The sequence below is a fragment of the Theobroma cacao genome, chromosome 9, assembly GCF_053813885.1.
Source record: "Theobroma cacao isolate CCN51 chromosome 9, ASM5381388v1, whole genome shotgun sequence".
NCBI classification, from domain to species: Eukaryota; Viridiplantae; Streptophyta; class Magnoliopsida; order Malvales; family Malvaceae; genus Theobroma; species Theobroma cacao.
Window position 1 is genome coordinate 17,620,708 of NC_142647.1, and position 72,089 is coordinate 17,692,796.

At 33.0% G+C, this 72,089-nt stretch overlaps 3 long non-coding RNA genes across 5 annotated transcripts; 1 reads left to right on the top strand and 2 right to left on the bottom strand.

The window, feature by feature from the left end:
- The first annotated feature begins 36,579 nt into the window (after positions 1-36,579).
- LOC18589426 (uncharacterized) lies at positions 36,580-38,163 on the top strand. Its single transcript, XR_001929960.2, has 5 exons — positions 36,580-36,826; positions 36,917-37,201; positions 37,347-37,435; positions 37,516-37,596; positions 37,807-38,163. It is a non-coding gene; the product is annotated as an uncharacterized LOC18589426 (long non-coding RNA).
- A 643-nt stretch (positions 38,164-38,806) lies between these two features.
- LOC148760799 (uncharacterized) lies at positions 38,807-40,197 on the bottom strand. Of its 3 annotated transcripts, XR_016028483.1 has the most exons (4): positions 39,985-40,197; positions 39,783-39,896; positions 39,496-39,583; positions 38,807-39,251 (listed from the first exon to the last, which is right to left on the bottom strand). It is a non-coding gene; the product is annotated as an uncharacterized LOC148760799 (long non-coding RNA). The 3 variants fall into 3 exon arrangements; XR_016028484.1 differs by lacking the exon at positions 39,496-39,583; XR_016028482.1 differs by having other exon boundaries at positions 39,496-39,896.
- Positions 40,198-54,576: 14,379 nt separating this feature from the next.
- LOC148760800 (uncharacterized) lies at positions 54,577-56,359 on the bottom strand. The gene is made up of 3 exons (XR_016028196.1): positions 56,249-56,359; positions 55,517-55,600; positions 54,577-54,681 (listed from the first exon to the last, which is right to left on the bottom strand). It is a non-coding gene; the product is annotated as an uncharacterized LOC148760800 (long non-coding RNA).
- Between the last annotated feature and the right edge of the window lie 15,730 nt (positions 56,360-72,089).

The window sequence follows — 72,089 nt, forward strand, 5'->3', positions numbered from 1 at the left end:
AAATGTCCTTTTGAAGTGTTTTGAAGGAGTTTTTTTGACTTTACACCTAATTTATGTGTATTTGACATTTTTTTTAACTTCACATATCAAATTTAACATTTGATAACAAATAAAAGGTAAACATATTTTCATTAAGAAAAGAAATATCTAAATAGATTGTAATCTTCACAAGAATATATTTTCAAAAAAAAATCTTGATAAGAATATATTCATCGTTTTTAAAAAGATTACTTACCTATTTAGGTGGGTGGCTTCACCTATATAGACATATTTTACAAGCATTTCAAGCACTCATACACAATAGAAAAGTAGTCTAGCATATACTATTTGATAGGTTTTTAAAAACAACACTATTCAAAAAGGTATGGAGAAGTTCTCATTCAAGCTAATTTTCTTGGCGACATTCTTAGTGTTTGCACTTGGTATCTTTCTTTAGTTGATTTGTAGTAATTATAAATAATTTCTTCTTTAACATTATACAAAGTTAAAGTGAAGGTAAGCTTTTGGTTGGTGTCAAAAATTTTGCAGATTTACAAGCTAGAGTGGAGGCAAGGAATATAAATACTTCGTGTAATACAGTAAAGGATTGTGCTGACCCAATCAAGTGCGAGTGTCATATGAATTTGTGTTTTTGCCATCTTGCTATGCCAAACTTTGTCACCAATACTACAAACAAGAATATTGAAGTATAAAGAGATGAAGCCAAAAAACAAAATAATAAGTTATATGCTAAGAATGTAGTAGCTGAAACAAATCTTGAATAAATCGTATCATAAGAAGACATGGCTTGTTATTATTTCAAGAGAAATGGCTTAGAAAATGATGAATAATGGTGAGAAAATTAAGTAGGAAAAATCACGATGTTAGTGCACTGTAATGGCCGAATTTTTCCATGAAGAAATGGGAAGGTTTTGATGCTGAAATTAGTGTTATTTGAATAATGTTTGGTGAATTGAGGTATTAGAAATGAAATGGAGCAATTTGGAGCCAAATCGGACACAATTGTCATTCAATCGGGTAATAGGCCAAATTAGGTCAACACGGCATTTAAGTTGTGGTCGGATAAGTTGAATATCATATCATGCATATACACCGAGCCTGAATTGATTTTATAATGGTCAAGCATTAATGTGGTGAATTATGTATTGTACATTGTGGATAGGTGGTGAGCAAATTACACTGGTAAAAGTACAGAGAGTGTGCTTGAACACTGGGATTAGGAGTACATCGACTCCTAAAACTGTGAGTGAACTTATTATCGTCTTAATTATCTAGAGTAGTTTTAAACAATTGTGTGATTTTATAGAAAATGGGTTTAAATGGTAAATTGCTATGTTTTAGGAGAAATTGTGATTTTATAAAATGATTTTATAAATTTTCTGAAAAATTGAATACTAGTTTTGAAAATAGAGTAATTGGAGACTGCCTGCTTGTGTTTTAAATTATATGGCTTATAACAATTTGTGAGCTTGAATGGCAAAGTCGGTATTTGTATCAAAATTATATATACTATGTATTCAGCCTTGAGAGGTTAGATTGCGATAAATTATCATGTCATGTAGAAAAAGATTTTATAAATTAGGTGGTAGATAAAATTCATAATCCTTGCAGTGGAGGTTCTGTGGACAAGCCTAAAAGAAGGGGCACAGAATCAGATATACCTTACCTCAATCGGAGAGCTGTGTGGAGGGTATCTCTGGAGGTAAAGATTTGAGTGCACTTCACGTGGATCACCGCGTGAGAGTGAGACTCAGCCAACGCCAAGGTATGGCTAGAATTTTAGATGTAAAGACATTTAATAGCCTTGGTGGTCTCGGTCAGATGCCTAGGCCAAGGCATCCCCGGGAATGATTTTGGCAAGAGCCAAGTTTTGTGAGATATATAAGCCATGTTGATTAATTGAGTAAACTGAATATTCATGTTATGAAACATATATTGGAAAAGAATATTTTAATTTGTCTCCATTTACTCGCCTTTAGATAGTTTAGATGGTGTCTGTTTACTCACTGGGATTTTATAATCTCACCACCCTTAATTCCCCACATTTCAGGCTTGAGATAGCTGGTAGATAGCCGATTGCATCAAGGACTTCAGTTAGCCTCGCATCGACAAAATTGTAAGTTCACAGACTCGAACCTTATTGGTTAGTTGGGCGCTCACGTGTCACTATAAAAGTAATTTTATACTTCAGTTATCTGCTTTAAAGTACGTATGAATATATTTAGCTTTTACACTACAGAAATTAATTACGGATTTCTCTATAAATATTAATTTTTTTATTTAAAAAATAAAATATTTTATTGAATATTATTATTTTATTCAAACTATTATAATTTCATTTCAAATACTTATTTTAGACATCTAAATTTACTGTTAATTATGAAACATGTGTTTTTCATCCACATACCATGTTTTTGGCGAGTTTCGATATTTTCGAAGAAAAATGACGAAAATGCCTCTGTGAGCCAGAAAATAATATTATATTGTTTTGATTTGGAAATGACTTATGATTTCTTGAAATATGAGATTTAATAACTGTTGCTTACCGGGGAGATGCGGAAGCTGATACTAAGCCTTGCGGGATTCTGATCAGTATTCCAGGTAATGAGTGCCTATCGGGACGTCGCGGCGGTTGTCATGGGCCCGATGGGAGTTCCGGGTCGTGACAAAAGTAATCATATTTTCTTTATGGAAAAAAATTCTCTAAATATAATATAATCTTCATGAGAATATATTTATCAATTTTAAGAATATTACTTACCTATTTAGGTGGGAGGCTTTTTCTATACTTTCAAAGCATTTCAATCAGTCGTATATAGTAGAAAAGTAGTCTAGCATTTACTATTTGATAGGTTTTTAAAAACAACATTATTCAAAATGATATGGAGAAGTACTCATTCAAGCTAATTTTCTTGGCGACACTTTTCATGTTTGCACTTGGTATCTTTCTTTAGTTTATTTGTTGTAATATAAATGATTTCTTCATTAACATTATACTAAGTTAAAGTGAAGTTTAACTTGTGGTTGGTGTTAAAAATTTTGTAGGTTTACTAGTTGGAGTGGAGCCAAGGAATATAAATACTCCGTGCAATATAATAAAGGATTGTGCCAATCCAATCAAGTGCGGGTGTCGTATGAATTTGTGTTTTTGCCATCCTACTATGCCAAACTTCGTCACCAATATTGTAGACACGAATATTAAAGTATAAAAAGATGCATTTAAAGGACAAAACAATAAGTTATATGCTAAGAATGTAGCAAATGAAACAAATCTTAAAGAAATCTTATCATAGGAAGATATTGTCCTTCTTAGATGTTGATATGAATATAATAAATTAGTTTCATAATGAATGATCCAAAATGTGTCATCCTTTTTTTTTTCAATGCTTGTGATTTGTATATTTCTGTTGGATTCGATTTTTATTTTTTTGTTTGGATTCTCTTCCCTTGATTAACAATGACTACCAAATCATGATTATATTTTAGACAAAGGCAACATTGCTTGTATTAATAGCAACAGGTCATACTGGTTATTAACTTAATATAAACAAATCAATAATAACTGTAAAATTTGAACAATCTATTGCAGAATGAATTTCTTGAACATGTTGGTGTTGAAGTAATTCATCCGTCAATAACTCCAAATTAGTAACTACAACGGCAAGACACATTGAATCAAAGATAGTAGATAGAAAATAAACACGTGTGCAAAATCTCAATAGAAAACTCAGGAAAATCTCAGCAAAAAACTTAGCAAAGGATCGTTGGAAATTTATCAAGCAACAATCAATCCTTGATCTTGTTTTCCTTCTTTTGTTGTTCTCATTGAAACCTTACGTAGGAATTCATAGAATGAAGTTTTTAATTTAGAGGAATTCAGAAAAGATGGGCTGAATGTTTTTTTGAATGGGAAACAATTTCAGATCACAGCTAAAGACTTAGAAAAACTTTTGAAAATAGAATTTTTATGTAGGTGAATTCAAGATGCCAGAAAAGTATCATCCTAGCCATATTTGGGAAATAGTGACTGGGAAAAAGGATAAATTCCCATTTAGGAGCTATGCTAGTGATATCAAGAATGCATAGCTAAAAATCTTTCACTACTTCATTGCTACCACACTGCAAGGCAGAAGCAGCAACTTCAGCTATGTAAATGCTCAAGATCTGTGGTTGATGGAGTTAGCCTTCAATGATATCCCATTAAATGTAGCCAAATATATGATTGAAAGAATCAAGAGAACATTTTTGGGAGACAAAGCAATTTGCCATATGGCAACATCATCTTAGCTCTTATCAAGAAAAAAAGGATTTTGGTGTAACAGATTTCAAGTAGATTTAATAAGAAACAAAGAACAGGGAATCTTCTAGTGTATTGAAGATGGGATATAAGCTAGAGGGAAAATAGTGCTTTAAGTCCATTACAAGCACCCCAATCCCACCTGAAATTGAAACTCCTTCTACACCTTAAGCTAGAGTCAATCAAGCCCCATACCAAGGTGAAATGATATTCAACCTTCTTATGAGGATTGATGGAAAACTAATTGAACAAGCTGAAAAGATAGAAAAAATTAAGGAAAAGCTATAGCAATTTGAAGATCTCTTACTCCAAGAAAAAAGAACCAAACCCCCTACCTTTGAAGCTCAAGCCACTATTATAAGTGTGTCTTGTGAGAGCACTACCACTGAGCAGTTTGATCTACATACATTTGAACGTGAAGAAGAGGTTATGAAAGAGAAAATTGATAATGAAAAAGATAAGGATACTGAAATAATTCTTGAAGTAGAATCAACTTTAGAAACTAAAAAAGAAAAAGAGGATAAAGAAATAGAAAAGGAAAATGATCAAGAAAGAGAAATGGATAAGGAAACTCGAGGTGAGGAAGAAAACTTGAATGAAGAACACTTAACTGCTGTAAGAACTGATGAAAGTCTGCCTGAAGAATCTGAAGGCATATTGCTTTCAAACTTTACTAAAAAAATTCTCAAGGAAGCTAAAGCTGATCAAGCTAAACAAAAAGAAAATACAGAATAAGAAGCTCAGTCAATCCAACAAGACAAAGAACAAATTGGAGGGCACGTAAATCAAGATAAAGAAAAAGCAGCAGACGTTGGGCCTATAGCAAAGAAAACAACTAGAAGGACAAAAAAAACAATGGCCATAAAAACCAAGGTCTTCAAAAGAAGAAAATTTGCTAGGATAGCCGAGTACATTGACAAGCCAACTCTCTAACTTGCATCACCTCAAGTTATCTTTTATGAATCCTCTTTCTTTCTAAACCTGAATCCCTCTATTCCTTCCATGTTGAACCTCTTAATGTTCACTTAGGAACTGATTAATCCCCACTAAATGAGTCTTCCTCCGATTCTGATTAGAAGATCCCTCTTTTGCATGATGACAAAAAAGAGGAGAAAATAGAAAGATAGACTAGGCTGAACTATGGTTGTGTTTTATGTTGAACAATGTTTATGTGCTTTATGTTGTGTTGAGTTTTATGTTTTTATGTTGAACTTGTGTTAACTGAGTGAACAATGCTTATATATATATCTTTTCATGATTGAATACATTTATTTTTCATACTTTTATATTGAATATTTTTATTTTTCTTAGTGAACATATTTAAAGAGAGCACATATTTAAAGGGAGAAATCCCCAAATCTACACATAGAGCTGTTTTCTTATATAAACATTGCACTTTTAATCTAAAAGCGCTTTGACATCATCAAAAAAAGGGAAACAAAGTTGACTCCATATGTTTTAGATGATAACAAAACATTTTTTATTCGTTAATGTCCAATCTTATTATTTGAGTATGCAAAATATAGTTTGATTTCCTTAACAAAATTGATAATTAAAGGCAAGGTAAGATGCTTGCTTAGTCTAAAGAAAAGTTAATTAGTTAAAGTGAGAAAGAAGAAAAGGATTAGTGAAGACAGAACTTTACTAACTGATTAACGGGAAGCCTTAACTAGTAAAGGGATAACTGAGCACTAGGTTAAAGCAAAACCAAGGATTCTTAATCAGTTAGCACCAGGCTTAATTGATTAAGGAAGTGCTAAAGGTTGAAAACAGAGTCATGTTAATCAGTTAGGAAGTTTGGTTAATCAGTTAAAGCACAAGGCCCTAGTACCTTTAAGCGCAAAAATCAAATTTGAAAGAAAGTTGATCGTTGAAAGGAGCCAAAATGGAGAAGTTCAAAATTCAAAGATTTTCTAATTGATTAAATCCGATTTTAATCGGTTAAGGTTGAAGGAAGTGAAGCCTCAACCAATTAGGGGAAAAGCTAACCAATTAAAGGAAAACTATTATGTGAAGGAAAATGAAAACAGAAAATTTGTAATCAGTTAGAGTTTCCTCTAATCGATTAACACAGTGTACACAGCTACAAGATAGTGCAAGGCACAAAAGCTGTAATTGGTTAGAGCTTGCTTGCAACGAGTTAGTCGAATTCTATCCGCCTATTTGAATTTAAACACTAAAGTCAAAATAATGGCCAGAATGGCATCAGAGTTGTTTCTAACTCTAAAAGCTATCCTAAATAGCAAAATCTAACTACCCAAGCATACATTGGAGCTCTAATAGTCAAAGTAGGAAGATTGAAGCACAAAAGAGCCATTTTGAGTAAAAAGCCAAAGAACCTTCACCAAAAACACTTGTTTTTCACTCCTATTCCAGAAAAAGTATTTGAGCTTGCTTGTAATCTTTCTAGATTTGTAAAGATTTCTAGTTGTATTTCTTTTTCTTCTTTTCTTAGGAACTTGAAGTGTGGGAAGCATTCTAAAAGGTATTACAAGGGATTAGAGCTTGGGTTAGAAGCTCACCTCGTAAAAGCTTGGTGGAAACTGTTAATTCCATTAGTATAGTGAAGTTAGGTTGAAATCTTTGATTGTGAGATAAAGGTAGTAGATGTAGGTCAAGGAGACCAAACCACTATAAATCCTAGTACATTGTTTATTTCTATCTACCTATCTTTACTTAGTGTCTTTTAACTAATGCAAGTTTTAAATTTTTCATCCTTTAATTGATTAGCTGCTCTTCAATTCAAAAAGGGGCTGACCTTAAAATTTTTAGTGCTATTCATCCCTCCTATAGCACACCAACAGGACCAACAATACGGTAATATGTTATACACATATATGTAAAATACATTACTTTTATTATTAAAAAAACCACACTAAAAGGACATTTAATTAATGCATATTTCAAAAATAAATCCTCAACCAGGTAATACAATGAAAGCCCATGAAATTATAGGTGACTAACCAAGGTCCAAAAACACGAGCTTAACAGGCTTTTTTCTCTTCCACATGTGCTAAGATGCAAAAATGGACTCATTAAGATATGGGCCACAACTGCCTACTCCCACAAGGCTTGGATCCTTAAGTATTTAAGCCTTCTTTTCTCTCATTCTTCCTTTCTTTCACCCACCACTCCTTTTTTTCAAATTTTTCTCTCAATGCAAAACCCTAACTGAAACACCGTAAGGCCACCGTACTATTGCTACCATTAGCCCAACCTTCTACTTCCTTGCATCATCTAAAAACCACCCAAAACTTAGGTTTAACCTAGACTCCAAAAACCATTCCCAAAAACTTCCAAAAAGCATTTAATCTTTTATTTGTAGTATTGTAGTTTTTTATGAGGTTGGTTGGTAGATCTAGAGTTTGGTTTCCTTTTTTTTTCCAAAGGTTTTTGCTATTGCAACTCTCTTGGTTTCCTCTAAAAATCCTCTTAGGTTTTTTTTCTTGTTTTTTCCTTCGTAACTAGAAAACACTTCCCCCTTTATTATTGCATCTTTTAGAGCTTTTATAGGAATTTTCTTATAATCTTCCATTTAATTGCAAATCCTTTCAAGTTAATTTTATTTGATTTGATTTTATTTTGTTACGGATTGATTTCATGGATTGTGGGGATATGTTTTAAAGATTTGGCAAAAGAAAAATGGGTTGACTACCATGACTACCGACCTTTCCTTCTTTCCTTTTTTTTATTTTCTTTACATATTTTTATTTTTATTTATTTTATTTATTTTTGTTTTTTACGTAACCATTGGTTTTCCTATAAAATGTCCATTTTGTCTGTAAGCCTCCAAAACCGAATAAACAATAAAAAAGCCAATAAGTAATATATATTATATAATAGACAAGAAAAAAAATAAAAGAAACTTGGACAAGAATTAGTGTTTACACTCGAGAAATTCTTTAAGTGAGGAATATTTCTAAATTTCACCGAAGTGGTGGGATAATTTAGACGATTTTCCAATATAATGATTTCATGACCCAATAAAATCAATAATTATTTTAGGAAGAATAAAAATGCAAAAAATGGAAAGTTAAATTAAAATTTAAAGATAAAAATGTGATTTTTTAAGGTGTATTTAAAAATTCCCACTACGGAGCCTCTTCAAGAAAATAAGTTTGTTTTGTTGAATACTCTTGAAATGAGGAAAATGTTCTTAAGTCCAACCAGAGTGTACGGAATATTGGGAGAAATGTTCCAATAAAAGTAAACATATTTTCATTATGGAAAGAAGTCTCTAAATGGAATGTAATCTTCATAATAATATATTTATCCTTTTTAAGAAGATTACTTACCTATTTAGATGGGTGGCTTCACCTATATAAACATATTTTCAAAGCATTGCAAGCACTCGTATACATTCTTCTAGCATCTACTATTTGATAGGTTTTTAAAAGTAATACTATCGAAAAAAATATGGACAAGTTCTCATTCAAGCTAATTTTCTTGGCAACACTCTTAGTTTTTGCACTTGGTATCTTTCTTGAGTTGAATTGTAGTAATTATAAATGATTTCTTCATTAACATTATACAAAGTTAAAGTAAAGTTTAACTTTTGGTTAATGTCAAAAATTTTGCAGGTTTACAAGTTGGAGTGGAGGCAAGGAATATAAATACTCCGTGCAATACAGTAAAGGATTGTGCCGACCCAATTAAGTGCGAGTGTCGTATGAATTTGTGTTTTTGCCATCCTGCTATGCCAGACTTCATCACCAATACTGCAGACAAGAATATTAAAGTATAAAGAGATGCAGCTAAAAAAGAAAACAATAAGTTATATGCTAAGAATGTAGCGGATGAAACAAATCTTGAATAAATTGTATCATTGGAAGACATTGTCTTTCTTAGATGTTGATATGAATATAATAAATTAGTTTCATAATGAATGACCCAAAATCTATCTTCTTCTTTTTTTTCCATTCTTATAATTTGTATATTTATGTTGCATTCGATTTTTATTTCTTTGTTTGGATTCTCTTCCCTAAATTGAAAATGATTACCAAACCATGATTATATTTCGGAATAAGGCAACACTGCTTGTACCAATAGCAACATGTCATACTGATTATTAACTTAAAATAAACAAATCATTAATAACTGTAGAAATTGAGCAACTTGTGGCAAAAGCTAAACTTCTTAGACATGTTAGAAAATGCATTAGGCCTTTTCCAACCATATATCCAAGGATTTTCATCCAAGAAATTATTGATGGTGCACTTTAGTTGATACCCTCATGTGATGATTCTAGTAATTTATTTTTGTAACCTACTCAAAGTTTTCACTAAAGCAATACAATATTGAATATGAATGATCTAATATACTTAATGTGTTGATATTGGATGTTTCTTCAGACCTTTCAAGGCTTTTTCAATTGCTAGAGATTTTTAATGGTTTTACATTTTTACTCTCAAATCCTACTATGCTATGTCATTCTTGTATCTATCAAATCTATCATATTAATTGGTATAGAATTGTTGCATACTTGCTGTGAGACCCTGTCAAGCTCCATTAAAAAACGGTATTGTACCGAGTGGTACAACTAAATTAAATCGAGCCTTGAATTAGTTCAAATAAAAATTCTAAGAGGAAATTGAAAATTTTGAAACCCACAGAATGACTTAGAATAGTGATTCAGAGTTCAAGGTCCAGTTTGGAGTCCATCAGGAAAATTGACCGACTAGGGACAAAACGGTTATTTTACCATTTGATGATTAAATGGAGATTTCTAGCCAAGATTTGATCACATTTGACCAAGAATAATTATATGAAATATAATTATGATTATTGGAGTATAAAATGATGTTTAGTAGTGAAAAATTGTGATTCCCGATATTTTTGGAGCACAAGGGCAAAATGGTAATTTTGCCACTAGAGGACTAAACGAAAATCTTTATAAAATAATTTTTTTTGCCCCATTTGGTTAATATTAATCAATATTAGTGTTATTTGAGGTTGAAAAGTAAAAATAATATGATTCCGGTACATTTCGGAGTATAGGGGCAAAATCATAATTTTTCCATCCCGGGGGCAAATCGGTAAATTTTTCGCCCCAACACTTGTCAAGACCAAGGGATTTTAAATGTGGTAGGATTGGATAAATACCAGAATATTTGTGGTGGAAAATTAAGAAGAAAAAGTCAAAAAGTTAAAAATTGGGCCAATAAGCATGTGACACATGGCATGCTTGATTATTTTATTATTTTATATAGAAATCAGCCCATTAAATCCCCAACTCTCTCTCACCATATTCGGCCTAGGCATCCAGAAACAAGAAAAAAGGAAGAACAAAGGGAAAAACAAGAAAACCTAGGTGAAAATTCAAAGAAAAAGTGAAGAAATCAAGGAAACAAGCTTGGTAAGTTAAAATTTCTTTAATTCTCCTTGATACCTAGCTTACCCATGCTTTTGTTCTTGATTTCCATGGTTGAATATTGAGTTATCATGATGAATTCAATTCTGAAAAATGGGTATGGAAGAGGAATTGTTGTTGGAATAATTTGATTTTAGACTATGTTAGTGTTTAGGGATAGTTAAGCATGGTTATGAACAAAAACACAAAAGAAATATTCAATTTCTCAAGGGTTCCTTGTTGGTCGAACCATGAGGGCTGAATATCAATGGGGGATTGTTTTTATTTCAAGGAAAATGGCTTGGAAATATGATGAATTAAGGTGAAACAGTTATGTAGAAAAATTTTGGTGCTAGTGCACCAAATGACCAAATTTTTCTATAAGGAACTGTGAGGGTTCTAATGCTGAATTTGGCTTTATTTAAATGGTATGTGGTAAACTAAGGTATTAGAGGAGAAATGGATTAATTTGGAGGTGATTTGGACATAATCACCAATTAATCGGGTGATTGGTCGAATTTAATCAATACCGCGATTAAGCGATAATCGGACGTATTTTTGCATTTACGTATCAAGTATTAGTAATTTAAATTAGTTTATATCAATGTAGGGACAATATAGTAAATTCCTTGACTTTGTTATTTGTCAAGGTAGTGAGACGTCCGAAAAAGACAAAGGAATTGCTCCTGAGGGCTATTAGTCCAAGTGCACCCGAAATTCGGATTTTCGATACCGGTGAGTGGACTTGCATTTCAAACTTGTTTTGGGGAATATGAAAGATTCTATCCAACTTGTCGTAGAAAATGTACCTTGGGAACAAGCTTTTAGCAAAATTATTTTATATTGTGAAAATGTGCTATATAATTGTTTATGTGTTATCACAATATGATAAAATGCATGATATGCATTGTATGCTTCTTTGCATGTTGATTTGGACCCGGCTATGTGCGAGTAGGAGTGCACATAAGCCGTTGCTGACTCGACTATGTGTGAGTGGGAGTGCACATTAGTCGTTGCTGACCCGGCTATATGATCATAAGCCGTTGCATATGAGATGATGATGATGGGATGGTGTGCATGTTGATGATGGGTATATGGTTGTAAATGAAAATATGTAAGCATTTGTTTTGTTGAAATTTGGAAGTTTACATGTGTTACATGTTGCTATTGTTATTTTAGCAAGATGACTTGTTTTAAGGGAAAAATGAGACTTTTTCCTTGATGTTCTGGTTCTCACTGCAGGGAGAATGAAGTTCGCTATAGCGAGAAACTTTCTGTCCATTTTGCTAACTTGTGGGTTTTTTCCATATTTCCCATTTCTTTGGTACCATAGTTGAGCATAGATTTTTGTAAAGTGATTTACTCATGTGGGGTTTACATGAGGGGTTTAAAGGAGCTAAAACAATTGCATGGTTTTGAGAAAATGAATGCATCATGATTTCGATAAACATTCCTTATGGTTTGCTTGTTCCCTTCTTGTTCACTCACTAAGTGTTGTACTCACGTTTTATAAAAAAAATTCATGTTTTCAGATCAGGTGACTGTTAGACCCTAGATCGAGGAGTCCCCGTAGTGCATCTCCTGAGTATGTGTCTAGCATTCGATAGTAATCCCTCTTATTGTAAATGTCTCCGCTGGAAGTCATGGGTCCTTTTGTATTGTGAATACAATCTAATAATGTGAATATGTGTATGCAATGTCAATTGTTAAATACATGACTAGTATAGTGCATGTATATTATTATCGATAATGCCATTGTGTTTTGGCTATGTTCACACCCGAGAAAAGGTGTGTGTGTGTGTATGCATGATATGATAAAATGAATGAATAGGCTTGCTTGGGCTTAGTGAGCTATGCTCATTAAGCTCATGCACCGGTCTTGGCTCGGGAAATTGGGTCGTGACAATAGTGGTATCATAGCTCTAGGTTTGTTTAGGTCCTAGGGCTTCCATTTATTGGTCCAGCGGAGTGTCGGGTTTTTATGTGGGAACTTCGGTTGTGAAGTGTGAACCGCGGCACATATTACGACCAAGGGACCGCATAGATTCCCAATCTTAGAAACCACCTTATCTCTTTAATTGTGGTTAATGACAGGTGTTTGCTCTTGTCTAGGTAAGAATGCCGCCTAAGACACGGGCCACCTTAAGACAAGTGGGGGAGCAAGATTTTTTCTCTTCCATAAGTGCTAGGATGCAAAAATGGACTCATTAAGACGTGGGCCACAACTGCCTACTCCCACAAGGCTTGGATCCTTAAGTATTTAAGCTTTATTTTCTCTCATTCTTCCTCTCTTTCACCCACCACTCCTTTCTTTCAACTTTTTCTCTCTCAATGCAAAACCCTAACTGAAACACTGCAAGGCCATCGTACTATTGCTACCAATAGCCCAACCTTCTACTTCTCTGCATCATCTAAAACCCACCCAGAAGTTAGGTCTAACTTAGACTCCAAAAACCATTCCCAAAAACTTCCAAACAGCGTTTAATCCTCTATTTGTAGTATTGTAGTTTTTTATGAGGTTGGTTGGTAGATCTAGAGTTTGTTTTGCATTTTTTCTCCTAAGGTTTTTGCTATTGTGGCTCTCTTGGTTTTCTCTAAAAATCCTTTTAGGTTTTTTTTCTTTTTTTTTCTCCGTAACTAGAAAACATTGCCCCCTTTATTATTTTAATTTTTTAAGGCTTTTATAGGAATTTTCTTATAATCTTCCATTTAATTGCAAATCCTTTCAAGTTAATCTTATTTGAGTTGATTTTCTTTTGTTAGGGATTGATTTCATGTATTGTTGGGATATGTTTTAAAGTTTTAACAAAAGAAAAAAAGGTTGACTGCCATGACAACCGACCTTTCCTTCTTTCCTTTTTTTTATTTTCTTTACTTATTTTTTTTATTTCTTTTATTTATTTTTGCTTTTTTATGTAACCATTGGCTTTAGAGGCCTATAAAATGTCCATTTTGTTTGTAGGCCTCCAAAACCCAAAAACAATAAAGAAGCTAATCAGTAATATATATTATATAATATTCAAGAATAAAAATAAAAGAAACTTGGACAATAACAGGTGTTTACACTCGAGAAATTCTTTAAGTGTGGAATATTTCTAAATTTCACTGAAGTGGTGGGAGAATTTAGAAGATTTTCCAATATAATGGTTTCATAGTCCAATAAAATCAATAATTATTTTAGGAAGAATCAAGATGCAAAAAAGGGAAAGTTAAATTAAAATTTAAAAATAAAAATGTGATTTTTTTAGGGTATATTTAAAAATTCCCACTACGGAGCCTCTTCAAGAAAATAAGTGCATTTTGTTGAATACTCTTGAAATGAGGAAAATGTTCTTAAGTCCAACCAGAGTGTACGGAATATTGGGAGAAATGTTCCAATAAAAGTAAACATATTTTCATTATGGAAAGAAGTCTCTAAATGGAATGTAATCTTCATAATAATATATTTATCCTTTTTAAGAAGATTACTTACCTATTTAGATGGGTGGCTTCACCTATATAAACATATTTTCAAAGCATTGCAAGCACTCGTATACATTCTTCTAGCATCTACTATTTGATAGGTTTTTAAAAGTAATACTATCGAAAAAAATATGGACAAATTCTCATTCAAGCTAATTTTCTTGGCAACACTCTTAGTTTTTGCACTTGGTATCTTTCTTGAGTTGAATTGTAGTAATTATAAATGATTTCTTCATTAACATTATACAAAGTTAAAGTAAAGTTTAACTTTTGGTTAATGTCAAAAATTTTGCAGGTTTACAAGTTGGAGTGGAGGCAAGGAATATAAATACTCCGTGCAATACAGTAAAGGATTGTGCCGACCCAATTAAGTGCGAGTGTCGTATGAATTTGTGTTTTTGCCATCCTGCTATGCCAGACTTCATCACCAATACTGCAGACAAGAATATTAAAGTATAAAGAGATGCAGCCAAAAAAGAAAACAATAAGTTATATGCTAAGAATGTAGCGGATGAAACAAATCTTGAATAAATTGTATCATAGGAAGACATTGTCTTTCTTAGATGTTGATATGAATATAATAAATTAGTTTCATAATGAATGACCCAAAATCTATCTTCTTCTTTTTTTTCCATTCTTATAATTTGTATATTTATGTTGCATTCGATTTTTATTTCTTTGTTTGGATTCTCTTCCCTAAATTGAAAATGATTACCAAACCATGATTATATTTCAGACTAAGGCAACACTGCTTGTACTGATAGTAACATGTCATACTGGTTATTAACTTAAAATAAACAAATCATTAATAACTGTAGAAATTGAGCAACTTCTCGCAGAAGCTAAACTTCTTCGATATGTTGGAAAGTGCATTAGAACTATTCCAACCATATATTTGAGGATTTTCATCCAAGAAATTATTGATGGTGCACTCTAGTTGATACCCTCAAGTGATGAGTCTAGTAATTTATTTTTGTAACTTGTTCAAAGTTTTCACTAAACCAATAAAATAGTGAATATGAATGATCTAATATACTTAATGTGTTGATATTGGATTGTTCTTCAGACCTTTCAAGGCTTTTTCAATTGCTAGAGATTTTTAATGGTTTTACACTTTTACTCTCAGATCCTACTACGCTATGTCATTCTTGTATCTATCAAGTCTATCATATTAATTGGTATAGAATTGTTGCATACTTGCATTCATTCGAGAATGTGTCAATCAATTTGTTATAAAAAGGAAAAAATACACTCAAGTTATCTTTTAGAAGATCATAAATAAAATTTTACAATATTAATTGAAATAGGTTTGAACACATATTTGGCAACTCATCGTCATGCCATTTTTTAAATTAGTGAATAGAGGATTTAAGCCAAGTTCAGTCATGCAACTACTTTCCTTTTATTTGAATTAATTCCCTGTGATGGAATTTTATTTGAATTATGTAGTGAAATTTTTCAAATTGATTTGCTTAGGATGACATATATTTTGAGACTCCACCAAAGTGTTGGGAGAGCATGTAAAATTTATTCCAACATCCAAATTAATTCACAAGATCATCAATAATGAATAATAAAGATAAAATTTCAAAACTTTTTGGTAATTAAAATAAAATAAAAGGAGAAAAACAAGAACAAAGAAAAGAAAATATAAATAAAAAATATGCATGATCATTGTGTTTTACAGTGCATTACCTATATTTAAATTTGTGATTATAAAAACATATGAAATCTTCTATGATGAGAATTTTTGAGAAATTTCTAAAGACAAACTTCTCGAGAAATTCTCGAAGTGAGGAACATTTTTAATTCTCACCGAAGTGTTGTGAGAATTTAGAAGAGTTTCCAATATAATAGTTTCATAACATAATAAAATCAATATTTACTTTAGGAAGAATAAAGATGTAAAAAAAGGGAAGCTAAATTAAAATTTAAAAATAAAAATGTGATTTTTGAGAGTATATTCAAAAATTCCCACAACGGAGCCTCTTCAAGAAAATAAGCGTGTTTTCTTGAATACTCTTGAGGTGAGGAAAATGTTCTTAAGTGCAACCAAAGTGTTGGCAATATTGGGATAAAATGTTCCAATAAAAAGTAAACATATTTTCTTTATGGAAAAAAAATCTCTAAATAGAATGTAATCTTCATGAGAATATATTTATCCTTTTCAAGAAGATGATTACTTACCTATCTAGGTGGGAGGCTTCACCTATATTTTCAATGCATTTCAAGCAATCGTATATAGAAAACTAGTCTAGCATTTACTATTTGATAGGTTTTTAAAAACAACATTATTCAAAAAGCTATGGAGAAGTTCTCACAAGCTAATTTTCCTGGCGGCACTCTTTGTGTTTGCACTTGGTATCTTTCTTTAGTTTATTTGTCGTAATATAAAGATTTCTTCATTAACATTATACTATGTTAAAGTGAAGTTTAACTTATGGTTGTGTCAAAAATTTTGCAGGTTTACAAGTTGAAGTGGAGGCAAGGAATATAAATACTCCGTGCAATACCGTAAAGGATTGTGCCAATCCAATCAAGTGCGAGTGTCATATGAATTTGTGTTTTTGCCATCTTGCTATGCCAGAGTTCATCACCAATACTATAGACACGGATATTAAAGTATAAAAAGATGCATTTTAAAGACAAAACAATAAGTTATATGCTAAGAATGTAGCAGATGAAACAAATCTTGAAGAAATCTTATCATAGGAAGACATTGTCCTTCTTAGATGTTTATATGAATATAATAAATTAGTTTCATAATGAATCAGACAAAATGTGTCATCTTTTTTGTTTTTTCAATTCTTGTGATTTGCATATTTCTGTTGGATTCGTTTTTTATTTCTTTGTTTGGATTCTTTTCCCTTGATTAAGAATGACTACCACAACATGATTATATTTTAGACAAAGGCAACATTGCTTTTATTGATGGCAACATGTCATACTAGTTATTAACTTAACATAAACAAATCAATCATAAATGTAGAATTTGAGCAACCTGTTACAGAAGCTAAATTTCTTGGACATGTTGGCGTTGAAGTAATTCATCCGTCAACAACTCGAAATCAGCAACTACCAAAGCAAGACAACATAAAATCAAAACCAATAGATAGAAAATAAACACGTTTGCAAAATCTCAATAGAAAACTTAGGAAAATCTCAGCAAAAAACTTAGCAAAGGATCGTTGGAAATTTATCAAGCAACAATCAATCCTTGATCTTGTTTTCTTCTTTTGTTGTTCTCATTGGAACCTGACGTAGGAATTCATAGAATGAAGTTGTTAATTTAAAGGAATTCATAGAAGATGAAATACCCCATACTTTGATATGGTGATAAACAAAGTTGATCGGATGCAAATTGAGGTCAATTAAAATGTTTAAAAGTGATAAAATATGAAAGGAGTAGTTTAGGATAAAATATTCCGCAAGTGAGAAAATAATAATAAAATAATAATAATTTTATCGAAGGAGAATTTGTGAGATAAAAGGCGATTCGGAAGTCAAGTGAGGCATAATAAGGTATTTTGGGTACCAAGGAGACAAAATAAAATTTTTAGAATAAAATAATATGTCATTAATGAAATAATATTAAAATATTAATATTTAGCCAAATATCGAAATCAGTTATGAAGAAGGATCATATGGTTGATCCAAGTGGGGGAGAAGATGACAAGCCGACTCTATAAAAATATTTGTCATGACATACATGTGATGGATAGCATGTTTGCATGCTAGGAGAGTCCCGAAAAATTTACAAAAGTCGGTATTGTACCTAGACATACAATAAAGTTGATTTAAGCCTCGAACTAGATCAAATAGAAGATTTACGATGAAATTAAGAATTTTAAAGTCCTAGAATGGTTTAATATGGTGATTCAAAGTTCGAGGATCAATTTGGAATCAAACCGAAATTTTCGCTATCTAGGGGCAAAATGGTCATTTGCCACCTGAGGACAAAATGAGAATTTTAGAAAAGATTTTTTTGGCCCCATTTGACTTATTGGAGTATAATTTGACTTATTGGAGTAGGATTTGAGGTTTAGAAGTGAAAAATTTTAATTTCGGTATAATTTGGAGTAAAAGGGTAAAATGGTAATTTTGCCACCCCAGGGGCAAAACAGTAATTTTCCACCACCAGGACATTTTTCCAGCACATGGTCATCTCTTATCCTCATTTTGACCATTGACTAATTGTGTGGTGGAGATAAAAAGGATTAAAATTTTAAAATTTTAAAAATGGACCAATAAGAAAATGCCATGTGTCATACCTTTATTATTTTATTGTTTCTTTATAAAAAGGCATAAAATCAGCCCATTTTCTTCATATGGCCAGCCAAGCAAGGAAGAGAGAGAAAGAGAGGAAGAACAAAGGGAAAAACAAGAAAACCTAGGTGAAAATTCGAAGAAAAAGTTAAGAAATCAAGGAAACAAGCTAGGTAAGTTAGAATTTCTTTAGTTCTCCTTGATACCTAGCTTACCCATGCTTTTGTTCTTGATTTTCATGGTTGAATATTGAGTTATTATGATAAACTCAATTCTGAAAAATGGGTTAGGAGAGAGAAAATTGTTAGATTAATTTGATTTTAAGTTATGTTAGTGTTTTAAGTTAGTTTAGCATATTTAGAAACAAAACAACAAGAAAGGAATTTATTTTCTCCCACAACCCTTAATAGCCGAATTTACCATGTGTTGAGTGAGGATGAATTTGATTTTCATTCTTGGAGAATTGGTTAAGAAATGATAAATTATGAGCCTAGAAAAATAATGGGAATTTTCAGAGCAAAAATACGAATTTTTACCCACTAGGGATATTTTCGTAATTTGCTACCGAGACTGATAAATTGAATCTCATTCACAGTCATTAAGGCAATTTAGGTATAATTGGAGTGTAGAAAGTGAGAAGAATTGATTTGGAATTAAATTGGAGATAATATGCCGAATTAGGTCAGCACCGCATTTAAACAGTAGTCTGATAAGTTGTATATCATATCATGCATATATACCGAGCCTGAATTGATTTTATAATGGTCAAGCATTGATGTGGTGAATTATGTATTGTACATTGTGGATAGGTGGTGAGCAAAGTACACTGGTAAAAGTACGAAGATTGTGCTTGGAGACTAGGATTAGGAGTACATCAACTCCTAGAACTGTGAGTGAACTTATTATCATCTTAATTATCTAGAGTAGTTTTATACAATTGTGTGATTTTATGAAAAATTGGTTTAAATGGTAAATTGTTATGTTTTAGGAGAAATTGCGATTTTATAAATTTTCTAGAAAATCGAATACTAGTTTTGAAAATAGAGTAATTGGAGACTGCCTACTTGTGTTGTAAATTTATGGTTTTAAATTGAATGGCTTATGACCATATATGAGCATGAATGGCTAAACTGATTTTGGTGTTAGAATTATTTATACTGTGTATTCAGCCTTGAGAGGCTAGGTTGCGATAAATTGTCATATCATGTTATTGAATTTTATTGAATTGTATTGAATTGTATTGAATTGGTGGATTATATATTAATTATTAACTGCAAAGGAGGTTCCGTGGACCAGCCTATTAGAGGGGCACGGTAAACTCCATTATATTCTTACCTCGAACGGAGAGGCGCGTAGGGTATCTCCTGGGGTAAAGCTTAGGGTTCACTTCACGCCAAACCACCACGTGAAGGGGAACTCAGCCAACGCCAAGGAACGGCTGTATTTTTCTCAAACTAAAAATATATTTTAAGTGTATACAAAATTTTAACAGCCTTGGCGGACTCAGTTGGATGCCCTGCGCAAGGTATCACCGAGTATGAGTTTTGGCACGAGCCAAAGTTTTAAGAAATTCATAAGCCAAGTTCATTTCTCGATTTATATGGATTGATTTTATTTGGTTGAAATGAGTTGAAAGGTAATGAAATTACAGTATGATGACTTATTTTAATTGTCTCCATTTACTCGACTTTAGATAGTTTAAATGGTATCTGTTTACTCACTAGGATTTTATAATCTCACCACCCTCATTTCCTCACATTTCAAGCTCGAGGAATTCCATAGTTAGCTGACTTTAACAAGGATCTTCATTTGGACTCGAATCGGTAAAAGCTGTAGGTTTCCAACTTCCGATGCATTTTGGATAGATGTGGGCCCACGTGTCACTGTAAAAGAAATTTTATGCTTTGGTTATTTGCTTTATAGTATATATGAATATAATTAACTTTTACGCTATAAGAATTATGTACCGATAGTTTTATGAAAATTATTTTACAAGAAAATAGTTTATTTTATTGAATACTTTTATTATATTCAAATGGTCAAATTTTCACTTCAAATGAACGTTTTAGATACTTAATTTGTTTTTAAATCATTAAATATATATTTTTTGCTTACCTACTACATTTTTAGCAAGTTTCAAGATTTTCGACAAAAATGACAAAAATGCCTCTATGAGCTAGAAAACAATATGTTATGTTCTGATTTGGAAATGATTTGTAATCCTTCGAATTTTGATATTTGATAACTATTGCTCACTAGGGAAGTGCGAAAGTTGATATGAGAGCCTTGCGAGGTCTTGATCAACATTCGGGGTGAAGAATGTTTGTCGAGGCCTCGCGACGGTTGTCACGGGCCCGATGGGGAGTTCCGGGTCGTGACAGAAGATGGGTTGAATGTTTTTGTGAATGGGAAGCAATTTCATATCATAGCTAAAGACTTAGAAAAACCTTTCAAAATAGAATTTGAGGTAGGTGATTTTAAGATGCCAGAAAAGTATGATCCTAGCCATATTTGGGAAATAGTGACTAGGAGAAAGGAGAAATTCCCATTTAGGGGCTATGCTAGTGATATCAAGAATGCATAGCTAAGAATCTTTCACTACTTCATTGCTACCACACTACATGGCAGAAGCAACAACTTCAGTTATGTGAGTGCTCAAGATCTGTGGTTGATGGAGGTAGCCTTCAATGATATCCCATTAAATGTAGCCAAATATATGATTGAAAGAATCAAGGGAACATTTTTGGGAGACAAAGCAATTTGCAATATGGCAACATCATCTTAGCTTTTGTCAAGAAAAAAAGGGTTTTGGTGTAACAAAGATCAGGGAATCTTCTTAGGAAGTGTATTAAAGATGGGATATAAGTTGGAGAGAAAATAATGTATTAAGTCCATCAGAAGCACCCCAATCCCACCTGAAACTGAAACTCCTTCTACACCTCAAGCTAGAGTCAATCAAGCCCCCTAACAAGGTGAAATGATATTCAACCTTCTTATGAGGATTGATGGAAAACTAATTGAACAAGCTGAAAAGATAGTAAAAATTAAGGAAAAGCTACAACACTTTGAAGATCTCCTACTCTAGGAAAAAAGAACCAAACCCTCTACTTTTGAAGCTCAAGCCACTGCTATAAGTGTGTCTTGTGAGAGCACTACCACTGAGCAGTTTGATCTACATACATTTGAACATGAAAAAGAGGTTATGAAAGAGAAAATTGATAATGAAAAAGATAAGGATACTGAAATAATTCCTAAAGTAGAATCAACCTAAGAAACTGAAAAAGAAAAAGAGAATGAAGAAATAGAAAAAGAAAATGATCAAGAAAGAGGAGTGGAGAAGGAAACTTGGGGTGAGGAAGATAACTTGAATGAAGGACACTTAGCTACTGTAAAAACTGATGAAAGTTCGCTTGAAGAATGTAAAGGCATATTGCTTTCAAACTTTACCAAAAAAATTCTCAAGGAAGCTAAAGTTGATCAAGCCAAACAAAAAGCAAAAACGGAATAGGAAGCTTAGTCAATCCAACAAGACAAAGAACAACTTGGAGGGCAAGAAAATCAAGATAAAGGAAAAGCAGCAGACACTGAGCCTATAGCAAAGAAAACAGTTAGAAGGGCAAAAAAAACAATGGCCATAGAAACCAAGGTCTTCAAAATAAGAAAATCTGCTAGGATAGCCGAGTACATTGCCAAGCCAACTCTCAAACTTGCATCACCTCAAGTTATCTCTTATGGATCCTCCTCCTTTTTGAACCTGAATCCCTCCATTCCTTCCATGTTCAACCTCTTAATGTTCCCTTAGGAACTGATGAATCCCCACTAAATGAGTCTTCCTCCTATTCTAATTAGAAGGATCCCTCTTTTACATCATGACCAAAAAGGGGAGAAAATAGAAGGATAGACTAGGGTGAACTATGGTTGTGTTTTATGTTGAACAATGTTTATGTGCTTTATGTTGTGTTGAGTTTTATGTTTTAATGTTGAAATTGTGTTGAATGGCTGAACAATGCTTATATATATATATATATATATATATTTTTTCATGATCGAATACATTTATTTTTCATGCTTTTATATTGAATATTTTTATTTTTCTTAGTGCACATATTTAAGGAGAGCACATATCTAAGGGGAGAAATCCCCAAATCTGCACATAGAGCTATTTTCTTATATAAACATTGCACTTTTAATCTAGAAGTGTTTTGACATCATCAAAAAAAGAGAAAAAATGTTGACTCCATATGTTTTTTATGATAACAAAACATTCCTCATTCATTAATGTCCAATCCTATTGTTTGAGTGTGCAAAATATAGTTTAATTTCCTTAACAAAATTGATAATTAAAGGCAAGGCAAGATGCTTGCTTAGTCTAAAAAAAAGTTATTCAGTTAAAGTGAGAAAGAAGAAAAGGGTTATAGAAGACAGAACTTTTGTAACTAATTAATGGGAAGCCTTAACGAATTAAAGCATAACTGAGCACTGGGTTAAAGCAAACAAAGGATTCCTAATTAGTTAGCACTAGGCTTAATTGATTAAGGAAGTGCTGAAGGCTGAAAACAAAGTCATGTTAATCGGTTAAGAATTTTGGTTAATCGGTTAAAGCACAAGGCCCTAGTACCTTCAAGCGTAAAAATCAAATTTGCAAGAAAGTTGATCGTTGAAATGAGCCAAAATGGAGAAGTTCAAAATTTGAAGATTTTCTAATTGATTAAATCTGATTTTAATCGATTAAAGTTGAAGGAAGTGAAGCCTCAACCAATTAATGGAAAAGCTAACCAATTAAAGGAAAATTGTTGTGTTGAGGAAAATGAAAATAAAAAATTTGTAATCAGTTAAAGTTTCCTCTAATCGATTAACATAGTGTACACAGCTACAAGACAGTGCAAGGCAGAAAAGCTATAATTGGTTAGAGCTTGCTTGTAACTAGTTAGTCGAATTCTATCTGCCTATTTGAATTTAAACACTAAAGTCAAAATAATGGCTAGAATGGCATCAGAGTTGTTTCTAACTCCAGAAGCTATCCTAAACAGCAAAATCTAACTCCCCAAGTATACATTGAAGCTCCAACAATTAAAAAAAGAAGATTGAAGCACAAAAGAGCCATTTTGAGTAAAAAGCCAAAGAACCTTCCTCAAAAACACTTGTTCTTCACTCTTATTCCAGAAAAAGTGTTTGAGCTTGCTTGTAATCTTTCTAGATTTGTAAAGATTTCTAGTTGTACTTCTTTTTCTTCTTTTCTTGGGAACTTGAAGTGTGGGAAGCATTCCCAAAGGTATTGCAAGGGATTAGAGCCTAGGTTAGAAGCTCACCTTATAAAAGTTTGGTGGAAGCTATTAATTCCACTAGTATAGTGAAGTTAGGTTGACATCCTTGATTGCGCGATCAAGGCAGTAGATGTAGGTGAAGGAGACCAAACCACTATAAATCCTAGTGCATTGTTCATTTCTCTCTACCTATCTTTACTTTGTGTCTTTTAACTACTATGACTTTTAAATCTTTCATCCTTTAATTGATTAGTTCCTCTTCAAATCAAAAAAGGGCTGACCTTAAAATTTTTAGTGCTATTCATCCCTCCTTTAGCACACTAACAAGACCAATAATGCGATAATATGTTATGCATATATATGTAAAATACATTACTTTTATTATTAAAAAAACCACATTAAAAGGACATTTAATTAATGCATATTTCAAAAAATAAATCACCAACCAAGTAATACAGTGAAAGCCCATGAAATTATACTCACTTAGGCTCACCAAGGTCCAAAAACACAAGCTTAACAGGGTTTTTTTCTCTTCCACGTGTGCTAGGATGAAAAAAAAGGACTCACTAAGATGTGGGCCGCAACTGCCTACTCCCACAAGGCTTGGATCCTTAAGTATTTAAGCCTTCTTTTCTCTCATTCTTCCTCTCTTTCACCTGCCACTCCTTTCTTTCAAACTTTTCTCTCCCAATGCAAAACCCTAACTGAAACACCGTAAGGCCATCGTACTATTGCTAGCAATAGCCCAACCTTCTACTTTCGTACATCATCTAAAAACCACCCAAAACTTAGGTCTAACCTAGACTCCAAAAACCATTCCCAAAATCTTCCCAAAAGCATTTAATCCTCTATTTGTAGTATTATAGTTTTTTATGAGGTTGGTTGGTAGATCTAGAGTTTGTTTTACTTTTGTTTTCTAAAGTTTTTGCTATTGTGGCTCTCTTAGTTTTCAGAAGAAGAGGATGAAGAAACTGAAAAAGAAAAAGAGGATGAAGAAATAGAAAAGGAAAATGATCTAGTAAGAGAAGTGGAGAAGGAAACTTAAGGTGAGGAAGAAAACTTGAATGAAAGACACTTAGCTATTGTAAAAACTGATGAAAGTTCACCTAAAGAATCTAAAGGCATATTTCTTTCAAACTTTACCAAAGAAATTCTCTATGAAGCTAAAGCTGATCAGGCCAAACAAAAAGAAAAAATGGAATAGGAAGCTCACACAACAAGACAAAGAACAAATTGGAGGGCAAGCAAATCAAGATAAAGGAAAAACAGTAGACATTAAGCCTAAAGCAAAGGAAATAGCTAGAAAGGAAAAAAAAAAACAATGGCCATAAAAACCAAGTTCTTCAGAATAAGAAAATCTGCCAGCGTAACCGAGTACATTGCCAAGCCAACTCTCAAACTTGCATCACCTCAAGTTATCTCTTATGGATCCTACTCCTTTCTGAACCTGAATCCCTCCATTCCTTCCATGTTGAACCCTTTAATGTTCACGTAGGAACTGATGAATCCCCATTAAATGAGTCTTCCTCTTATTCTAATTAGAAGGATCCCTTTTTTGCATGATGAAAAAAAAAGGGGGGAAATAGAAGGATAGGCTAAGGTGAACTATGGTTGTGTTTTATGTTGAACAATGTTTATGTGCTTTATGCTGCGTCGAGTTTTATGTTTTTATGCTGAACTTGTGTTGAATGGCTAAACAATGCTTATATATATATATATATATATTCATGATTGAATACATTTATTTTTCATGCTTTTATATTGAATATTTTACTTTTCTTAGTGTACATATTTAATGGGAGCACATATCTAAGGTGAGAAATCCCCAAATCTACACATAAAGCTATTTTCTTATATAAACATTGCACTTTTAATCTAGAAGTGTTTTGACATCATCAAAAAAAGGGAAAAATGTTACTCTATATGTTTTTTATGATAACAAAATATTCCTTATTCATTAGTGTCCAATATTATTATTTCAGTGCGTAAAATATAGTTTAATTTCCTTAACAAAATTGATAATTAAAGGCAAGGCAAGATGCTTGCTTAGTCTAAAGAAAAGTTAATTAGTTAAAGTGAGAAAGAAGAAAATGGTTAGTGAAGACAAAACTTTAGTAACTGATTAATGGGAAGCCTTAACTAGTTAAGGCATAACTGAGCATTGGGTTAAAGCAAACAAAGGATTCTTAATCAGTTAGCACCAAGCTTAATTGATTAAAGAAGTGCTCGAGGCTGAAAACAGAGTCATGTTAATCGGTTAAGAAGTTTGGTTAATCGGTTAGAGCATAAGGCCCTAGTACCTTCAAGCGCAAAAATCAAATTTGAAAGAAAGTTGATCGTTGAAAGGAGTCAAAATGGAGAAGTTCAAAATTTGAAGTTTTTCTAATTGATTAAATCCGATTTTAATCGGTTAAGGTTGAAGGAAGTGAAGCCTCAGCCAATTAAGGGAAAAGCTAACAATTAAGGAAAAATTGCTGTGTGGATGAAAATGAAAACAGAAAATTTGTAATCAATTAGAGTTTCCTTTAATCTATTAACACAGTGTACACAGCTACAAGATAGTGCAAGGCAGAAAAGCTATAATTGGTTAGAGCTTGCCCATAACTAGTTAGTCAAATTCTATCTGCCTATTTGAATTTAAACACTAAAGTCAAAATAATGGCTAGAATGGCATCAGAGTTGTTTTAAAAGCTAGAAGCTATCCTAAGTAGCAAAATCTAACTCCCCAAGTATACATTGAAGCTCCAATAGTCAAAGAAGGAAGATTGAAGCACAAAAAAGCCATTTTGAGTAAAAAGCCAAAGAACCTTCACCAAAAACACTTGTTCTTCACTCCTATCCCAGAAAAAGTGTTCGAGCTTGCTTGTAATCTTTCCAGATTTGTAAAGATTTTTAGTTGTACATCTTTTTCTTCTTTTCTTGGGAACTTGGAGTGTGGGAAGCATTTTAAAAGGTATTGCAAGGGATTACAGCTTGGGTTAGAAGCTCACCTTGTAAAAGCTTGGTGGAAGCTGTTAATTCCACTAGTATAGTGAAGTTAGGTTAAAATCCTTGATTGGGAGATCAAGGGAACCAAACCACTATAAATGTCACGACCCGGAACTCCCATCGAGCCCGTGACAACCACTGCGACGTCTCGATCGACATTCATTACCCGGAATGTCAACCGAAACCCCGCAAGACTTTAATATCAGCTTCTCATTTCCCCTGTGGGTAACTGTTTCCAAATACCACATTCTAAAAGATTTTAAACTGTTTCTAACTTAAACAAATAAAATAATAATTTCCATCTCACAGGGGTATTTTGGTCATTTATCCCAAAAATCTCAAAATCATCTAAATATATAGTATGTAAGTGGAAAACACATATTTCATAATCAAAAATAATTTTGGATGTCTAAAACATTCGTTTAAAATGGAATTATGACTGTTATAATAAAATAAAAATATTAAATAAAATATTCAATTTTCACATAAAACTATATTTTAAGAACACTGCATAAATAATTTTTATAGCGTAAAAGCAAAATAAATTCTTACATACCGTAATACAGATAACCAAAGTATAGAATTTAATTTACAGTGACACGTGGGCCCACGAATGACCAAAAGTATTAAAAGAAATGAACCTACAGTCTTTGGAAGTGGCAAGTTCAACTATAATCCTCACCGATATCAGTTATCTACAATCTATTCTGGGTGGAAATAAGGGTGGTGAGATTATAAAATCCCAGTGAGTAAACAAACATCACTCAAAATATCTAAAGTCGAGTAAAAGGAGACTATTAAAACATTTCATCAAACTGTAATTTATTATCTTTCAACTTATTTCAACCAAATGAAATCAATTTATTTAAAGCAAGTAATCAGTATGGCTTATGAATTTCTTAAAAAGCTTGGCTCATGCCAAAAATTATTATCATACTCAGTTATCTGGGATACCTTGGCCGAGGGCTATCCCAACTGAGTCCGCCAAGGCTATTAGAAAGTCATGTTTTTATTTTGAAAACATAGTCATTCCTTGGCGTTGGCCGAGTTCCCCTTCACGTGGTGGTTTGGCGTGAAGTGAACTTTAAAGTTATACCTCGGGAGTTACCCTACTCACCTCTCCAACCAAGGTAAAAATATAACAGGATTCTGTGCCCCTCTAATAGGCTAGTCCACAGAACCCAGTCCACTGCAGCAGGTCAAACCCACCATACAATAAAATTTTGACAGCATGACAGGGCTAATATATTACTACCCAACCTGCAAGGGTAAAATAAAACAATTCATACAATTCATAAAAACACAGCCTAGCCAGTCATGCCAATACAATAGCATAAGCCATTAATTCAATTTTAAATTTACAACATATCAGTGGTCTCCAATTACTCTATTTTCAAAATCATTATTTCATTTCAAGACAATTTATAAAAAATTTACCATTTAAACTCATTTTCATAAAATTCACCAAAATCGAATAAAAACATACTTTAGATAATTAAAATGATGGTAAGGTTACTCACCGTGTCTAGAGTGGGGATTTTCGAAATACTCAGACTATTGGTCCTCGGGTGCAATTCTCTTGCCTTTATCGGAGGACTCACCACCTTGACACAGTACAAAATCGAGAAATTCACCACATTGGTACTAAATTGAAATTAAACTAATTTAGACTACTAATGTTTGATATGGAATGCAAAAATGTCTAAATTTTTGCCTAAACGTAGTGTTAGCTTATTTCGGTCTTTTACCCGATAAATCGATATACGCGTCCGTTTAAACTCCAAATTAATTTTTTCATTTTCTATACCTCAATTGCACCCAAATTGACTTAATGTCCCTCAGTGTGGTGCAAATTATCACTCCCGATAGCAAATTACGAAAATACCCCTAGTGGGTAAAAATTTATATTTTTACTCCGAAAATTCCCATTATTTTTCTAGGCTCCTAATTCATCATTATTCATCATAATTCCTCAAACAAACATCAAGATCAGCAGCCAATATTCCCCTAGAAAATTCGGAATAATGGGTTTCAATGGGAGAAAATTATATCTCTAGCTTATTTTTGCTATATTTCAATATAACTTAACTAAAATCACTTAATTCAATTATAATCAACCAAAAATCAAGCTCAAAACTCATCCATGGAGGTTTGGCCAGCATGGGTGTCCATACCCACTTTCTAATTTTGCATGGAAATGAGAAAAAAATACATGGGTAGTGAAAATCACAAGGAAAATTAATGAAATTTACCTTTTTCATGCTTGATTTCTTGATTTCTCTTGATTTTCCCCAAATTTTCAGGTAGGGTTCTTATTTTTTTCCCCCTTTTCTCCCCTGGTTTGGACAGCTGAAGAAGATGAGAATTCTGGAATTTTTACCTTTTTAAAGGCTAAAATAATATAATATTATTTTATTCATTTTTTTAATGTTTTATTAATTCCTTAAATTCTAGCCATCCATTTGTTTTCAAATTTTCACCATACACTTGTCCCACATATCCATAGCTTAGATAAAATTCTCAGACTTATCCAAAGTCTTGGTGGAGTAATTTTTAAAATTTACACTTTTACCCCCGTAAAAGTCAAAAATTACATTTTTACCCCAAAAACTGAAAAATTGCCCATAGACATGTTTTTCATCCCTTATACTCATACCATTATCCAATTTGTCAAATTTGATCTAAATTCTCTCAAAATCTCAAATTTTGTCTACAGGTGATAAAATTACGATTTTGCCCCTACACTCTAGAAATCACCGAATTAAACTTTTTCACTGCCAAACCCTCAAATTATACTCCAATACTCAAATCATACCCCAATAAGTCAAATGGTGCCAAAAAAATTCTTTTCTAAAAATTTCCATTGTATCCCTAGGTGACAAATGACCATTTTGTCCCTGGACAGTAAAAATTTCAATTTGACTCCAAATTGATCTTCGAACTCCAAATCATCATATTAAACCATTCTGGGACTTTAATATTCTTAATTTCATTTTAAATTCTCTATTTGATCTAGTTTGAGGCTTAAATTAACTTAATTATACCATTTAGTACATTGTCGTCTTTTAACGATTTTTCTTTCGGGGCTTTCCAAGTATGCAAGCATATTGTCAATCATATGAATGACATGACAAGTATTTTATGAGGTCGGGCTTGACAATAAATCCTAGTTCATTGTTAATTTCTCTCTACCTATCTTTGCTTGGTATCTTTTAACTACTACAAATTTTAAATCTTTCATCCTTTAATTGAGTAGCTGCTCATCAATTCAAAAAGGTGCTGACCTTAAAATTTTTAATGCTATTCATCCCTCCTCTAGCACACCAATAAAACCAACAACAGGATAATATGTTATGCACATATATGTAAAATACATTACATTTATTATTAAAAAAACCACAATAAAAGGACATTTAATTAATGCATATTTCAAAAAAAAAAATCCCCAACCAAGTAATACAATGAAAGCCCATGAAATTATACTCGCCTAGGCTCACCAAGGTCCAAAAGCACAAGCTTAACGGGCTTTTCTCTCTTCCACATGTGCTAGGATGCAAAAATGGACTCACTAAGATGTGGGCCGCAACTACCTACTCCCACAAGGCTTGGATCCTTAAGTATTTAAGCCTTTTTTTCTCTCATTCTTCCTCTCTTTCACCCATCACTCCTTTCTTTCAAATTTTTCCCTCTCAATGCAAAACCCTAACTGAAACACCGTAAGGCCACCAGACTATTGCTACCAATAGCCCAACCTTCAACTTCCCTGTATCATCTAAAAACCACCCAGAACTTAGGTCTAACCTAGACTCCAAAAACCATTCCTAAAAACTTCCAAAAAGCGTTTAATCTTCTATTTGTAGTGTTGTAGTTTTTTATGGGGTTGGTTGGTAGATCTAGAGTTTGTTTTACTTTTTTTTTCCTAAGGTTTTTGCTATTGTGGCTCTCTTGGTTTTCTCTAAAAATGCTCTTAGGGTTTTTTTCTTTTTTTTTTTTTCTCTGCAACTAGAAAACACTTCCCCCTTTATTATTGCATTTTTTAGGGCTTTTATAGGAATTTTCTTATAATCTTCCATTTAATTGCAAATCCTTTCAAGTTAAATTTATTTGAGTCAATTTTATTTTCTTAGGGATTGATTTCATGGATTGTGGGGTTATGTTTTAGAGTTTTGGCAAAAGAAATAAAGGTTGACTACCATGACAACTGACCTTTCCTTCTTTCTTTTTTTTTATTTTCTTTACTTTTTTATTTTTTATTTATTTTTTTTACGTAACCATTGGCTTTAAAGGCCTATAAAATGTCCATTTTGTCTGTAGGCCTCCAAAATCCAATAAACAATAAAGAAGCTAATAAGTAATATATGTTATATAATACACAAGAATAAAAATAAAAGAAACTTGGACAAGAACAGGTATTTACACTCGAGAAATTCTTTAAGTGAGAAATATTTCTAAATTTCACCGAAATGGTAGGAGAATTTAGAAGATTTTCCAATATAATGGTTTCATAACCTAATAAAATCAATAATTATTTTAGGAAGAATAAAGATGCAAAAAAAAAGTTAAATTAAAATTTAAAGATAGAACTGTGATTTTTTTAGGGTATATTTAAAAATTCCCTCTACGGAGCCTCTTCAAGAAAATAAGTGTGTTTTGTTGAATACTCTTGAAATGAGGAAAATGTTCTTAAGTCTGACCAGAGTGTAGGGAATATTAGGAGAAATGTTCCAATAAAAGTAAACATATTTTCATTATGGAAAGAAGTCTCTAAATGGAATGTAATCTTTATAATAATATATTTATCCTTTTTAAGAAGATTACTTGCCTATTTAGATGGGTGGCTTCACCTATATAAACATATTTTCAAAGCATTTCAAGCACTCGTATACATTCTTCTAGCATATACTATTTGATAGGTTTTTCAAAGCAATACTATCGAAAAGGATATGGAGAAGTTCTCATTCAAGCTAATTTTCTTGGCAGCACTCTTAGTTTTTGCACTTGGTATTTGTCTTGAGTTGATTTGTAGCAATTATAAATGTTTTCTTCGTTAACATTCTACAAAGTTAAAGTGAAGTTTAACTTTTGGTTGGTGTCAAAAATTTTGCAGGTTTACAAGTTGGAGTGGAGGCAAGGAATATAAATACTCCGTGCAATACAGTAAAGGATTGTGCCGATCCAATCAAGTGCGAGTGTCGTATAAATTTGTGTTTTTGCCATCCTGCTATGCCAGACTTCATCACCAATACTGCAAACAAGAATATTCAAGTATAAAGAGATGCAACCAAAAAACAAAACAATAACTTATATGCTAAGAATGTAGCAGATGAAACAAATCTTGAATAAATCGTATCATAAGAAGACATTGTCTTTCTCAGATGTTGATATGAATATAATAAATTAGTTTCATAACGAATGACCCAAAATCTGTCTTCTTTTTTTTCCATTCTTATGATTTGTATATCTATGTTGCATTCAATTTTTATTTCTTTGTTTGGATTCTCTTCCCTAGCTTGAAAATGACTACCAAATCATGATTATATTTCAGACTAAGGCAACACTGCTTGTATTGATAGCAACATGTCATACTGGTTATTAACTTAAAATAAACAAATCATTAATAACTGTAGAAATTGAGTAACTTCTCATAGAAGCTAAACTTCTTAGACATGTTGGAAAATGCATTAGACCTATTCCAACCATATATCCGAGGATTTTCATCCAAGAAATTATTGATGGTGCACTTTAGTTGATAGCCTCATGTGATGATTCTAGTAATTTATTTTTGTAACCTGTTCAAAGGTTTCACTAACAAATAAAATAGTGAATATGAATGATCTAATATACTTAATGTGTTGATATTGGATTGTTCTTCAGACCTTTCAAGGCTTTTTCAATTGCTAGAGATTTTTAATGGTTTTACACTTTTACTCTCAAATCCTACTACGCTATGTCATTCTTGTATCTATCAAGTCTATCATATTAACTGGTATAGAATTGTTGCATACTTGCATTCATTCAAGAATGTGTCAATCAATTTGTTATAAAGAGAAAAAAATACACTCAAGTTATCTTTTAGACGATCATAAATAAAATTTTACAATATTAATTAAAATAGGTTTGAACACATATTTGGCAACTCATCGTCATGCCATTTTTTAAATCAATGAATAGAGGATTTGAGCCAAGTTCAGTCGTGCACTTACTTTCCTTTTATTTCAATTAATTCCCTGAGATGGAATTTTATTTGAATTATGTAGTGAAATTTTTCAAATTGATTTGCTTAGGATGACATATAATTTGAGACTCCACCAAAGTGTTGGGAGAGCATGTAAAAATTTATTCAACCATCCAAATTAATTCACAATATTATCAATAACGAATAATAAAGATAAAATTTCAAAATTTTTTGTAATTAAAATAAAATAAAAGGACAAAAACAAGAACAATGAAAGGAAAATATAAATAAAAAATATGCATGATCATTGTGTTTTACAGTGCTTTACCCATATTTAAATTTGTGATTAGAAAAACATATGAAATCTTCTATGATGAGAATTTTTGAGAAATTTCTAGAGACGAACTTCTCGAGAAATTCTCTAAGTGAGGAATATTTCTATTTTCACCGAAGTGTTGCTAGAATTTAGAAGACTTTCCAATATAATAGTTTGATAACATAATAAAATCAATATTTACTTTACGAAGAATAAAGGTGTGAAAAAAGGGAAATTAAATTAAAATTTAAAAATAAAAATGTGATTTTTAAGAGTATATTCAAAAATTCCCACAACGGAGCCTTTTCAAGAAAATAAGCATGTTTTCTTGAATACTCTTGAGGTGAGGAAAATGTTCTTAAGTGCAACCAAAGTGTTGGGAATATTTGGATAAAATGTTCCAATAATAAGTAAATATATTTTCTTTATGGAAAAAAAATCTCTAAATAGAATGTAATCTTCACGGGAATATATTTATCCTTTTTAAGAAGATTAATTACCTATTTAGGTGGGAGGCTTCACTTATATTTTCAAAGCATTTCAAGCAGTCGTGTATGGTAGAAAAGTAGTTTAGCATTTACTATTTGATAGGTTTTTGAAAACAGCATTGTTCAAAAAGATATGGAGAAGTTCTCATTCAAGCTAATTTTCTTGGCAGCACTCTTCGTGTTTGCACTTGGTATCTTTCTTTAGTTTATTTATCGTAATATAAATGATTTCTTCATTAACATTATACTACGTTAAAGTGAAGTTTAACTTGTGGTTGGTGTCAAAAATTTTGCTGGTTTACAAGTTGGAGTGGAGGTAAGGAATATAAATACTCCGTATAATACAGTAAAGGATTGTGCCAATCCAATCAAGTGTGAGTGTCGTATGAATTTGTGTTTTTGCCATCCTGCTATGCCAGACTTCATCGCCAATACTACAGACACGAATATTAAAGTATAAAAAGATGCATTTAAAAGACAAAACAATAAGTTATATGCTAAGACTGTAGCAGATGAAACAAATCTTGAAGAAATCTTATCATAGGAAGACATTGTCCTTCTTAGATGTTGATATGAATATAGTAAATTAGTTTAATAATGAATGACCCAAAATGTGTCATTTTTTTTTTCAATTCTTATGATTTGTATATCTCTGTTGGATTCGATTTTTATTTCTTTGTTTGGATTCTCTCCCCTTGATTAAAAATGACTGCCAAATCATGATTATATTTTAGACAAAGGCAACATTGCTTGTATTGATAGCGACATGTCATACTAGTTATTAACTTAACATAAACAAATCAATAACAACCATAGAATTTGAGCAACCTGTTGCAGAAGTTGAATTTCTTGGACATGTTGATGTTGAAGTAATTCATCCGTCAACAACTCCAAATCAACAACTACCACAGCAAGACAACATTAAATCAAAGACAATAGATAGAAAATAAACACGTGTGCAAAATCTCAAACAGCTAGAAAGGCAAAAAAAATAATGGCCATAAAAACCAAGGTCTTCAGAAGAAGAAAATCTACTAGCATTACCAAGTACATTGCCAAGCCAACTCTCAAACTTACATCACCTCAAGTTATCTCTTATGGATCCTCCTCCTTTCTAAACTTGAATCCCTTCATTCCTTCCATGTTGAACCTCTTAATGTTCACTTAGGAACTGATGAATCCTCGCTAAATGAGTCTTCCTCCGATTCTAATTTGAAGGATCCTTCTTTTGCATGATGAGAAAAAAGGGGAAAAAATAAAAGGATAGACTAGGGTGAACTATGGTTGTGTTTTATGTTGAATAATGTTTATGTGCTTCATGCTATGTTGAGTTTAATGTTTTTGGGCTGAACTTGTGTTGAATGGTTGAACAATGCTTTTATATATATGTATATATATATATATATATATATATATATATATATATATATATATCTTTTCATGATTGAATGCATTTATTTTTCATGCTTTTATATTGAATATTTTTATTTTTCTTAGTGCACATATTTAAAGGGAGCACATATCTAAGGGGGAAAATTCCCAAATCTACACATAAAGCTATTTTTTTATATAAACATTGCACTCTTAATCTAGAAGTGTTTTTACATCATAAAAAAGAGGAGAAAATGTTAACTCCATATGTTTTTTATGATAACAAAACATTCCTTAGTCATTAATGTCTAACGTTATTATTTGAGTGTGCAAAATAGAGTTTAATTTCCTTAACAAAATTGGTAATTCAAGGCAAGGCAAGATGCTTGCTTAGTCTAAAGAAAAGTTAATCAGTTAAAGTGAGAAAGAAGAAAAGGGTTAGTGAAGACAAAACTTTAGTAATTGATTAACGAGAAGCCTTAACCAGTTAAGGCATAACTAAGCACTGCGTTAAAGCGAAACAAAGGATTCTTAATCAATTAGCACCAAGCTTAAAAATATCCTATTTATACTAGCCATCTTAACCTACAATTCCCTAAGTTAATCTACTAACTTTAACTTTTGAGCTCAAAAGTGTAATAAGGCCCAAACATCAAATATCATCTTTCAAATTTGCCATTCTCGCAGTATTACATCTTGTCATCTTCTGATGCGATTTTCTTTATCCTCGACATAGAACTGGGCAAAGTGACTTTCATAAAACTTGTAGTGCTGTCTCTTAACTTTCCAATGATGTAGGCATCATTTGGAGTTTTGTAGCAAGAGTAATGAGTAAAATACTAAAGCATATGCAAGCAAAATTTTAGATTTTTCAAACACTTACTTTTCAAAATTAAACTCAATTTTCTTAATCTTTCAAAAACTTAAAAAGTACTAAATAATAGCCAAATTAAAGTAAATAAACATAAAATTAAAATAACTTAATAAAAATAAACTAATTATTAAAATAACTAAATTATAATTAAAAATTAAAGACTTAGCAAATATTTAATAAAAAAATTAGACTAAAATAATTTTATAAAATATAATTATCCTCAGGCCAATAATTTATTATAAATTCCTCTTTATAAAATTAGTTTATTGTCAAAAACCAAATATTTCCCATCTAAGAATTTTTAGATGTGAGGTACATGTTTCAATCGCTCCACCACAATGCATAAATATACGTTGGATATGAATCTCCATATATAATTAAGTATTTAGAATCATCGATAGGAGATTTATTTATTGCAAGGTTTGCTGATTGTCATTTTGATGAAATAATTTTTTCAACATTAAAATGAAAGGTTAAATTATTCAATTAGTCCTTATACTATGATAAAAAAATATTTAGTCCATGTACAATAATTTGTATAAATTGAATCCTTATGCGTTATCAATTTGTTGATTTCAGTCCTTAAGTTTAACACCATTAAATTTAACCATTAAGTATGATGAGATGGCATTTTAATCAAATTGATGTGGCATGATAAAAATGACATGGCATTGACTACGTGTCTTGCTTAGGCTTCCGGTTCAATTTTGAGTAATGACCACCCATTTCCTACAAAATCTCCTTCCACAAACCTTTCGACAAAGAGTCCGATGAATATCCAAAAATCAGATTTGGGAAGCCACATACCGATAATCTAATTCAATTTTTTCTCTCACTGATCCACCTGCCTGCATAACCAACAAAGAACTTCAAATCCTGAGACTTTAGCACTTTTTTCCTTGCTAGATTTGCAACTTCGTTTAAACTGTTTTGAGCACCAAAAAAAAGAGGCCAAGAATCACCTCTTCAAACTTAGGTAACTTTTTGCATAGATTTTCTTACATTTGCAAAATGCTAAATTGTGGATCTGATTTTTGAAAGTTGATGCAAACCATAATGAATACAGATATGAAGCCTATGTCGACCTCTGCTCTTTGATCTATACCAGTTTCTTATGATAGCTACCATGGTACTAGCAAAAAGATTAACATTCCATAAATTAGGCTTGGTGTTATAATTGGGAAAACCGAAAAAAACCATCAAATATCTTCAACTATAATCTAGGGCAAAGATTCAGGTTCAGGGAGATATGGATGCAGACCCAAATTTTATGGCTAGGCCTGTAGAGCTCATGGGTACTACGAAACAAATTGCTAAAACAGAGCAGTTGATAAACGATGTTCTTGTTGAGGTAATTCATCCTGCCTTTCTATTTATGTGAATTGATGCATTACCTTTATGCAAAATATTAATCTAATTTTGCAATTTTGGATTCTTGCAATATTAGTTATAATAAGTATGAAATATGATTATACCCTTTTAATGCTTTGGCCAAGCTGAAACGGGGGGTTCTGGCATAGTTTCTCAAAGATTGACGAGACAAGTTGCAAGTGAACATTTTGAAATGAAGATTCTGAATAATAAGGTATACTAGTGTAAAAGCATTACTCAACTTTGTTCATTTAATTTGGTTCAAGATAACATGTAATGTGAGCGTGATCTTAGGTTGGTTTGGTAATTGGTAAAGGTGGTGAAACAATTAAAAATATGAAAGCTAGAATTGGAGCTCGTATTCAGGTTTGAATCGTAAGTGTCATTCTTATTTGGAAGTTCTCTATCGTTGCTTTAACTTCATATTCTCTGACAAGTAATGTATTTGTTTGAATTTTAAATTAGCTACTTTAGGACCAAATTCATTTTTTTAATTAGTTCCTTCAATATGGTCTTTTAAATCTTGCAGTAGTTGTATCTACAATTACAGTTTTTGACAACATTATCATTTTTAATCTGGTGCAGGTGATACCATTGCACTTGCCCCCAAGTGATCCATCAATAGAAAGGTCATTTCACATAGATGGGACAAGTGAATAGATTCAAAATGGAAAAGAATTGGTTGATGAGGTCATAAGTGAGGTATGTTTGGATGTGAATGTTGGGAGGAAAGCTTTTCTTCAGTTTAACTTATTTCTGTCTCTAGTTTTTTACATGAATCGCTTTTAGTTGTTTTGTACCTTTATTTTGTATGCCTACTCCTATAGGACCTATTTAGTTCAATTTTGAATGTTGATTTTTGGTGATCTTCTGGAGCATCACTCGAGTGTGTAGAACATTAGTAAAGATTAAACTCTTCAAAATTTTAGTTTTATTGAGACTTCTCATTAACAATGCTTAAGAAATTTCCTTGTTCAGATTTTCTACAAGTATTCTTATATTCTCAATTGCAAGTCAAAAACAATTTTGTTCATTTGGGTGAAGTGGACTAAATTGCTACATTATTTTGTGTTTATTTTTTCCTACATAGATATTGTATCATTATGATCTGCCAATTGTTGTCTCTGGTCAATGTTCTAGAAGTCTCTCCTTTTATCTAAAAAATTCTTACATTTTCTTAGACTTCAATATAATCACCTCTTTAAGGACCTTGTTCTAGGTAGGAGATCCATGCTCCTTGTATGTATGTTTTTGAGCTAGGTTGTGGATATGAGTTTTTATGTTTTTGGGTTCAAATAAAGGATCATGGCACCTTGTTTTTGTTTAGGTCTGTATAGGGTTTTAAGGAAAAGGTTTGTAGGATTCTGTTTCAACTGCACCTTGGCTTGTTCATGTTCCAAAGGGAAATTTTCATTCCCACTTATCAATGAAAGTTCTTATGATTTTCAAAAAAAAAAAAAAAATTCAATGATCTTTTTCAACTTTTCTAAGTATTGCCATTTCACAAATGAAAATCACTATTTCTTTTTTCTTTGGATAATTGAAGGTTTATTTTATCATCCATATAAAAAAAGAACCATGCTACTCAGGTACAATAGAGGCAGAGTCTAAATAGCAATATTAAGGATTACATAGAAACAATCATTTTTCTTTTTTCATTGATTCCGACAACCTAGACTATTTTTTTATTTCTTACCTCTTTTTTTCCATAGAAATCCAAACCATCATTTAATTTTGAAAAAACACAAATAACAAGTTTTTCTCTAAAAACATTAAAACAAAAATCCAAGAAATGACTATTAGCTACATATATGTGATACCAAAAAAAAAAAAATCTATAATTTTCAAATTTGAAAATGCTGAAAATTAAAAACATAACAATATCAATGCCTTTAATGATAACATTCTCATGGTCAAGCTTTTTTTTTCCCTTTCTTGGTTCTAGTCGTAACACCTTGTTGTGTTGAGATTGGTGTGGATGCCACATTTACTTCCTCATGTTTTTTATCAATCTTTTTCTTTCTTTGTGCCTGAAAAGAAAAATGGTCATGATATGTGAGATTCAAAATAGTAATTACAATATTATAGAAATAAGCAAAAATAATCCTAATTGTTATCATCAATTGATTTGTAGTAATGCATGAATTAAACCTTATGACTTTTCTCCAATAATCATTTCACCAAGTCTTTTAGGCTTTTTCAATTAAAAAAATAGTTTTTTAGTCAATCTATAATATTGAAAAAATAAAATAAATAAAGTAATCATTTACTTACATTAAGTATAGATATTCCAATCTCAGGGTCTTGGTATAAACCAATCCCTTCTTGATGTGGCCATGCTTTCCTTTTATTTTTGTCTTTTCTTGAGAAGTCACCATTTTTCCACAAAATTAAAACATAACGGATGAACTTCACATCAAAAAAGCAAAGAAAAAAAAACACCAAATGCTAAAAAAACCAAGGCAAACATATGATATTCTAAAACTCATATATCATATATCTTTCTTAATAACCGTACAAATATAACAACATATAGAACTAAAAATTTGACATTTGTTTACCTTACTATAATTTTTACTTGTAGCATCAATATTACTATTGACAACAAGTTCTTCTTTTTGTGTATTTTTGCCTTTTGTTCTCTTATTCTGAGGCATTAAGTTATTAGAAGTGGTCTGCAGAAAAGAAAGTTAACAAATTAGTATATGTACTATATAATTACAAAGAAAGGCCTACACAAATATAATGAAATAATAGTCTTACAAATTTTGTTCTCCTTGGACATGCCAGCTTGTTGTGGCCTTCTTGAAGACAATAAGCACATGTCATTTTCCTCCCTATCTTTGAAATTTTGGTTCTACTTTTTCCTTCAAATGCTTCCCTCTTTCTTTTCGTGGCAGGCCTACTAGGCATCCTTTTCACCAAAGGAGGTAAGATAGGACCATCTATGCTTTTGGGCCAAAACATCATTCCTTTTACTAGGTTTAACATGTTTTTGTATACACAAAAATAAGTTTCCTTTTTGTACCATGAAGATATATAATCAAGAAGATCTCAACCATCATACAAAATTGCACTCATAGCATGTTGACAAGGTGCTCCACTTATGTCCCACCTCTTGCATGTACATGTATGTTGTTGCAACATTACAATGTAACTCTCCCTCACTTGTGTTACTAAATTATCCCAGTAAACTTCATGCTTGCCCCCCCTATTCCATTCAACCTCCCACTTAGTACTAAAGTTCCTTGACTTTTCTAATTTTTCAATAATCCTAAGTCCATAATCAGTTTTTCACTTACTTACATACTCTTTTTTTTGCACCAATCTCTTCATCACATGCATTCTAATATCCTCTAGCATACTAATGATAGACTTGCACCTAGCTTTCAATATCACCCTATTAAATGTTTCACACATGTTATTGTCAATTACATCACACTTGATAATTTCAGAGAAAAAGGCTTGGCACCAATCTTAAGATGGCCATTTTTCCAAAAGATCAGTTTTGCTTCTTCTCCGTTAGGTAGGTTTGCCATGTATTCTAATTGCTTCTTCAACTCAAGTTGGTTTGGAGACCTACCACAAATCTAAAACTGTAATTGCAAATCTTTTCCCTTATGTTTCTTTCCCCATTTAGCATAAATATGTCTAGTTGTCAAACCCTGTTCTATAAAATAATTACGACGTCATTTTAATGCTTAATAGAATGTTTGCATATTTAGGAAGTTCAAGGAATTGTTAAAAGACGATATTGCCTCTAATGGTACCATTAAGTCGATTCAGCCTCGAACTAATTCAAATAGGAATTTTAAGGTGAAATTAAGAGTTTCACAGTTCAGGGATAACTCAAAATGGTAATTCGGAGTTCGAGGATCAATTTGGAGTCAAATTGAAATTTTCACTATCTAGGGGCAAAATGGTCATTCGCCACCTAGGGATAAAATGGGAATTTTTAAAAAAGATTTTTTTGACCCCATTTAACTTATTGGAGTATGATTTGAGTATTGGAGTATAATTTGAGGGTTTGATAGTGAAAAAGTTTAATTTCGGTGATTTCTAGAGTGTAAGGGCAAAATCGTAATTTTTTCACCCGCTGACAAAATTTGAGATTTTGAGAGAATTTAGATCACATTTGACAAATTGGAGAATGGTATGAGTATAAGGGATGAAAAATATGTCTATGAGCAATTTTTCAGTTTTTGGGGCAAAATTATAATTTTGACTTTTACAGGGGCAAAAGTGTAAATTTCAAAAATTACTCCACCAAGACTTTGGATAAGTCTGAGAATTTTATCTGATCTGTGGATCTGTGGGACAAGTGTATGGTGAAAATTTGGAAACAAATGGATGGCTAGAATTTAAGAAATTAATAAAACAAAAAAATGAATAAAATAATTTTATATTATTTAGCCTTTAAAAAGGCCAAAATTTCCAGAATTCTCTTCTTCTTCAAGCTGTCCAAACCAGGAGAGAAAAGGGGGAAAAGAAATAAGAACCCTAGTTGAAAATTTTGGGGAAAATCAAGAGAAATCAAGAAATCAAGCATTAAAAAGGTAAATTTCATTGATTTTCCTTGTGATTTTCACTACCCATGCATTTTTTTCTCATTTCCATGCAAAATTAGAAAGTGGGTATGGACACCCATGCTGGCCAAACCTCCATGGATGAGTTTTGAGCTTGAGTTTTGGTTGATTTTAATTGAATTAAGTGATTTTAGTTAGGTTATATTGAAATATAGCAAAAATAAGCTAGAGAAATAATTTTCTCCCATTGAAACCCATTATGCCGAATTTTCTAGGGGAATATTGGCTGCTGATCTTGATGTTTATTTGAGGAATTATGATGAATAATGATGAATTATGAGCCTAGAAAAATAATAGGAATTTTTGAAGCGAAAATATGAATTTTTACCCACTAGGGGTATTTTCGTAATTTGCTATCGAGACTGATAAATTGCACCACACTAAGGGACATTAAGTCAATTTGGGTGCAATTGAGGTATAGGAACTGAAAAAAATTAATTTGGAGTTTAAACCGATGCATATATCGATTTAATCGAGTAATAGGCCGAATTAGGTCAGCACCACATTTAAGCGGTAGTCGGATAAGTTGCATATCATATCATGCATATACATAGAGCTTGAAATAGCTTATGACTGTTAGACACAATTTAATTGGAATATGTGTCATGGATTATGGCTAAGTGGTGAGCCATTGGATACGGGTAAAGGACTGTACACACGGACTGAAAATGGGAGTATTTCTACTCCTAATACTGTGAGTGGATAACTTATCGTCTTAAATATCTAGAGTTATTATACTTATTTGATACTTTTATTAAATGGTGAGCTTAAATTATAAAATATTATGTTTTCTAATTAAAATGTTCTTTTAATAAAAATGAGATTTATATTGATTTTGAAATCAAATATTGTTTTGAAAAAATTGAGTATATGGAGACTGTGTTGAAATTTATGATTTTATATGTTATTGAAATTATGGTTTATGACACTATGGTAGCATGATGGCTAAATTTTTGGGGTTGGCATGAAATATATGAATAGTTTTGGATTGGTCTCGGTAGACTGGATTACATTTTATTCGCCATATTATACTACTGGAATTTTTATGGGTCTGGTGGTATATTAAACGGTCACTGCAGTGGTGGGGGTTTCCGTGGACTGCCTATGAGAGGGGCACGGTAACTCAATTATATACTTACCTCTAAGGGGAGATGTTGGGTGAAGTATCTCCTGAGGTATGATTTGAGTGCACCTCACGTTCGGGCCACCACGTGAGAGTGAGACTCAACCAACGCCAAGGAACGGCTGTGTGTCAGATGTGAAAACATGTTTATGGGTATGGGTCATTGAACAGCCTTGACGGTCTCAGTGGGATACCTTGACGAAGGTACCTGCGAGAATGATTTTGGCAGGGGCCAAGTTTAAGAAATTCATAAGCCAGGAAATTTTGATGAAAAGAAATTGTTTGGTATAGATTGAAACGAATTTTGTGTTATGAACATTATTGAGATATAACGTTTTTATATTGTCTCCATCTACTCAGCTTTAGATGCTTTTGATGGTAATTGTTTACTCACTGAGATTATGTAATCATAATCTCACCCCCTCTTCCTATTCATTTTTCAGACTCATGACAATTTGTTGATAGTTGATTAAGTCGATAATTAATCTCGGAGTTGCATTGACAAAATTGTAGGTTCATAGACTCGCACCTTATTGGTTAGTTGGGGGCCCACATGTCACTGTAAAAGTAATTTTATACTTCAGTTATCTGATTTAAAGTATGTATGAACATATTTAGCTTTTACATCATGTTTTTGGCAGGTTTTGGTGTTTTTGAAGAAAAATAACGAAAATGCCCTTGTGAGCCATAAAATAATATTTTATTGTTTTGATTTGGAAAAGACTTATGATTTCTTGAAATGCGAGATTTAATAACTGTAGCTCACCGGGGAGATGCGGAAGCTGATGCTAAGCCTTGCGAGGTTTCGATCGACATTCGGGGTAATGAGTGCCTATCGGGACGTCGCGGAGGTTGTCACGAGCCCGATAGGGAGTTCCGAGTCACGACACTAGCACACATCTTGTGCTCAACTAAAGGCAACAAGTGCCTAAGCGACCTTACAAGACCCTACAACAATAAAAAAAATAATATTTATAAATTCATAAAGACAAATTACATCACAATTGAAATAAAAATAAATGTAAATAATGTACCTTTTGCATATTAGTAATGATTGACCACTCAAGCCCATCTCTAATATCCAAATCAATACATTTGGTTTATAAACCAAGTCTAATTGTTAGTATTCTCATTTTGCACCATTACCCAAGCAAGTGGGAACATTTGATTGTTCCCATCCCTTTCTACAGCCACAAGTAATTGACCTTGAATTAACCTTTTCAAAAAACATCCATCAAGTCCAATAATGTGTCTGCATCCCCCCAAAAAACCTTGTTTTAGAGCTCCAAAACATATATAAATTTTCTCAAAAACAGGCATCGAATCAAGTGTAGGCTTGTGGGATGTGACAAAAATAGTACTTCTAGGATTTGTCAATTTCAACTCCTCAACATAGTCATTCAAAACAAGATATTCCTCCTTGTACGTCTCTTCAATTTTTTTAATCACCTCAAGCTTGGGTGCTCTACACACATTAAACGACACCCTAACTCTTAAATCCTTCCTCACTAGTGCCCTCAGATGCTTAGGCTTAATGAAAGGCATAGCAGTAATCTCTTCACCATACTTTCTTGCAATCACTAAAGTTGTCCCCCTTTTATTCTTTGTTATAAGCAAGTATGAGTGCTCAAATTCATATGTTTTCACCATGTATATCTTGTTCGTAGCACACCATGAGCAAAGAATAGTCCACTTGTAGTTCTTTGCAGCGCATGTAGCTCTTACCCTTTGTTTATCATTCTTTAAGAACTTAAATTCAAATCTTTTTCTTATTGATAACTCAAAAAGAACATTTTTAAAAACTTTAAGGTTTTCAAACCTAAGGCCAACCACAAAATCATTAAAAGGGACCATTGGGTTGTAATATTTATCACTAGACTTCACTCTTTGTGCATCATCTTCATCAGAGTTGTAATATTTATCACTAGACTTCACTCTTTGTGCATCATCTTCATCAGAGTTATCACTAGTTTCTATAAAACTCCCAAGGTCTGATGAATCAAAATACTCACTTATGTACCCATCCACCTTGTTGGTATCAAAGTTAGGCCTAGAAGTTTGACCTTTATTTTGTACATCCTTAATAGGCACAATAAGTCTATCATCATCATAATCATCATCATCTAAACCATCATGACCTTTATTAATACATAACTGTTTTTTCCTCTTAACATACTCTCTCAAAGTTTCCCTAGCAACTTCCAGTTCGTCATTTGCATTTGTATCTTCATCAGTAACCCAATTTACATCCACCAACCTATCTTCATAATCCACACTTGAATCACTGCCAACATCACTACTATAGCCATCAGTTGCATTCACTTCATAAACTCCTTTATTCCTATTATTGTCATGTTCAATAGCATTCACATTAACTCCTTGCAAATCAATACCAAAATCCTCTAATGTAGGAGGTACATTATCATCATTACTTTTAGTACCAGTCACAACAATATCTTCATCAAGCTCGTTTATACCTTCATTAACTTCAATTGGTTCAAGAAGGGCAGTAGGTAAGTGCATGTCATTAACACAATCCAATTGTTCTGCATAAATATCTAAAGTTCTTTTCTTCCTTAATTGATCAATCAATTCTGTATCGTTACTATAATCAGTTAACAACTTCAAGCCTATGTCTAGTGACTTCCCATTCTCAATATAGTAGATAGAATGGTCTAATAGCAATTTTGTCACGACCCGGAACCTCCCTCAGGCCCATGACAATCGCCGCGACGTCTCGATTGACACTCATTATCCAGAATGCCAACCGGAACCCCGCAAGGCTTACATATCAGTTTCTTTCCTTTCCTGTGAGCAATCATTGTTAAATATCGAGTTTTTAGAGAATATATACTATTTTAGATCAAAAACAATCAAAATAAAATTTTCGCCACACAGGGGTATTTTGGTCATTTTTTTCTCAAAAATTTTGAAACTAGCTAAAACATAATATACAAGTACAAAACACATAATTCATATTCAAAATGAGTTTAAAAGTCTAAAATGTTCATTTAAAACGAAATTACGATTATTTGAATATAATAAGAAAATAAAAGAAATATTAAGGAAAATATTCTATTTTCTTATAAAACAATATTTATAGAGTTATACGTGAATAATTTTTATAGCGTAAAAGCTAAATAAATTTATACATACTGAAATACAGTAAGCCAAAATATTTAATTTAATTTACAATAACAAGAGGGCCCCCGAATAAACAAAAGTAAAGAGGACTGTGAACCTACGGTTTGGAAAATGCAGATCCAATGGTAGTCCTCGATGAGATCAGCTATCTACAGTCTATACTAAACCTGAAATGGGTGGAAAGGAGTTGGGTGAGATTTTGCAATCCTAATGAGTAAACAGACATTATCATAAATATCTAAAGGCGAGTAAAATAGAGGCAAGTTTAAACAACAAATTTCAACCCATTTCATAATGTTTCCAATTTATTTCTTAAACCATAAAATATTTGTAATTTACCAAAAGAGTTGTTAAGGCTTATGTCTTTTATTAAAACAAGGCTCAAGACAAAACTAATCCTCGGAGATACCTTGGCCGAGGCATCTAACCGAGTCTGCCAAGGGTGTTAAAATATATTCACACGTGAAATACATTTTTATTTTTAAAATCAGCCGTTCCTTGGCGTTGGCCGAGTTACACATTCACGTGGGGGTTCGACGTGAAGTGAGCTCTAATACTACCCCGGGAGTTACCCTCCTCGCCTCTACAACCGGAGTAACTATATAACTGGGTTTACCGTGCCCCTCTAATAGGCAGTCCACGGAAACCCGTCACTGCAGTGACTAACCCATCAATTTTAATAAAATTTCGACAGTATAACGTTGCTTTTATTTATTTATCCAGCCTGCATAGTAAAAACAACTTACATAAATTTTCCAATGCATTCACAAAATATAGCCACATATACTCATTTCTCATAAGCCATTCCTAGGAAAATATATATTTTTCAAGTCAATTTGCAGCATCCAATTACTCAATTTCATAATCAATACAATATATTTTTATTTGTCACATTTATTCCTAAAACATCAAAAATCCCGTTTTAATCTCGTTCTCATTTCATAAAATACATAAAGGGCATTTAAAATAAACTATAGATAATTTACAATAATAATAAGTTTACTCACCGTTTGTACAAACTAAAAGCTTTTTAAGCGCCCCGATCACTACTCGTTGGGGTACGACTTCTTTGCCTTGTCCGGAAGGCTCTCCTCCTAGACACATTACAAAAATTTACACAATTCATCACATTGATGCTAAATCACTATATAATTAACTTAAATCCTATACTAATGCATGGTATGAAATGCAATAGCCTAAAACGGCTTAAACGCGGTATTAACCTATTTTTGGCACTTTGCTCGATAAATTGCTAACGCGCTCCATTTTAGCTCTAAATCATCCCATTCTCTCTCCAACATTTCTAACCATTAAATATCAGCCAATAACCTTCTAAAAACAACAAAATCAGCTCACTCCCTTCCTTGGAAAATTCGGCCAAAAATGGGACATTAAGTCGGTTAAATTTCTACTTTGTTTTTTTATCACGTTTAATCATTTTTCATCATTTTCTCTTCATTTTCTTTAGAATAAAATCAATTCATCATCATTGTACAGCATTGATCATCCAGCCAAGAGTGGGTATTGTGAAAATTTAATGATTTCTTGCCCAATTTAATTTCTAAACACATTTAACTAACTAAAACTATCAATTTAACTAAAAATCAAAACCTAAAAATTTCAATTTCTCTCCCCTAGAATTTCATCCAGCCCTTGATATCACTTTTTGATCTCTCTCCTCAAGCATGCTAAATGGAAATAAAGGTATAGGAAAGGTAAAAATCAAGCTAAAATCGAAAAATCTTATCGTTAAACGCGTAAACGGTCGAAAACCGCGAATTTCCCTTTGAATTTTCTTGTTTCTCTTTGGTTTTTCTTTTTTTCTTCCTTTCCTCTCTATTTCCTCTCTTGTTCTTCCTTATGGCTGGCCAGCACTCAAAATTTGGGTTTAAATGGGCTGACTTTTTCATTAAAATAATATTATTTCATTAAAAAAATGCCACGTGTCACTTTCCCATTGGCCCATTTTTAAAATTTCATCCATTTGTTTCCAAATTTTCACCATACACTTGTCCCACATATCCATAGCTTAGATAAAATTCTCAGACTTATCCAAAGTCTCGGTGGAGTAATTTTTTAAATTTACACTTTTGCCCCCGTAAAAGTGAAAAATTACATTTTTGCCTAAAAAAACTGAAAAATTGCCCATAGACATATTTTTCATCCCTTATACTCATATCATTCTCCAATTTGTCAAATTTGATCTAAATTCTCTCAAAATCTCAAATTTTGTCCGTGGGTGGTAAAATTACGATTTTACCCCTACACTCCAGAAATCACCAAAATTAAACTTTTTCACTTCCTATCATGAAATTATACTCCAAATAGTTAATCTTGGTAAAAATTTTCACTCCATGATCAAATTATTATCTTAGGTGGCAAAATGACAATTTTGCCCTTGAATATCAAAATTTCCAATTTTACCCAAAATGAACCCTCGAACTCCGAACAATAATTTTTAGTCATTCTTGGACTATAAAATATTAAATTTCATCCTACAATTCCTATTTGAACTAGTTCGAGGTTAAATCAACTCAAGTGTATCGTTAGGTACGATATCGGGTTTCGTCTTTTCTTAGGTGCTTTCCTAGCATAATAACATGCTACTCAGTGCATGTATGTCATGACATGTATTTATAGGGTCGGATTTTACAAATTTGATCAAGATCTTCATCATACTCTGCTAATGATCCATTAACATATGTAACTCTTGGTTTTCTTACAAATTTTCCCCTTTGATGGTACCTTAATTTGCATGTTTCCCAAGTCATCCTATATAAAATAAAGTATAGAAATCAATCATGTGCAATGATTAGGCTAACTCAAAAAAATAATTGAAAAAAGTTGAAGGCAAACAAAGCAATATAAAAGATTTAAAACCAATTCAAATACTTGCTACATAAATGTAATTTGTATCATTAACTATTTTTTTTCTTAAGAGTATCATTAAAAACCAAAAAGTTCATTTGTTAGCATAAAATAGATTCATATAAAAACACTAAATTATATCCACTAATAATTTCTTTTGTATAAGAAAAATGTAATTTAACATATACTACAACAATTTCGTATGGCCTTGCCAAAAAATTGGAATGTTAGGGGAATTAAAATGTGTAATTTACCATACACTATCAATTACATCTAATTTCAAGGATTTTTCGAATCAAACATATGTCTACCATGAATAATTTACCTCTTAGTAGGCATATGAAGGCATTAAAAAACATGGCTAGATTTTTAAGTCTAGTTATCCCTTATTAGTGTTATGAACACCAAATCTCAATCATCTAAGGCAAAAAAGAAAGTTGGAACACCATATGCCTAGTATTTTCTATTTTCTTACATCTCTTCTTCCACATTTAAGTATAGGTTAAAGACATCATGTATCACTTATGCAAAGCCACAAAGAGTAGTCTTAAGAGAATTATTGCACCAAAAGAGATAAAGTTGCTCAAGCATCTGCTAAACATCATAGACTTTGAAGAGCAATTTTCTGCAGTAGCAACAGCTTTTTCTCCCAATGATGAACATGAAGCCAGGGATCCTAAAGCTTTATACACGTAAGAAAATTTCTTTCATCTTCAAATTATTTTAGCATCTTTTATTATTACAGCATGACATGTTCTATTTGTTTGCCATTTCCTACTTGAACAGTACTCCAAAAGAACTAGACAAGTGGATTAAGATCTTCCTAGATGCATACTTTCTCAACAATGAGGAGACTGACGTCAAATATGCTAAAAAGATGACTCAACCTATTGTTAGACAAAGGTTGTTCATCCTCAAGGAAATAATTGAAAAAGAATACTTGGATCAAAGGACAACAGCAACAAAGCCAACAAAGGATAAAACTGAATCAGAAAAGTTCTAAACTATAGCCCATTTTCATCAATATATACTAAGACCATCTAGCAACCACCGACATGTGTTTTTGTTAGAAACAAAAGTTAGGGTTTCATGGTGAATCTTACAATGTGATTCATTTATAGCTTATGCTATAGCCAAAGACAATTTTTGGATCTTTATGCTGTATTTGTTGAGTGGCAATGTGGAAGGATATTACTTTTTTGAGCTAACATTAATTTTCTCTTTAAGCAACTTATATGCCGGCCTAATAACATTATCAAATACTAGACAATTATGGTTTTAACTAGAAAACAACAGACAAAGACATAAACCCTAAATAAAAAAAATAGTGGTAGACAAAACAAACCCTAAAGGGCTACGAACACCAATTTTTATACCAAATAAGTCAAATCGCACCATGTTTCTTAGGCTAACTTGTCAAAAATTCAATCTTTCCCTCTCTTGATTCTTTCCTTTGATAAATATTTAATCTTTGCCTGCTAAAAGAGAGTCCATTAACCTTTAAAATGCAATATTTTGCCAAAAGAAACAAATATAAATGAGATTGTAACAAAGTCTTTATATTAACTAGTTGAATTTTCAATGAAAAATTAATGATTCAAAATCGATTGAATCTTAAAAAAGAAAATTCATTATTTTCCCTACCTTCAGTTTTAGATTCAAAACTAGAGAAATCTCCCTCTCTTGATTCTTCCTCTTCCGCAGTAGATTTTTTTTCTCTCTCAAATTTTTTTAAAAGATCTTAATCATATTTTTGCTAATCTCATTTAATTTTTGACTTAAGGTTAAGGTGGTTTTTTTGTATTTCTTTGTTAAACTAGTTAGCATTTTTTTACCACTTAAATGTTTTGCCATGTCAACATTATGCCACATCATCTTTATCAATGCCACATCAATTTGATCAAAATGCCACATCACCATACTTAACGGTTAAATTTAATGGTGTAGACTTAGGGACTGAAATCAACAAATTGATAAAGCATAACGATTCAATTTATACAAATTATTGTATAGAGACTAAATTTATATTTTTTGCATAGTACAGGGACTAATTACGTAATTTAACCAAAAGGAAAAAATAACTGGAAAAGGAAATTTTTTTAAAAATGAATTATCATTATTTAGTTTTTATCATCACACAAATCAATGTGAACTTAAAGCTCAAATGATAATTCTTTTGCAAAATATAATAAATCTATTGCCAGACTATTTATTGACTAAAGAGAACAACTAAATCTTATATACTAGTTGTAAATGCTTCTATTAGCATTAATATATCTGTAAAACAAAACACGCTAAAAGCATGGAGACCAATCAGTTATAAAGATAAAATCCTTGAAAAAGAAAAAGAGTAAATATTCAAGATGGTTAGAAAGAGGAAGTAGAAACTCTAGAAGAGACCCTTGACATAATTGATAAAAATTTCAAAAGAAATTCAAGTACCTGAAATAATTGAAAATGAAGAAATCTCAATCAATTATGTTATGACGGGAAAAGATGGAACCGGAATGAAATAAACATGGACGATATTTTTGTATATAATATAGAGCTCAATATTACGAAAGAAAATAAGGATCTTGAACATACATATATTGAAAAATGTAGAAATAGAAACAATTGGCCAATGTGGAAAAATGCAATCTAGGTGGAATTCACTTGTAAAACATGAAGTTTTTAGACCTATAGTCTGTACACCAAATGGTGTAAAATTAGTGGGACATAAAGGGGTATTTGTGTGAATTACGAAATGAGAAAATGAGATTATGAGATATAAAACACAGCTTGTTGCACAAGCTTTTACCTAAAGACTTGGTATTGATATGAAGAGATATATTCTCTGCGGTGGATGCAATTATAATATTAAATTGACTAACAATATATGATAAGATTGAAAGCATCAAATGAATGTAGTTACAACTTATTTATATGGCTCACTTGATAATGATATTTATATGAAAAACATTAAAGCATTTAAATTACTTGAAGCACAAAAACTTGAATTTTTGAAAAAAAATTTCAATCAAATTAAATAAATATGTATATGGATTAAAGTAATCCAAATGCATGTGGTATAATCACTTTAGTGAATATTTATTGAAAGAAGGCTATAAAAATTATCTTATATGCCCATGTGTTTTTATAAAAGGATTTATATATGAATTTGTGATAATTATTGTTTATGTTGATAATTTGAATATTATTGGAACTCTTAAAGAGTTGTTAAAAGTCGTGGATTATTTAAAGAAATAATTTAAGATGAAAGACCTTGGAAAAACAAAGTTTTGTTTAGGTTTTCAAATTGAACACTTGACAAATAGAATTTTTGTCTATTAGTCTAAGTATATAGCAAAAGTGCTAAAATGATTTTATATGGACAAAACACATCTATTGAGTTCACCAATGGTTCTAAGGTCACTAGATGTGAAAAAATACCCTTTCTAACCTCATGAAAATAATAAAGAAGTTCTTGGTCCTAAAGTACCATATCTTAGTGCCATTAGAACACTAATGTATTGTGCTAGCAATACACTATTTGATATATCGTTTGTTGTGAATTTATTAGCAAGATATAGTTCTTCTCCAATTTGAAGACATTGGAATAAAATTAAACATATACTTTGATAATCTTTGAGGAACAATGGATATAGGCCTATATTATTCAAATGAATTAAAATCAGATTTAATTGGTTTCGTAGATACATAATATTTATCTGATCCACACATAACTAAATCCCAGGCAAGTTACTTATTTACATGTAGAGGTACGACTATCTCATAGTGTCTTGAAAAACAAGCTATATTTGTTACTTCCTCTAACCTTGTAGAAATTTTAGCAATTCATGAGGCAAGTCGTGAATGTGTTTAGTTAAAATCGGTAACTTAACATATTTGAGGAACATGTGGCTCATCAATCAAGAAAAAGGTTTCAACAACGTTAATGAAGATAATACCGCTTGCATAGTACAATTAAAGGAATGATACATTAAAAGTGATAAGACAAAATATATTTTGTCACGACCCGGTACTCTCTTCGAGCCCGTGACAACCGTCGCGGTATCCCGATAGACAAACATTATCCGAAATGTCAACCGAAACCTCGCAAGGCTTTAGCATCGGTTTTTGCGCCTCTCCTGTGATCATTAGTTACTAAATATCATGTTTTAAAAGAATATAGACTATTTTCAAATCAAAAACAGTCAAAAAGTAATTTCTACCGCACACGGGTATTTTGGTCATTTTACTCGAAAATTTCAAAACCTGCTAAAAATATAGGATATAAATGAAAAATTTACATTTCATGTGTAAAAATAAAGTTAGGTATTTGAATCATCCATTTAAAGTGAAGTCATAGTTAATCGAACTAAATAAAAATATTTAATTTTCATATAAAACAATATTTATAGAATCCTACGTAACCAGTTAATGAAAAGTAATAACAAAATAAATTCATATATATAATAGCACACTGCGCCAAGGTATACAAAAATATTCTACAATGACATGTGAGCCCTAAAATAACAAAAATAAATACGACTATAAACTCATGATTTCTAAGGGTGCGAATCCAAAAGCAAACCCTTGACAAAATCGACGGTCTATAAACTGCCCTGAGCCTGAAATGGGTGAAAGAAAGGTGGTGAGTTTTTATAAACCCAGTGAGTAAGCAAAGATCATCTATAACATATAAAGCCGAGTAAATTGAGACAATTTAAAACATCTTATCTTCATATGATTCATAACATTAAAACTCATTTCAACCCATATAAAACAGTTACATTTCATAAAAAAATCAACAAAGCTTATGACTTTCTTAAAAACTTGGCTAGTGCCAAAACTTGTACTCTGTGACACCTTGCGCAAGGTATCCAACCGAGTCCGCCAAGGTTGTTAAAATAACATATACACATAAAACATGTTTTTATGTTTAAAAACACAGTCGTTCCTTGGCGTTGGCTGAGTTTTACCCTCACGTGGTGGTTCGGCGTAAAGTGAACTCTAAACTACCTTAGGAGATACCCTTCGCGCCTCTCATACTAAGGTAAAATATAACGGGGTTTACCATGCCCCTCTAATAGGTCGGTCCACAGAAACTCGCCCACTGCAGTAAGCTTGTCACGACCCGGTACTCCCCTAGAGCCCGTGACAACCGCCGCGGTGTCCCGGTAGACACTTATTGCCCGGAATGTCAACCCGAAACCCCGCAAGGCTTTACTATCAGTTTCTCTGTTCCCTTGTGAGCAACCATTGTCAAATATCGTGTTCTAAAAGATTTTAAGTTGTTTCCAACTTTAAACAAATAAAATATTAATTTTTCGTCTCACATGGGTAATTTGGTCATTTTTCTCAAAAATTTCGAAACTAGCTAAAACGTAATATACAAGTACAAAACACACAATTCATATTCAAAATGAGTTTAAAAGTCTAAAATCTTCATTTAAAACGAAATTATGGTTATCTGAATATAATAAGAAAATAAAAGAAACATTAAGTAAAATATTCTATTTTCTTATAAAACAATATTTATAGAGTTATACGTAAATAATTTTTATAGCGTAAAAGCTAAATAAATTTATACATACTTAAATACAGTAAGTCAAAATATTTAATTTAATTTAATTTACAATAACAAGAGTGCCCCCGAATAAACAAAAGTAAAGAGGATTGTGAACCTACGGTTTGGAAAATGCAGATCCCACTGTAGTCCTCGATGAGATCAGCTATCTACAGTCTATACTGAACCTGAAATGGGTGGAAATGAGGGTGGTGAGATTATAAAATCCCAATGAGTAAACAGACATCATCATAAACATCTAGAGTTGAGTACATGGAGACAATAAAGTAAATCATCATAAATTGGGTTATACAATTAGAACACATCTCGTTCAAAATACGTAAAAAGGCTTATGAATCTCATAAAAATCTAGGCTTGTGCCATAAATCCATTCTCGGGGACACCTTGGCAGAGGCATCCTACCGAGACCGCCAAGGCTATTAAAATTCACATTTCACATAAATCATGTTTTTGTTTTGAAAACATAGCCGTTCCTTGGCGTTGGCTCAGTTCCCCCTCACGTGGTGGTTTAGCGTGAAGTGAACCCTAAACTTTACCCCAGGAGATACCCTACGCGCCTTTCCGTTCGAGGTAAGAATATAATGGGGTTTACTGTGCCCCTCTAAAAGGCTGGTCCACAGAAACCCCCTACTGCAGTGATTAATTAATATATAATCCACCATATAATAAAACTCAATAACATGATATGGCAATTTTGTAATTCGTAGTTTTTCAAGGTAACCAAACAATTCGCATTTCAATACAATTGCCAACTAGCCAATCATGCTCGATTTATCATAAGTCAGTTAATTTAAACAATCAAATTGCCACAATTAACAGTCTCCGTGTACTCTATTTTTCAAAATCACTATTAATTTCAAAACAAGTTATAATTTAATTTCATTGAAACTCATTTATTCATAAAACATGAAAATTTATCTTTTTAAATTCCTTTTTTCATAGAATTCATGAAAGCATCTATAAACCACCCTAGATAATTAAAATGACAGTAAGTTTACTCACAATGTCTAGAATGCAGACTTTCGAAGCACTCTGTCTACTGGTCCTCGGATGCAATTTCCTTGCCTTTATCGGAGGACTCACCACCTTGACACAGTACAAAATCGAGAGTTTCACCAAGTTGGTACTAAATCAAAATTAAACTAATTTAGACTACCAATGCATGATATGGAATGCAAAAATGCACTGGTAACTATCTAAACCCGGTATTGGCCTAATTTGTCTTATCATCCGATTAAATTCCTAACGGGTCCGTTTAAACTCCAATTTAATTCTTTTCAGTTTCTATACCTCAATTGCACCCAAATTAACTTAATGTCCCTTAGTGTGGTGTAAATTATCAGTCCCAACAGCAAATTATGAAAATACCCCTAGTGGGTAAAATTCATATTTTTGCTCTGAAAATTCTCATATTTTTTCTAGGCTCATAATTCATTATTCCTTAACCAATTCTCCTAGAATAAAATCAAACTCATCCTCACTCACTACATGGTAAATTCAGCCATTAATGCTTGGGGGAGAAAATAAATTCTTTTCTTGTTGTTTTGTTTCTAAATATGCTAAACTAACTAAAAACACTAACATAAATTAAAATCAAATAAATCAAACAACTTTCTCTCTCCTAACCCATTTTTCCAGAATTGAATTCATCATGAAAACATGTAATTTAATTATGAAAAATAAAGAGAAATGCTTGGGAATAAGAAAACTCAAGCTTAATAGAAAAAATCTCACCTTTTTCACTTAATTTCTTTGAAAATTCACACTTTTTCTTTGATTTTCTCTCTCTAGGGTTTTGTTTTTGTTTTCTCTCTCTTCTTGCTGGTTTGGCCGGCCATGGGGTGAAAGATGGGCTGATTTTGTGCCTTTTAAAAAGGAAAATAATAAATTAATAAAGGCATGACACATGGCATCATGTCATTGGCCCGTTTTTAAAATTTTAAAAATTTAAACATTTTATCTCCACCACATGTTTAGTCAAGGGTCAAAGATGAAGACAAAGGAAGACCATGTGCTGGAAAAAATATCCTGGTGGTGGAAAATTACAATTTTGCCCCTGAGGTGGCAAAATTACCATTTTACCCCTATACTCCAAATTATACCGAAATTAAAATTTTTCACTTCTAAACCTCAAATCATACTTCAATAAGTCAAATTATACTCCAATAAGTCAAATGGGGCCAAAAAATTCTTTTCTAAAATTCTCATTTTGTCCCCAAGTGGCAAATGACCATTTTACCCCTAGTTAGTGAAAATTTCGATTTGACTCCAAATTGATCCTCAAACTCCAAATTACCATTTTAAGTCATCCATGAACTGTGAAACTCTTAATCTCACCTTAAAATTCCTATTTGATCTAGTTCGAGGATTAAATAAACTTTGTTGTACCTCTAGGTACAATACCGACTTTTGTAAATGTTTCGGGACTCTCCTAGCATGCAATCATGCTATCATCACATGTAAGTCATGAATAGTATTTTATAAGGTCGGGCTTTACAGCACTACCCCCCTTAAAATAAAATTTTGACCTCAAAATTTCACTTAACTAATTCGAATAAAAGATGTGGATATTGGTTTCTCATCTGGCTCTCGACTTCCCACGTCATCTCCTCCATTTGAGCATTCTTCCACAATACTTTCACCATTGGAATGCTCTTGTTCCTTAGCACTCGATCCTTTCTATCTAGGATACGTACAGGCTTCACCTCGAACTTCAAATCCTCATGCAACTCAATGGGAGGTGTCTCTAAAATGTGAGAGGGATCGGGAACATACTTTTTCAACATCGAGACGTGGAAGACATTATGAATCCGATCTAACTCTGGGGGTAATTCAAGCCTGTAAGCCACTGGCCTAATCCTTTCAATGATACGAAAGGGTCCAATGTATCTTGGATTGAGCTTTCCCCTCTTCGCGAATCGAATCACACCTTTCCAAGGAGAAACCTTAAGAAAAACTTTATCGTCGACTTCAAACTCTAAATCTTTCCTTCGTTTATCCAAATAATTCTTTTGCCTATCTTAAGCTGTCTTTAATCGCTCTCGGATAACTTTGACCTTATCGTTTGTCAAATCAATCAATTCCACATTCACCAATTTCCTCTCACCTACTTCATCCCAACAGAGCGAAGTTCGGCATTTCCTTCCATACAAAGCCTCGTATGGTGCCATCCCAATACTAGACTGAAAACTGTTATTATAAGCAAACTCCACCAATGGCAAGTGTCTGTCCCAACTCCCGATAAAGTCAATGACACAAGCCCGTAACATATCCTCTAATGTCTGAATAGTTCTCTCAGATTGACCATCTGTCTGTGGATGAAAGGCAGTACTAAATCTCAATTTAGTTCCAAGAGCGTCCTGAAATTTCGGCCAAAATCGAGAAGTAAATCGAGGGTCTCGATCTGACAAAATAGAAATTGGGACTCCGTGTAATCTCACAATCTCATCTATATAAAGTCTTGCCAGCCTCTCAATAGAATACGTGCTATGGATAGCCAAGAAATGGGCGGACTTAGTCAATCTATCCACAATCACCCAAATAGCATCCTTCCCACTTTGTGTCCGCGGTAAACCCAATACAAAGTCCATAGTCACATGTTCCCACTTCCATTCAGGAATCGGTAAAGGCTGAAGAGTACCTGACGATTTTTGATGCTCCGCCTTGAGCTGTTGGCATGTGAGACATTTCGCTACAAACTCTGTTATGTCTCGTTTCATACCTGGCCACCAATAACTTTCTTTAATAGTCCGATACATCTTGGTGCTTTCGGGATGTAAAGCATAGGCGGAAGAATGAGCTTCCTTCAAAATAGCTCGTCTCAACTGATCATCCTTAGGGACACAAATTCGGTCTCTAAGCATCAAAGTACCATCATCGCTGAGTCTAAACTCACTAGCTTCTCCATCTTGCAGCTTTTGAACTTCCTGTTTCAACCAATCATCAGATTTCTGCAATTCTCTGATCTGATTCAACAATGAAGGTCTCACGACGAAACTAGCAAGTAGGGTTCCATCCTCACCATTATTCAACTGGATCCCTAGATATTTCATCTCAAGTAAAATCGAAAAATAAGAACTCCGAAGTGTCGCTAACGACGATGAGGATTTACGACTTAAAGCATCCGCTACAACATTTGCTTTTCCCGGATGATAATTAATCACTAAGTCATAATCCTTAATCAACTCCAACCATCGTCTCTGTCTCAAGTTAAGCTCTTTCTGGGTGAGCAAATACTTCAAACTTTTATGATCAGAAAAAATCCGACAATGCTCACCATATAAATAATGTCTCCAAATCTTCAATGCGAATACTACTGCTGCTAACTCCAAGTCATGATTAGGGTAATTCATCTCGTGCTTTTTCAACTGTCGGGAAGCATAAGCTATTACCTTCTCGTCCTGCATCAACACAAACCCTAATCCCAACTTAGATGCATCGCTATATACCACAAATTCTTTTCCACTAACAAGAAGTGTTAAAACGGGAGCAGAGGTTAACCGGTTCTTTAGCTCCTGAAATCGATTCTCACAAACATCATCCCACTCAAACTTAACCCCTTTACGAGTCAGACGAGTCAGAGGAGCTGCTATCAAAGAAAATCCCTGAACAAATCTCCGATAATAACCGGCTAAGCCAAGGAAACTACGAATCTCTGTAACCGTTCTTGGTTGCTCCCATTGCAAGATTGCCTCTATCTTCTTAGGATCGACATAAATTCTAGCTCCGGACACCACATGTCCCAAGAAAACCACTTCCTTCAACCAGAATTCACATTTAGAGAACTTGGCATAGAGTTGTCTCTCGCGCAAAGTTTGCAACACAATGCGTAAATGGGCAGCATGTTCATCATCATTCTTCGAATAAACCAGGATGTCATCGATGAATACTATCACAAACTTATCCAAGTATGGATGGAACACCCTGTTCATAAGATCCATAAAAACTGCCAGGGCATTAGTCAAACCAAACGGCATCACCAGAAACTCATAATGCCCATAACGCGTCCTGAAGGCAGTCTTAGGTACATCCTACTCCTTAATCCTTAACTGATAGTACCCAGATCTCAAATCAATCTTAGAGAATACAATAGCACCTCGTAATTGATCAAAAAGATCATCTATCCGGGGTAAAGGGTATTTATTCTTGATGGTCACTCGGTTCAGCTGACGGTAATCGATACACAATCGAAGAGTGCCATCCTTCTTCTTTACAAATAAGACTGGTGCTCCCCAAGGAGAAATGCTAGGGCGAATGAAACCTTTATCCACCAAATCTTGCAATTGGACTTTCAGTTCCTTAAACTCTGCTGGAGCCATTCTATATGGAGGAATAGAAATAGGTGCAGTACTCGGAAGTAAATCAATAGGGAACTCAAGCTCTCGATCAGGAGGTAGTCCTGGTAAATCATCAGGAAATACATCAGAAAACTCACTTACTATTGGGACATCCTCTAACTTAGGTTCCCCCTTTGAAGTATCGATCACTATGCCAAATAAGCCAGATACCCTTTTTGCACTAATTTCGAAGCTTTGATGGCTGAGATTACACAAAATGGTAATACTCGACGTTCCCCTACAAACACAATCTCTGCTCCCTCCGAATTCCGAAGAACAACTTCTTTTTGGAAACAATCCATGTTCGCCCGATGTGCAGTTAACCAGTCCATACCCAATATTAAATCAAAATCCAAGATCTCTAGAGGAATTAAGTCACCCCTAAATTCTTCCTCACCTACCCTTACCCCACAGTCTCTATAACAAGTATTTCTAATCAACTGTTCTCCTAGAGGGGTATGCATTATAATTTCTCCCTCTAATGGTGATAGGTTTCTATCAGCAATTGATGCAAATGTCGTACTCACATAAGATCTATCTGAGCCAGAATCTATCAAAACATAAGCATTTTTATCAAATAAAGACATAGTACCTGTCACTGCTCCAGGTCGGACCCGTGCCTCATCTTCTGTCACAGCAAAAACTCTTATCGCGGTACGAGTTTGTGGTCTCGAAGGTGGATGTGACGGGGTATTACTCTCCACACCGGACCATATGGCTACTCCCTGTCTCAGTGGTAACCTAGAAGAATCTCTCCTCTGTATATCAGTGCGAGCTGGTGGAGATGATGCAGCTACAATGGCTCGTCCTAACTGTGGGCAATTACTCCTAATGTGACCCGTCTGTCCACATTGGAAACATCTTGTTGGCCCTCTACATAGCCCACTATGATAATTCCCACAATTTTTGCATCTGTTAGAACCTCCGAAACTCTTCCCAGAACCAGTCATAGCAGATATGCTAAACCTCGAAAGTCTCTGCTGTGATGGTGGAAATGGAGGTCGAGGAGATGTCACGGAAACAGAAGTAGTGCTCCTTGAAGTCGTTGAGTCCTTGCCTCTTTTTACTGGCTGACTAGAAGACATACCAGGATTCCTCCTTTTTGCAAACTCAGTCCGAATCCTCCTATTCTCAGTTGCGAGCTTCTCAGCCCGTAAAGCCATCTGTACCACCTCCTTATGTGGCTCCCTACCAGTCACTGTCATTCGCTCTCTAATCTCATTACGGAGCCCTTCCTCGAAATAGCTGGCCTGATCCTGCTCAAATTTCACCAGATCCGGCACATATAACATCAACTCATTAAAACGAGTCTCGTACTCCTCTACAGTTAGATTTCCCTGTTTCAAACTCAGAAATTCTCTATTCTTTTCTTTCTGATGGAAATAAGTGAAATACTGACCATCGAATTCCCTGAGAAAATCAGACCATGTCTGAGGAGTAGCGAAACGAGACTTCACCGAATTTCACCAAGTACGAGCCCTATTCTCTAATAATCTCGTAGCCACCATCAGCTTCATGTCGTCATCTAATCCCATATCAGAGAGAGTCTCTGAAACTTGATTAATCCAGTCCTTTGCCACCGTGGCATCCAACTCACCCGTGAAAGATACACAACCCAATTGCCTAGCCTCCTTCAGCTTCTTGGAAATGGATACATCCTGTACTAGTGGTAGAACTAAAGGAGTAGTTGGAGGCACTACAGGTGGAACTTGACCAGTCTGAGCTTGACCAGCCATTGCTGCAAAGAAAACTGCCAATGCTTGTGCTGCCTCAGTAGGCATGGCAGGAATACCCGTAGGTGGCTGAGGAGATGGAGGATGTGGAGGACTATCGGCCTGCTCAGCAGCAGGTGCTGTCCTAAGGGTAGATGCAGCTGATTCCTCCTCTACTGTATTTGGCTGATGACGTTGGGAACGACCTCTTCCCCTCCCAACCGATCTAGTGAGAGGTGGGCGTCCGCGTCGAGGAGGCATTGTAATCTATAAAAATACGAGCAAGTTTAGGTAACCTTAGGCTCTATATGCATATGCATGCATTCTATTCAACCTAACCTAACTTAACTTAATCCAGGGCCACACTGATATTGTAAATTTTTAAAACAACTTTAAAACTAAAACCTTTGATATTTAAAATCAAAAGCTTTGATACCAATCGAATTGTCACGACCCGGTACTCCCCTCGAGCTCGTGACAACCGCCGCGGTGTCCCGGTAGACACTTATTGCCCGGAATGTCAACCCGAAACCCCGCAAGGCTTTACTATCAGTTTCTCTGTTCCCTTGTGAGCAACCATTGTCAAATATTGTGTTCTCAAAGATTTTAAGCTGTTTCCAACTTTAAACAAATAAAATATTAATTTTTTGTCTCACAGGGGTAATTTGGTCATTTTTCTCAAAAATTTTGAAATTGGCTAAAACGTAATATACAAGTACAAAACACACAATTCATATTCAAAATGAGTTTAAAAGTCTAAAATCTTCATTTAAAACGAAATTATGGTTATTTGAATATAATAAGAAAATAAAAGAAATATTAAGTAAAATATTCTATTTTCTTATAAAACAATATTTATAGAGTTATACGTGAATAATTTTTATAGCGTAAAAGCTAAATAAATTTATACATACTTAAATACAGTAAGCCAAAATATTTAATTTAATTTAATTTACAATAACAAGAGTGCCCCCGAATAAACAAAAGTAAAGAGGACTGTGAACCTACGGTATGGAAAATGCAGATCCCACTGTAGTCCTCGATGAGATCAGCTATCTACAGTCTATACTGAACCTGAAATGGGTGGAAATGAGGGTGGTGAGATTATAAAATCCCAATGAGTAAACAGACATCATCATAAACATCTAGAGTTGAGTACATGGAGACAATAAAGTAAATCATCATAAATTGGGTTATACAATTAGAACACATCTCGTTCAAAATACGTAAAAAGGCTTATGAATCTCATAAAAATCTAGGCTTGTGCCATAAATCCATTCTCGGGGACACCTTGGTCGAGGCATCCTACCGAGACCGCCAAGGCTATTAAAATTCACATTTCACATAAATCATGTTTTTGTTTTGAAAACATAGCCGTTCCTTGGCGTTGGCTCAGTTCCCCCTCACGTGGTGGTTTAGCGTGAAGTGAACCCTAAACTTTACCCTAGGACATACCCTACGCGCCTCTCCCTTCGAGGTAAGAATATAATGGGGTTTACCGTGCCCCTCTAAAAGGCTGGTCCACAGAAACCCCCTACTGCAGTGATTAATTAATATATAATCCACCATATAATAAAACTCAATAACATTATATGGCAATTTTGTAATTCGTAGTTTTTCAAGGTAACCAAACAATTCGCATTTCAATACAATTGCCAACTAGCCAATCATGCTCGATTTATCATAAGTCAGTTAATTTAAACAATCAAATTGCCACAATTAACAGTCTCTGTGTACTCTATTTTCAAAATCACTATTAATTTCAAAACAATTTATAATTTAATTTCATTGAAACTCATTTATTCATAAAACATGAAAATTTATCTTTTTAAATTCCTTTTTCCATAGAATTCATGAAAGCATCTATAAACCACCCTAGATAATTAAAATGACAGTAAGTTTACTCACAATGTCTAGAATGCAGACTTTCGAAGCACTCTGTCTACTGGTCCTCAGATGCAATTTCCTTGCCTTTATCGGAGGACTCACCACCTTGACACAGTACAAAATCGAGAGTTTCACCAAGTTGGTACTAAATCAAAATTAAACTAATTTAGACTACCAATGCATGATATGGAATGCAAAAATGCACTGGTAACTATCTAAACCCGGTATTGGCCTAATTCGTCTTATCACCCGATTAAATTCCTAACGGGTCCGTTTAAACTCCAATTTAATTCTTTTCAGTTTCTATACCTCAATTGCACCCAAATTAACTTAATGTCCCTCAGTGTGGTGTAAATTATCAATCCCAACAGCAAATTACGAAAATACCCCTAGTGGGTAAAATTCATATTTTTGCTCTGAAAATTCCCATATTTTTTCTAGGCTCATAATTCATTATTCCTTAACCAATTCTCCTAGAATAAAATCAAACTCATCCTCACTCACTACATGGTAAATTCAGCCATTAATGCTTGGGGGAGAAAATAAATTCTTTTCTTGTTGTTTTGTTTCTAAATATGCTAAACTAACTAAAAACACTAACATAAATTAAAATCAAATAAATCCAACAACTTTCTCTCTCCTAACCCATTTTTCCAGAATTGAATTCATCATGAAAACATGTAATTTAATTATGAAAAATAAAGAGAAATGCTTGGGAATAAGAAAACTCAAGCTTAATAGAAAAAATCTCACCTTTTTCACTTAATTTCTTTGAAAATTCACACTTTTTCTTTGATTTTCTCTCTCTAGGGTTTTGTTTTTGTTTTCTCTCTCTTCTTGCTGGTTTGGCCGGCCATGGGGTGGAAGATGGGCTGATTTTGTGCCTTTTAAAAAGGAAAATAATAAATTAATAAAGGCATGACACATGGCATCATGTCATTGGCCCGTTTTTAAAATTTTAAAAATTTAAACATTTTATCTCCACCACATGTTTAGTCAAGGGTCAAAGATGAAGACAAAGGAAGACCATGTGCTGGAAAAAATATCCTGGTGGTGGAAAATTACAATTTTGCCCCTGAGGTGGCAAAATTACCATTTTACCCCTATACTCCAAATTATACCGAAATTAAAATTTTTCACTTCTAAACCTCAAATCATACTTCAATAAGTCAAATTATACTCCAATAAGTCAAATGGGGCCAAAAAATTCTTTTCTAAAATTCTTATTTTGTCCTCAAGTGGCAAATGACCATTTTGCCCCTAGTTAGTGAAAATTCTGATTTGACTTAAAATTGATCCTCAAACTCCAAATTACCATTTTAAGTCATCCATGAACTGTGAAACTCTTAATCTCACCTTAAAATTCCTATTTGATCTAGTTCGAGGATTAAATAAACTTTGTTGTACCTCTAGGTACAATACCGACTTTTGTAAATGTTTCGGGACTCTCCTAGCATGCAATCATGCTATCATCACATGTAAGTCATGAATAGTATTTTATAAGGTCAGGCTTTACAAAGCTAATCAATTACCCCACTAAATTAATAAAAATTTCGACAGCATGACATGGCTAATATGATATTACTCAACTTGTCAATGTAAAACAAAACGGTTCATATATTCCACACAAACATAAATCCAGCCATTCATGCTATCACATTGTCATAAGCCATCAATTCAAACCATATGTCAATTACAAATCCCGTTATGCCGATACATTTATGTCAAGACTCGGAACTCCCATCGAGCCCGTGACAACCGCCGTGAAGCCTCGATAGACATTCTTCCCCCGAATACCTTTCGAGACCTCGCAAGGCTTTTATACCAGTTTTTCCATTCCTCTCTCTTTCTTTTTTTTTTTTGAATAATAAAATAAAATAAAAATATTAATTAAAATAATTTATTTTAATGTAAAACAATATATATATTTTTGAAACATCGAAAATTAATTTTCTGCACATAAAAACAAAATAAATTTATACATACTGTAATATAGAAAACTGGAGTATGCAATTTAAATTACAATGACACGTGGGTCCCCAAATAACTAAGAAGGTTTAAGTCTATAACCTTGCTTTCTAGGATGCAACTCCAAAATTTACTTCTCGATGCAATTGACAGTCTACTGCCTATTCTGAGCCTGAAAAATATATAGGAAAAAGAGGTGAGATTATAAAATCTCAGTGAGTAGACAGACATCATTAAAATAATCTAAAGCCGAGTAATAGGAGATGATTAAAATAATTCATCCCAACCCATATAAATAATTAGATTTCATCCAATTACTCAACATGGCTTATGTACTTTTCAAAAACTTGGCCTTTGCCAAAAATCCATTCTCGGAGATAGCCCACGAAGGCATCTTATCGAGACCGCCAAAGCTGTTTATTGTCACACACACAAACACATTTCACCTCTGACAACACAGTCGTTCCTCGGCGTTGGCTGAGCCCCAATTTCACGTGGTGGCCAGTGTACCTCAAGAGTTATCCTACGCGCCTCTCCAATCGAGGTAAGCTCAATAATTGGGAACCGTGCCCCTTTAATTAGGCTGGCCCAAGGAACCCCCGTCACTGCAATGCCCACTTTATAATCCACCAACTAATAAAATCACAATTGTATGACATGGCTCACTTAACACATTCAAGGCAAATCAAAGCAGTTCACATATTCTTTAAATCATAAAAATAACCAATCATACCCACATTTTTCATAAGCCATTTAATGTAAAATCATGGATAAACAACACAATCATAGTATAGGTCTCCAATTACTCTATTTTTGAAATCATTATTAAATTTTCAAAAATTTTATAAAATTATTTTATAAAATCTCATTTTCTCATAAAACACAACAATTTTCTAATTAAACCATTTTTTCATAAAATCACACAATTAAATAAATCTACTCTAGATAATTAAAACAATAGTAAGTTTACTCACTGTACTAGGAGTAGATATACTCCTATTCTCGGTCCTCGGGGGTAGTCTTTTACCCGTATCAGATAGCTCACCACCTATCCACAATACATGACACAAAAAATTCAATAATTTGTGTCAAATCAATATATATTATTTCAGGCTCTTATCCATGCGTATGCACTAGATAGGGTGTGAAATGTTTGGACAATCGCTTAATCATAGTGTCCGACCTAACTGGCCTATACACGGTGTAAATTTCTAAAATCTCCAATTCCATCCATTTCAATTTCAATTATCCAATTATATCCACAATACCTCAATGACTGTGAATGTGGTCCAATTTATCAATTCGAACCACAAATTACATTTTTACCCCTAGTGGGTAAAAATTTTAATTTTTTGCACCAAAAATTCCCATTTAATTTCCAACCTCATAATTCATCATTTTTTCATCTAATTCTCTTAAAATAAAGTCAACCTCATCCTCACACACCATTGGCTAGATTCGGCCTAGAGAAATTGTCACGACCCGGAACTCCCATCGGGCCCGTGACAACCGCCGCGACGTCCCGATAGGCACTCATTACCCCAAATACCGATCGGAACCCCGTAAGGCTTAGCATCAGCTTTCGTATATCCCCGGTGAGCGACAGTTATTACATCTTGCATTTCAAGAAATCATAAGTAGTTTCCAAATCAAAACAATAAAATATTATTTTTTGGCTCATAGGGGCATTTTCGTCATTTTTCTTCGATAATACCGAAACTCACCAAAAACATGGTGTAAAAGCTTAATATGTTCATACATATTTTAAATCAGATAACTAAAGTATAAAATTACTTTTACAATGACACGTGGGCCCCCAACTAACCAATAAGATGCGAGCTTGTAAACCTATAATTTTGACAATGCAAGGCTAACTGAAGTCCTTGATGCAATCGGCTATCTACCGGCTATCCCAAACCTGAAATGTGTGGAATTGAGGGTGGTGAGATTATAAAATCCTAGTGAGTAAACAGACACCATCTAAACTATCTAAAGGCGAGTAAATGGAGACAATTAAAAAATAATTAACTTCAGCAAATTTTTCACATCACGAATATTCATTTCAACCAAATAATCAATATGGCTCATGAATTACTCAAAACTTGGTTCATGCCAAATCCTGTACTCGATGACACTTGGACTAAGGGTATCTAACCGAGACCGCCAAGGTTGTTAAAAATTCATATTTCGCATAAATCAGATTTTTATTTTGAAACATAGCTGTTCCTTGGCGTTGGCTGAGTCTCACTCTCACGCGGTGGTCCACGTGAAGTGCACTCAAAAAGCCCACCTCAGGAGATACCCTACGCGCCTCTACGACCTAGGTGAGAATATAAAGGAGTTTACTGTGCCCTTCTAATAGGCTGGCCCATGAAACCCCCCACTACTGTGGTAGCTAATCTTTTATCTACCACCTAATTTATACAATCTTTTTCTACATGACATGGCAATTTATCGCAACCTAGCCTCTCAAGGCTAAATACATAGTATAAATAATTCTAACACCAAAATCAGTTTAGCCATTCATACTCATTTATTGTCATAAGCCATTTAATTTAAAACCATAAATTTACAACACAAGCAAGCAGTCTCCAATTACTTTATTTTCAAAACCAGTATTCGATTTTTCAAAAAATTTATAAAATCATAATTTCTCTTAAAACATTGCAATTTACCATTTAAACCCATTTTTCATAAAATCACACAATTGTATAAAACTACTCTAGATAATTAAGACGATAATAAGTTTACTCACAGTTTCTAAAAACTAAATTCGGGTACTCCAACTATTACTCCTCGAGTGCGATTTCTTTGCCCTTGCCAGAGGATTCGCCACCTTGACAAATTGTACAATTAAGAGGTTTACTACTTTGGTACTAAACCAAAATAAACTAATTTATACTACTAATGCATGATATGAAGTGCAAAATGTCTAAATTTTGCCTAAACGAGGTGTTAGCCTATTTCGATCTTTTACTCAATAAATCGATATACGCGTCCGTTTAAACTCCAAATTAATTTTTTTCAGTTTCTATACCTCAATTGTACCCAAATTGACTTAATGTTTCTTAGTGTGGTGCAAATTATTAGTCCTGGTAGTAAATTATGAAAATACCCCTAGTGGGTAAAAATTCGTATTTTTGCTCTCAAAATTCCCATTATTTTTCTAGGCTCATAATTCATCATTATTCATCATAATTCCTCAAATAAACATCAAGATCAGCAGCCAATATTCCCCTAAAAAATTCAGCATAATGGGTTTCAATGGGAGAAAATTATTTCTCTAGCTTATTTTTACTATATTTCAATATAACCTAACTAAAATCACTTAATTCAATTAAAATCAACCAAAACTCAAGTTCAAAACTCATCCATGGAGGTTTGGCCAGCATGGGTGTCCATACCCACTTTCTAATTTTACATGGAAATGAGAAAAAAATGCATGGGTAGTGAAAATCACAAGGAAAATCAATGAAATTTACCTTTTTAATGCTTGATTTCTTAATTTCTCTTGATTTTTCCTAAATTTTTTCAGCTAGCGTTCTTATTTCTTTTCCCCCTTTTTCTCTCCTGGTTTGGACAGCTGAAGAAGATGAGAATTCTGAAATTTTGACATTTTTAAAGGCTAAAATAATATAATATTATTTTATTCATTTTTTTATTAATTCCTTAAATTCTAGCCATCCATTTATTTTCAAATTTTCACTATACACTTGTCCCACATATCCATAGTTTAGATAAAATTCTCAGACTTATCCAAAGTCTTGGTGGAGTCATTTTTGAAATTTACACTTTTGCCCCCGTAAAAGTCAAAAATTACATTTTTGACCCAAAACTGAAAAATTGCCCATACACATATTTTTCATCCCTTATACTCATACCATTCTCCAATTTGTCAAATTTGATCTAAATTCTCTCAAAATCTCAAATTTTGTCCGTGAGTGGAAAAATTACGATTTTGCCCCTACACTCTAAAAATAATCGAAATTAAACTTTTTCACTGCCAAACCCTCAAATTATACTCCAATACTCAAATCATACTCCAATAAGTTAAATGGGGCCAAAAAAATCTTTTCTCTAAATTTTCATTTTGTCCCCAGGTGGCAAATGACCATTTTACCCTTAGATAGTGAAAATTTCGGTTTGACTCCAAATTGATCCTCAAACTTTGAATTACCATTTTGAGTCATCCCTGAATTGTGAAACATTTAATTTCACCTCAAAATTCCTATTTGAACTATTTCAAGGCTTAATCGACTTAATGGTACCATTAGGGGCAATATCGTCTTTTAACGATTCATCGAACTTCCTAAACATGCAAACATTCTATTGAGCATGTAAATGACGTCGTAATTATTTTATAGAATAGGGTTTGACAACACTACCCCCCTTAAAATAAAATTTTGTCCTCAAAATTTCACTTATGAAACTTAAAGAAAATGTGGGGTATTTTCTTCCATTATTTCCACATACTTCCTGTTTATCTCACAGGTATGAAATATCAATCTTCTTAATCATATTAATCCATCTCGTATGGCTTAACCATGCTATAGATCACAATTCCTTGATATTATCTCCTTGACTATTTCTCAGAGTCTTTTATGTTCACATAGTTCAATTTCTAATAAAATTTCTTATCATGGTACTACCTACATCACTCATCATATATTAAGTTTGAATCTTAGTTCACTAAAAATCATTCTTCATTTTAGTTGATCACAATATCAACCCCACATATGTGTATATGCCTTATAATCTTATTTATGCTTCCAAGATCTACCTTGATTTGATCATTGAATACGATGCAATATCATAATTTCTCAAAGTCGTCCTTTTGTCCTTAATCATCTTCCATGCCTCTATATTACCTTGTATCTTTCTTGCATTACGATATTGATTTGTCACTTAAGACTCAAACTCATTTGAATCATGTATACCTCAAGCATTTTCGAATTCCAATTTCCATAATGTATTAGGAAAATTTCATTATCTAACTTCATTTTCAAGGTTAACTTCTATCATCCTTTGTTCTACTCTTTCATATAAATATAACATCATTCTTTCTTAACCAATTTACAAATTGTAGCTGAAATTGTAAAACTTGAAACTAGATTCTCCTCAAGTATTTTTCAATATTAATATGAATATCACTTTCAGCTTACAGCTTCCTTTTTATAATCACATAACTTAGTGTTTGCTTTCACGAAATCCGTAGAAAAACTCTTTTTGAGTATTTCATTGGGAATATCTATTTTAGACTTATGTCTCACAGCATACGATCACTTAACTTGTGACTTAGCCGTTAGGCTCCTCAACAAGTTTTAAAATCACACATCTTATACTCATCTCGTATAATGTATAATTCTTCCTCAAAGGTATTTAAATATTCTTGAAACACCTAATCACTTATTTGCTCTTTCATACTCCAAGTATATCATTTCCATAAAGGTATACCCAACTACTCATATTTCAATTTATCTCTAAGAGTTTCTAGCATGTCACCTAGTTTACTTGTGTTGTTACTAATCCTTTCCTTTCAACAAAGTTAAGACAAGATTAGTATATTCTCATAACAATATTCTATATCAACTCAGTTGTTATATCATTATTGAAATCTTTATTTACATTTTTCCTCACTTGGTATTGACATCTCTTATCAGTATCTCATACATTCATATAACCTTTCGCTCGCTTCCTCATTAGTCTTTAACAAGACTTAATCTCTTATCTTCCTTATTTCTTAAGATTTGACTTCAATCATCATATTATTCTTCTTAACACTCCCCATGTTAATTTATTTTTACGTAACCATATCAAAAACTCTCTAACTTTTCTTTCTCTTACATGCCAATATACAAGGCAATAAAAAAACTTTACAATTTCACTCATCATCTTTATCTTAATACCTCCCCAATGCACTTAAGACTCCAAACAACAAAGCTTAGCATGAAAACCAATGACCATTCCGCAACTTGTAAGTTTCATCTTCATGCCACTCTCAATTTGCTCATGCTTGCTAGCCATTAGGGGTTCTTAACGCGACAGCGTTTGATAGTCAGTACTGTGGTGTTGCAACTATTTGAATTTACTTTATCCCAGCAATTCTTCTACCTTTAAAGCTACTACCTCAATTATTCACAATCGTGTGGTTTCCCTCTGAGTCTATACCACAATTAGCAATAATAACTTTCTATCACAAGTACGCGATCAGAACATTGATTTAATGTCTTTATTTTGCCACTAACATTCATATATCTTTACCCTAACATTTAGTACGAGTTTGCTTAAGCAAAGATGTCCAAATTTATTCATAGCTACATGTATCTCAGATTGCACATCACTTATCATCAGTCAATAAATCCCACTTTAGAATACTCTTTTCATATTGTACAGTAACTTCACCACATAGTATCACGACACTCTGTTCCTCCATTCTACTATCATGCATACTCCACAAAATTTAATTAGAAGATTCACGTACTTTAACTAATGCTAATTCCATTTAATCATATCTTAAATACTCCAAACTTGTAAATTACAACTCCAAGTGTATGTCCATATATTGATAATCCTTATATATTTCATGAAAACTACAACTTACAAACTAGCTTTCTATCATATGCACACTATTAGAACATTAACTTCAACATGTTTAATTCTCCTTTGGTGATA